This window comes from Eublepharis macularius, chromosome 3 (genome assembly GCF_028583425.1).
Source record: "Eublepharis macularius isolate TG4126 chromosome 3, MPM_Emac_v1.0, whole genome shotgun sequence".
NCBI classification, from domain to species: Eukaryota; Metazoa; Chordata; class Lepidosauria; order Squamata; family Eublepharidae; genus Eublepharis; species Eublepharis macularius.
The window spans coordinates 184,951,966-185,013,082 of record NC_072792.1 but is presented as its reverse complement, the minus strand read 5'-3'; the positions used below and the strand labels follow the sequence as shown (position 1 = coordinate 185,013,082).

At 48.6% G+C, this 61,117-nt stretch overlaps 2 protein-coding genes across 2 annotated transcripts; both read left to right on the top strand.

Moving 5' to 3' along the window:
- The first annotated feature begins 5,277 nt into the window (after positions 1–5,277).
- LOC129325989 (erythroblast NAD(P)(+)--arginine ADP-ribosyltransferase-like) lies at positions 5,278–11,850 on the top strand. The gene is made up of 5 exons (XM_054974038.1): positions 5,278–5,416; positions 6,152–6,229; positions 8,554–9,295; positions 10,938–10,976; positions 11,415–11,850. The coding sequence occupies exons 2-5, from the start codon at positions 6,167–6,169 to the stop codon at positions 11,513–11,515; spliced, it is 945 nt and encodes a 314-aa protein (XP_054830013.1). The 5' UTR covers positions 5,278–5,416; positions 6,152–6,166; the 3' UTR covers positions 11,516–11,850.
- Positions 11,851–23,555: 11,705 nt separating this feature from the next.
- LOC129326360 (erythroblast NAD(P)(+)--arginine ADP-ribosyltransferase-like) lies at positions 23,556–30,301 on the top strand. Its single transcript, XM_054974516.1, has 3 exons — positions 23,556–23,645; positions 26,097–26,835; positions 29,759–30,301. Exons 1-3 carry the CDS (start codon positions 23,556–23,558, stop codon positions 29,857–29,859), a joined length of 930 nt encoding a protein of 309 aa, XP_054830491.1. The 3' UTR covers positions 29,860–30,301.
- The last annotated feature ends 30,816 nt before the right edge of the window (positions 30,302–61,117 follow it).

Sequence of the window (61,117 nt, the reverse complement as noted above, 5' to 3'; positions counted from 1 at the left end):
GTCCAGTAGCACCTATAAGACTAACAAAATTTGTGGCGCAGTATGAGCTTTCATGAGTCACAGCTCACTTCTTCAGATACAGCTAGAATGTGAGTCCTTATATCTAGGAGAGTGGAGTGATTGCAGAAGCTGAGTGATAACAGCCGGTGAATGACAATAGCAGGCGTGATTGGATAGGGTGGGGTATGCAGAAGGATAGTGGGTGTAGAGGAATCAGCGTTGGTAATGAGGCAGGAAGCCTAGGTCTCGATTCAGTCCAGGCGGCTGCATTGTCTGGAGCTTTGTTTTCAGTTGCAATTCAGCAGTCTCTCTAAACTGTTTAAAATCCTCTGCAGGAGAACTGCTACTTTTAGGTCATCAACTGAATGTCCTGGAAGGTTTAAATGTCCCCCACTGGTTTTTTAATGTTTTGGTTTCCGATGCCAGCCTTATGTCCATTAATCCTTTGTCGAAGGGACTGGCCCAGTTTGTCCAATTTAGAAGGTGAAAGGGCATTGCTGACATGTGATGCCATAAATCACATTAAAGGAGGAGCGGCAGTTATGAACCCGAGATGGTTGCCAGTTTGGGTGAACTGAAGAGCAGCTTCCGGTTGGCCTTGGAAGCTTATGCAGAATTTGGGCTGGCCCTGTGGGTGTGTTGTGGGCACTTCTGCACCCAATGAAAGTCACAAAGAGCCTATCAAGGGAGCCCCATATAGAGAATGCGTTTATTTACACATACACTCTCACACACAAAATACAGGAACTCAACTGTTAGGCTCATAATGTAGAATTTGTGCGTACGGCTTTTTTTGCAGATTTAATAAATTAGATGAATGCAAATGCATTAGACTCTTAACGGTTAAACACAATAAATGTTTTACACTGGTAACACGCATTGTTTCAGTTTTTTAAAGAATATACGGGGAAAGATGGGAGACGGGGGGAAGGAACTGACGTTTGTGTGTGTACGCAGGGCATTTGTTTTTGCTCCTGAATTGGAGACCCTGTGGCCTTTCCTCTGTTAAGTCTGCTCCTCTATGCCTTATCCAACTAGTAGACACAAAGGTGTAGTAGAGGGTGGTCTTTAAAACTTTTATTGCAATAATAGGAGAGGTGAACCCTAAGCAAGTTGATGCCAAAGCAAAACGGTTCCCTCCGGCTCCTCCCTTGAGCAGCAGAGTTTTTAAACCAATTATGACATCCGAACATCAGCATAATGAATTACGGCGTGATTGGTTCACAGTTATGTCACAGTTAGAAATTTTAGTACGCATGCAACCTTTTAAAGTGCAAAGTCATCTCCTGTTACATTGCACAGGTGTGACCTTAAAGGATAAGCCATTGTTTGAGTATGTTACCTCTTAAGCATTCCTTTCTGCCTGTGTGTATCTGTCACACACACAATGCTAGCCTGTACCATCATCTTCTGAGACAAAGCTCTGAATTCTTGCTTTCAGTACTCAATGTAACTAAACACAGCTTCTCAGAGTAACTAAGCAATTGTGAACTGTTTATATTAAACACGTAACCACCCAGCAGAAATGGACAAAATGACAAGGAAACTTAAAGATCTTGACCTAGGGCAATACATTACTGATTGGGGGAAATTGAAACAATTTTTGGAAAAAAATGGGATGTAAAAGGAGAACTGTGGCAGTTTGAGAATTTTTAAAGAAAAATAAGGATAAGAGAGAGAGGGGGGGATCTTACCATATAGGGGAAATGTAACTATAATCTAAGCTAGTATAAGGGTTAGGGGAATTTTATTCAGAGTATATGAATAAGAGTATAGTTAAATAAATATACTAATGGGGTATACTATATATAATATATTACGTTAGTGGATCAGATTGTATATTATATAATGTGACTGTGCAATATTGTGTTGTGTGCTGTGCCACATTGGTGGCATGGCACACAGTAGGGGTTTTATAATACATATTATATTGACAGTAGTATATTTGATAGAATATATGTTTAAAAGAAATAGAATATGTTCAAACTAAGATTCTTGTTATATATTATACTATATTATACTGGTCTGCTATATTGAGGGGTATAAGATGTATACTATACTATACTGATAGTATAACTGATAGATGTATACTATATTGATAGTATATTTGATATATATGATAGAATATCTGAAAAAAATTAGAATGTGCTTAGAGTAAGGGATACCAATAAGTAATAAGAGGGGTTAAGGGTTGGAAAGCTGTTGGAAGTCGATAGGGAGGGGGGAGGAAAAGGGTGGGGGATAGGGTCAATTAGATATTAAGGGAATGTATGCATTAAATTTGAAAGGTATACTCACCAATAAAATTTTTTTAAAAAAAATTAAACACGCAACCAAGAAATCACTGCTTGTATTAGGTTTATCAACATTCAATTAATTGTTCATTATTGCAGTGTGTTGTACAGGGCTTTTTTTTCTGGGAAAAGAGGTGGCGGAACTCACTGGTTATTATGCGTGTGCTCCTGGGACCGCACGATGATGTCACTTCCGGGAAGCGATGTCATCACGCAGGCTGTCTCTGCCCCGGGAGCGCTCCCACTCCACAGGGGGCCCGATTCAGGCCAAATCAGCCTAGAACAGGCCGCCACCTAGCAGGGGAATCCTCCTCCGCCCAGCAGTGGCCCAATCCTGGCTGTATTGGGCTCAAATTGGGCCAAAACGGGCCCAAAATGGCTGAAACAGGCCCCCAAAGGCCAAAATAGGCCTGAAATGGCCCAGATCGGGCCTGATTCGGCCTGAATTGGGCCGCTGCTGAGTGAGGGCGTTCTCCCAGCACTGTTCCCCCCCCTTCCCTCCGTTTGTGCTTCTCCCCGTCAGGAGCAGGCTTACCTTCATGGCCATTTGCTCCAGGGGAACTGATCTCCGTCCGGAGATCAGGGGGTGGGGCCACCACACACACACAGAGAGGTGCCGGAATGCCATTCCGGCGTGATCCAGCAGGAAAAAAGCCCTGGTGTTGTATATGCATAATACCCTGAATGGAAGGAGAGGAGGAAAAAACGAGCATTGAGTGATGAAGCAAGGCCTCATCAAGCCATGCAACAGACAGCAGCGAGCATCTGTACAGAGAACAAATGAATGCTGACTCCAGTCCAACGAATGCAAGATCTGGCTAACACACAGGAGGCCATGGCTGTCCTCTGGCCACACTGGGTTGCCAGCCTCCAGGTAGGGCCTGGAGATCCCCAGGAATTAAAACTGATCTCCAGACAGAGATCAGTTCTCCTGGGCTGCTTTGGAGGGTGGACTGTATGGCATTATACCATGCTAAGGTCTCTCCCATCCCCAAATCTCCAGGAACTATTGGCAACCATATCTGGAATCCTCCCAGAATTCCAACTGATTTTCACACTGCAGAGATCCGTTCCCCTGGAGGAAATGGCTGCTTTGAAGGGGGGACTCTATGGAATCTCGTCTCTGCTGAGCTCTTTGCCCTCTCCAGACTCTGCCCTTCCCAGGCTCCACCTCCAAAACTCCAGGAACTTCCCAACCTAGAGTTGGCAACTCCAGCTCACGTGATGACTCCTGATGTCAATACACACCGCTGAGATTATTGGTGTGTGCACCAAGTGGGCCTCTCTCCATATTTGCTGAGACCAAGTTCCATGGTGTCAAATTTGCTGATGAATTCCACTTTGGCACAGGAGTCGCCTTTTGAAGTTTTTTTTTTTCAGGAGTATGGAGTAATATATTTTTAACTGCTTTTCCTAACAGCTCAAAGCCGTTTCCAAGCATAACCTGTCCTCCTGACCAGTATATCCTACCAGTCACATATCACACCTGTCCTACGCCAGCTGCACTGGCTTCTGGTTGAATTCTGAATCAGGTTCAAGGTGTTGGTTCTTACCTTTAAAGCCCTGAGCGGGTTGGGACCGGCATATCTTTGGGACCACCTCTCTCTGTACGTTCCCCAGAGACCACTTTGATCAGCGGATAAATGTTTACTGGTGGTCCCCAGCCCTAAGGAAGCCTGCCTCGCTTCAACCAGGGCCAGGGCATTTTCAGTCCTGGCCCCAGCCTGGAGACCCGGGCCCAGCGGGACATATTATCGTTCCGCCGGGCCTGTAAGACAGAGCTGTTCCGCCAGTGGTTGAAGGGGGCGGTGCCATGTTGGCCTCCCACCTTTGGGTTGGGGAGGGTTCTCCCCACCATTGCACCTTAATGTATTTGGTTAATTTATTTTATTATTGTTTATTGTATGTTGATTTTAGAATTATTGGGTTTTTTGTTTTCATTGATTTTAACTGTTGTTCGCCGCCCAGAGCCCCTGAGGATGGGCGGTTTATAAATTGAAATAATAAAAAATGAAATAATAAAGTTCTATATGCAACATGCACGCAACATCGTCCAATGCTAATAACACCAACTGTGCTTATAATAATAACAATGTGCTTATATACTGCTCTTCTTGGCAGCGGAAGAACTGGAGTGACTTACCCAAGGCCACTTGGTGAGTTCATGGCAGGAGTGGGATTTGAACCAGCAGAGCGCTAATTTGTAGCCCAACCACTTAACCACTATGCTACAGCAGCTCTAAAACATAAATCAACGTTCAGGAACAGGCTCTCCTCCAAATGGCTGGTGTTGGGTCCATATCGTGGCCTAGAGCTGTTGTGTCGCAAGCAGGGGGTGTTGTCAGTCCTTGGCAGGTGGAATCCCCCAGTTCTCCACAGCAAATGCGCAGGTGTATTGGGTGACGTAACTTTATGAGAGATCCAGCAAGTTCAAGGTGCTCAGACAGCTGAATTGGCAGAAGGGACGTGGATGGGGTTGGTAGTGTTAGTTACAGGGAACGTTCCCGCCATCAGGATATGGGCCGTTAACGTTTTTGGGTGCAAAAGAGCCGGGGGGGGGGGGGTGAGAGGGAGAAGCTAGGTTTAGGCTAGACAGAACAAAGAATGAAATCATCTCAGTTCCCAAGAAAGATACATTTCGAGCCGGCCACAACTGGCCTTCAAGGACATTTCTGGAGGCAGCAGGGAAAGAGAAAGTAAATACTTGTGAGATAACCCACTGCCTTAACATCAATAAGAAACTTCTCATGCCCTCAGAGGACCAGCACATAGCACAGAATACGTTCATGGCAGACATGCAGGCAGGCATATACGGCAGATGTTTTTCCGCCTGGAGCTGGCCATCTCAGCAAGACCCCAGTCTTTCTTTTAAAGGGGAAGTCCTGTTTTGAAATACAATCCCACCCCAGGAGCAGATCTGTTGAATATATATATAGCCTGGGAGTGCGCCAGGAACGGGGCGTGTGTGTGTGATGGCCAGGGGTTCTATAAAAAGCAGGCTTTTCACCTGTCGCTCCAACAGCGTCCAACAACTGAGTGAAGCCTTTGGGACAAGCGGAGGGGACCAGAAAGCCACAAATATCCAAGCAGGACCCTTCTCCTGTAGAGAGAGAGAAAGGCAGGTAAAAGTGAGCGCTTTCTTGAAGTACGGGTCTTGCTGTTCAACAGCAGCGCTGCTCTGGTTTCCTTCCAACTGGTGAGGGGGGAGGCAAGGAGGAAGACGTGAGCATTTGGGCTTAGAGTGTCATAGCCTTGGTTGTATGTTGGGCACGCTTGCGAGGACGGGGCCCAGACAGCTTAAGGCATTTAACGAATGGTTTGCTTCAGAGGAGAGAGGCGTGCAAACCCTCAGACACATTGGGCTTAATCTGAAAAGTTGCTTGGGCAGACTTCTCCCTCGCCACTTGCTTTGAATGCAGTCTGTCACCGGTCAAGCAGGCCTGAGAGGCTGACTGGCAAATCCTGGGGGGGGGGGGGGGATGAGTGGGAACAGACCCGGATAGCGGCAGCCCCGGTTCCTGATCGTTGGAGCGAGGCCTGTCCTGCTCACCGTCCCTTCAGATCTGCCTCTCCCGCTGCCCCCTTCAGCAATGCCAGCGGTCCCTCTAGGGTCTTTGCCAACGAGAAGATCTCGCAGCCACAACTGGCCATCAAAATGGGCAACATTCAGGGTTAGTTGTATAATTTGGATTGGGGGGAGCAGGGAAATGTCTGCTTCTTATTTTGGGGGGCAAACTGGTCTGACCTGGAGCTGCAGTGCCCCCCCAACCCCACTCGCGTGCCCCATGCCAGGATGTGGCAAGGCAACATGGAGTCCCTGGGTGGAAATAAACAGAGCTGGCTTGGTTTTTTCACAGGAGCAGACGCTGACGATGCCGCCTCTCCAAATCATCCTGCTTCTGTATCTGTTGGGAATATTTCCAGGAGACCATCTGGTATGCAGAGCATGTAAGGGGGTGGGGGGTGGGGGGGGAAGAGAAGGCATTGTTCCTGAAATTTGAACCCCAGGCATGTATGTATGTATGTTTGTATGCATTTGTGTATGCACGCATTTATTTATGCTATTTATAGTCCGCCTTGCTCATTGTGACTCATGGTGAATTGCACAGCGAAAATTGATACGATCAATGGCTGGGACATTCAATAAACAATACATTCAATAAACAACACAATCGGAATGAGAAAACAAGCAGAAATCTGATACAGGGCAGGAACAATGCTGAAACAAAACATAAGCAAATCGACATAGTAAACAACGTGGAGAACTATCCAGTAGGAGCATTCTTACGGCAACAGACAGTACACAGTAGTATAGTCTACAGTCCCTATCTCATGATCAACAAAGCTGTCCGAACCATTTCCTTAAAGCACAGTCCTGTTACCTGTGTAAGAAAGCCCTCCTGAATAATTCAGTTTTGCTTAGTTTGCAGAACGCTAGGAGAGGAGGAGCTGTCCTGACCTCTTCAGGCAGGCCATTTCTCAAGTCGGGGGCTACCATAAAAATGTGCATGTTCAGACAGCGGTTGATTTTGTCTGTTTGCAGAGTAGCACCTGCAGAAGGCCCCATTCAAATAAGCGAAGCTGCCATGGTGAGTCATAGGGAGAGAGGCGGTCCCATAGATATGAGGCCATGAATGGCTTTGCATGCAACAGCCCAAAACTTTGAACTGAGTCCAGTAATGGATGAGAAGCCAATAGAGTGAATGTAGAAAGGGAGTGATAGGCACGCTCCGCCTAGCTCTCAATAATAACTAAGCTGCAGCATTCTGCACCCACAGGAGTCTCCATATTGACTTTGAGGCAAGACCTATGTAGAGTACTTTACAGTAGCTTAGTCTCGAAGTTGTCATGGCCTGGATCTAGGTGGCCAGATCAGCCATCTTCTAGGCTAAACTGAGTTTGAAGAAGGCATTTTTTGCAGCTGTATTAACTTGCTTCTCTGGCAGCAATGCCAGATCCAGTATAACCCCAAGGCTCTTTCTTAACCACGTCTGCAAGGGTCAACAGAACTTAGAATGATAGAATCATAAGGGACCTCTAGGGCCATCTAGTCCAACCCCCTGCACAACGCAGGAAATTCACAATGCCCTCCTCTCTGCACCCCTGGTGACCCCTGCTCTGTGCCCAGAAGAGGGCAAAGCACCATCAGGATCCCTAGCCAAACTGGCCTGGGGAAAATTGCTACCTTCATTGAAACTGAGGAGCACAATGAGTTTCAATATCTCCATCTTCCCAACTAGCACCACTTCTGTTTTGTCTGGGTCCAGTTTCTGTTTGTTTGATTTTGGCCGACTGACAACAGCTGTCAGGCAAAGACACATGACTTCTACTGCACCACAAGGGGATTTCGATCATGAGAGCTGGGTGTCTTCCACACAGCTGCCAATGAGTTCTCCTAAAGGCTTTACACAGAGGTTGAATAACATGGGGGATAATATTGCATATATTTATTATAGAGTGTACACAAAGACATCAATTTAAAATTTTTTTAAAAGATAAAAGCCATGTCTGTGTGGCTTATCACAATAATACACTGACCCCGGACGAAGGCCTTTTAGGGACCGAAACGTGTATGGTCCATTTATTTTTAGGTAGTCCGTTGAGTATCTATGAGATACTATTTATTTGGATGTAATTGTTATTGGTCATTGGGCAATCCATTTTTGTGTCTGAAATATTATAACTGTGTATGTACTTACTTGCCCTCTGATATTCAGACTTTTATCTTTTTTTTACATTTTTAATTGATGTTTTTGTGTGCACTCTATAACAAATATATGTAATTTTGTTATGCTTCTGTAGTGCTAGCTTGACCCTCTCACCCTACTCACTTTTCTGGGTTGAGTTCCCCCCCTTCCCCCCCTTTGTTTTGGATAAGATTGCACCCACGAGATAATTCCCGTTCTGCAGCTAGTTGGCCTCTTTACAGCAGCGGCCTGATCCTGACCATTTTGGGCCCCTTTTCAGCCATTTTCAGCCCCTTTTTGCCTTTTTGGGCCCAATTTTGGCCCTAAATGGCCAGGATTGAGTCCAAAACAGCCAGGATAGGTGATGTCAGGGGGCGTGGCATATGCAAATCAGTCATGCTAATGACACACTTCCAGCTCTGACAAGGGGTGTGGCATATGCTAATAAGTTGTGCTAATGAGTTATGCTAATGAGTTCCTCCAGCTCTTTTTCTACAAAATGACCCCTGGAGGGAGGTATGACTGCGGAGCTGCTGCCCAGCCATGTGCCCATGTGCCCCTCTCTTTTCCAGGCCTCCAGTCTGCCCCTCCAAAGGAGAGACCTCTTTGCTGTTAAGGTGGCACCACTCGACATGGCCCTGACTTCTTTTGATGACCAGTACAAAGGCTGTGTGGAAATGATGGCCGCCGAGCTAGAGGAGCTGAACCGCACAGAGTTCGCCAACAACTGGGTCTACGCCGAGGCCTGGCAAGAGGCAGCCTCCCGGTGGCATGAGAAGAAAGACTCCCTCTTGCCACCTGGAGGCCTGAAGCCGGAGTATGGCATTGCGCTCATGGCCTACACCATCCAAGGGCGTTTCCACCAGGATTTCAATAAAGCCGTAAGAGAAGCCGGGCGCACCAGAGACTCCTACCTCAACCACTTCCACTTCAAGGCCTTTCATTTCCTCCTGACCAGGGCCCTTCGTGCTCTGCGGACCACCGCTGAGCCCCGGTGCCAGAAGGTGTTTCGTGGGGTTCGAGGAGTCCGTTTCGTCTCTGAACGCCTAAAGCCCGTCCGCTTCGGACAATTCACGTCCTCCTCGCTGAAGAATGGCAGTGCCCTGCAGTTTGGGAAAGACACCTTCTTCACCATCGAGACCTGCCACGGCGTCAACATCAAGAACTACTCCTTCTTCCCCGGAGAGGAGGAAGTGCTGGTTCCTCCCTTTGAGAAGTTCAAGGTTGTCAACTTCACCAAGGCGCCGGACACGACCTTCATCCACCTCCGCTCCCTGGAAGACTCCAGCATCTACAACTGTGTTTTTGTGAAAGGTAATACCCAGGGCGCCTCACTCCCAAGGCCGATAGTGAAGTAAGAAACCCCACAACCACACTAGGGTCTCGCCTCCTGCTGAAGCACGACCACCCACGGCAATCCTTTGCAAGCCAGACAGTGGTGTGGGACGGAACACACAGACACACACACACACACCCGTATCCCTGCTCCACCTCCTGTCCTCTCCCAAGGGAAGCCATGCCAGTTCTCACGGCTGCCTCTCTCCTCTGTGGCACTGACTCAATGGCGCACTCATAGGGGCGGACGCATCAGCCTACAAGAATTGGCTGGCTCCAGGCACACTTCAGGGAACTGCTGCTGACACCTGAAGTCTGCCTCAGTCCTGTGCACGTCCCACTTGTTCTTTCTGGTACCCTCAGAAACCCCGCTCCCCACCTCGCCCTTTACAACCCTGCAAAGATGCGCAGGTGTGCTTTCCCTTTTAGCATGGGATGCTCTCCTGGGCAAAGCAATCCCATGTTCCGCACTGCTAAATATTAAGTCACCAGGATTGTGGCAGAAAATTATTATTAGTTCAGAGGTTTCGGTCATTGAAAGAGCATCTTGGAAAGTGAGTTGCCGTGAGTCTCCTTGCTATGATTTCCTTTCCTCTTGGCACACCTTTGTGCATCTTGCACACTGTGGTGGAACAGCCCCACTGACCTGTGAGCCCTGCCCTGCCTTGCCCTCTGAGGTGTCTGTGGTTACCAGTGGCAGTCCAAGTCTCCACCTGACACATGTCACCTACCTGATTTCTCCCAATCCTCAGAAGGGCTTTTGCTCCTGCTCTTTTGTACCTGTTGCCATCCCTTGGCCTTTGTAGGAATTGCCCATGGGGAGGGCCAAGACTGTGTGGGCCTGCATCTGATGAAGAGAGCTGTGGTTCTCGAAAGCTGATGCATCTGACGAAGAGTGCTGTGGTTCTCGAAAGCTTATGCTACAAATAAGTTGTTAGTCTTAAAGGTGCTACTGGACTTTTTACTATTTTGCAACTACAGACTAACACGGGTGTCTCCTCTGGATCTACTTCTTAAGGGGCTTCAATGTGCCTCTGGGGCTCAAACATTGCGAGGAATTCTGATCTCCCCCTCTTGGGCAGCGTTTCAATTCCAGTCACCGTCTGCGTATTTTTGACTTCAAATGTTCCAAAGGGATTGTTGGAAGAGGAGGATGAATGCTGTCCCTTTCTCAGGGGACAAATCAGAAAGTTAGAAGGATATAGAGGTTGGGGATCTGTTTAGCCTTTGTACTATGCTACCCTGGCATTATCCTTTGATGTGTAGATTACTGACCTCAGGATTTCCTCCTCTAACACCTCATGATGGACGGATAGGCAGGTGGACGGATAGACAGACAGATAGGAGTTCCTACAATAAAGAACTCTCATTTCCTTTCTAAACCTTAACTAAGGCTCTGAGAGTAAGCGCGTTTTCTCTCTCCCATGCACACCCAGCCACAGAAAGCTCCTACACTCCACATTTCCTTGCAAATGACGCAACTCCGCTAATACGCCTCTTGTGCAATTGGGCCACCCCTGTCCGGCCTCTCCTTGGTAACTTCTGCAAAGAGGGCTGAAAAGTGGGAAGAAGCCGCAAACGAGGGGCTGGCATCTGACTCTTTCTCTTTGGCCATTTGCAGAAAGGAGGTGCAAAACCCAACGGTGCAGTTTCGGCACAGGTAAGGGAGCTGCCATTTAAAGAGTCTTGACAACCTGTACGTCTTGGGACTAACAGACCTTTCAAAACCATCTACTCCCACGTGAACCCACCTGGCCATTGCAGGCATCCAGGGGGCCTTTGGGGGCCTCTGCCAAACGAGGCATCAAAATGATGGAATTCCCTCCCCTGGCAAATCTCTATGCCCCCCTTTATCATTGTATTCTGCGAATGTATGGAGACTTTGGGGGGTTTGGGGGGGGTGTTTTCTCACTGACCCTCCCTTTTTGTGTATGTGTTTTAAATGTTTTGTTTAGTATGTTTTGTTTAATTGTCGTTTTTCATTGATTTTAATGACTTTGATCGTTCGCAGCCTTGGGGACCCTAAGCTGGGTTTAAAGGGGGCAATAAAATGTTTTAAACAAACAAATAACCGTGTTTTCCTCTTTTTCCTTGACAGATGGAAGCCTGAGCCATTGGTCTGCTAATGTACAAACACCCTTCCTTCTCTGGGGATTTCTCCTCTTTGCTGGAGCCTTTGGAACTCCAGGACTCCTTTGATCTTGCATCCCAAACTCTGTCTTCAGACAATTTGAAAAAACCTTTACTGGAAAGGAGAAAGGAGAGGGAAATGTGGAACGGGAAGGAACCGCAGCTTCTGTTTTAGGTGCCGCACCTAACGTCCTCTGGAAATAAGACTTTTTCCATCCCCAAAACGTGGAGCTTCTGAAGAATACAAGAAGAGCCCTGCTGAATTGGACCAGTGATCTGTTCAGTCCAGCATCCTGTCTTAGGCTGATGCATTCACCCCTGTGCGTGTCCAGCCTTCCTCTGCAGTTGCCTCCTAGCTCTGGCAGTCAGTCTCTGAATGGGAAAATCAAAAAGAGTCCAGTAGCACCTTTAAGACTAACCAACTTTACTGTAGCATCTGACGAAGAGAACTTGATTCTCGAAAGCTTATGCTACAATAAAATTGGTTAGTCTTAAAGGTGCTACTGGACTCTTTTTGATTTTGCTACCACAGACTAACACGGCTAACTCCTCTGCATCTCTGAATGGGAAGGCTGCCTTTAGAGTTAAACTACAAGAGATGATTTACACGAGGTGATGCAGGTGAAGGAAGTCGCAATGTTAGCTGGTAAGCTGAGGGCCAAGCTACAAGTGACGCCTGACACTGGTTGGACACTTGTCAGCTTCCCTCAAGTTTTGATGGGAAATGTAGGCGTCCTGGTCTTGCAGCTTGGCTCTCCAACTGCTGTCCCATGGACTTTTCAACTGTCACTTGTCCAACATTCTGCCAAGCTGTCTACATTTCCCATCAAAACTTGAGGGAAGCTGACAAGGGTCCAACTAGTGAATATGGCAGAACTTGTGTGTTAATATGCCTTATCTCCTCTCGCAAGTTTCTCAGGGTAGTAATTGTTAAGTGGTGTATTGCCCTGATGGGCTGGGTTTGCCTTAAGATGTGACTGCTTCCAGCCATGGGGGCGGCTCTTCTTGCTATGGGTGCCACTGGACCTATTCTGGAAGCAGCTGGGAAAGATGCTGGCTTCCAGATAGCTCTAACGCGCTGCCTTTCTCAACCCAGATCATAAAGGAATCCTTACTTACAGTTGGAGCCTGTGAACTACACATGGTTCATTCAGAAGCAAGATACATCTTTATTGGTCCAGATTTGTTGTAGACAAGCGGTAAATTCATTATGACCGTTGCATCCTTGAGGGAAAGGGTCCGAACAAAGGGAGGAAGAGGACCATAAACTTTTAACACCTTCACAGAAAGCCTACAATAAACTTCTGTATTGGAGGGGGGACTACAATTCCCATGAGTACCATTGTTAAAGGGACAGCACATAGTTCTGACTACACAGATACGAGGCTTTCTAAGCTGTGGTTACAGTACAGGACCATTACTGTGATTTGAGCATTGCAAGACCAGCTTACCCTGCCTTGGACTCTATTGGTGAGGCCCACCTGTGGGGTTATCAGTCAGCTAATTCAAGTGTCTCAGTTAGGTTAGCCGTATTCAGTTTTTAGTAAGGATTTGTTATTTTATGTAGATGCTTGCAAGGCTTGACTGGGGAACACCAGTTTTTTTGGGTGGGTGTGTGTGTTAACCCTCCTGAATTTTCTAGGATAAAAACACTTTTTTTTTACTTTGTGGTTCACTGTCCCTAACACCATAAACTGTGTCACAGTGGGCGAACTCACACTCAAAGACAAAGGGGTAACTCCCTGACAGGTCCCTCCTCAGAGGGCTTGTTAATTTCCTCTTTGCCTCCAGAAGGCTCTGTCAGTTTCACCTCCCCTCCTAGGAGGCAAAGAGGAAATTAAGCCCTCTGAGGAACAATCTTTGGCTCTGTAGAGAGGGGAAATTAACAAAGCCTTTGGATCTGTCTTTTAAAACTCAGCTTCCCAGCTAACATTGTGATTCCCTTCATGTGAGCGTCCTTTTGTGATTCATCTCTTGTAGTTTAGCTCTTAGTCTCCACGGCTAGGAGCCACTGATGGACCTCTCCAGGAATCCTGTCTACTCCCCTTTTAAAGCTGTCTATGCCTGTGGCCATCGCTACATCCTCTGGCACTGATGTTGTGTAAAAAAGTATTTTCTTTTGTCTGTCCTGTATCTATTGTCCATCAGGTTTATTGGATGCCCTAGTATTATGGGAGAAGCCAAGAAAGTTCTCTCTGTCCACCCTCTCTCCCCTTTATAAACCTCTATCATGTCCCGTCCCCCCCCCACCTTAGTCATTTCTTTTCTAAACAGAAAAGTTCCAGACTCTTCCCTTTCCTCATAATCGTCTTGGTTGCCCTCTTCTGTACTTTTCCCAGCTCTGCCATCTCCTTTTTGAGATACAGTGACCAGAACTGCACACAGGATTCAAACTCTAACTCAAAAGGACCAGAGCTTAGATCTTGAGACAGAGAAAAAAGCCACAGAAGTAACCAAAACCAGGAAGCATTGTAAGGACGGGTGACTTGAACTCTTCTGACGTTGACTGGCCAATGGCACACGCAAGCTGGGCCAATGAGAAAACATGCTGGATATGGCGAAGGGCTCTGTTGACAAGCCGTTACAGTGCAGTGCTCGGCAAAGTGCCGTGTCTTTTTCTTCACTAAAGTTCCATTCTACAGAAAATCAGCACGGAGGAATAGAATGCGACGCTCTGCAAGCTCCAGAACTGCACTCAAGAAAATAAAGCGAACAGAAGAATGAACTAACCTATGCTGGATCCATCACCGCCTTTCTGAGGGCTGGGCAGGTAACCGGCATGGCAGGCCCCTCCACGAGCTGCCACGCCTCCACCACGACTCTATGCCTGCTGGTCATTTCTATATTTAATACAACCGGACAACAGAAGCATCCAGTAAACAAGGCCACCGCACTAGAATTAGAAAACAATGCAAGCAATCAAACACAAACGTCTAAGGCATGACGTGCCGTAATGCAGAAAGCGGATGGCGAAGGTAGAAGACGGTGCATTAAAAGCAAGGAGATATATACATACACAAGAAAGATGGCAATAGACTGCAATCCTATTCCCTTACAAAAGCAGTATCCTGAGCTGTTTTATTACATTACGTGTCTAATTTCCTTGTAAAAACACCCTCCTGCTTTGCCCATTCTGCAGAATAATAGAAGTGCGGAAGTCTTCCTGAACTCCTCGGGCAGGCCGTTCCACAAGGTGGAAGCCACGACAGGTGAATGGACAGTCCATTTGTTGTTCAGCCTTGTTCAGATGAACCGAGTCCCAGCAGTGTGAGAGCCCAGAAGGAGCTTTGAACTTATGCCTTACTGGATGTGTCCGAGTGTGAGTGTGTCCACTTGAAGGGCATGCAAAGACAAGCTACAACAAGTAGAGGAGTCTATAGCGTGGTTAGCAGTGAACACGGCCTACAAAAGCAGAAGGTACTTCTTCCTGTTTGCAGGAAACACAAAGGGATCTTGTGGGCACGACAGCCTCCCCGCTCCACGACAGCATCCCCCTTCCACGACAGCCCTCCACGACAGCCTCCCCACTCCACAACAGCCTCCCCCGTCTTTCTACAGTGGTACCTTACCTTTTGTGCTGGCAATCTCTGGCCAAGTTATTGAAGACGCCGCTAGAACAGGCCCCACCAGATGTCCAGGATAATAAGCCCAATGCAATCTACTGATAAGAAGGGAAGGAGACAGTTCCATTAAGCTGTCCACAACAGCCATTCTCTCAAGAAAACTGGCACAACTCTTCTGGATCTGGTGGATTCTTATCTCACTCCTACAAAGGAGGAAGCACAAACCACATGGAGCCTGAGACACAATGGGTATAAAGCCAGTATAGGGCAAGGGAGAAGCAGAATCTCCTTCAACACCTGTTGGGATTCTCCAATTTGAATTAGATCCAGAGGAGTTAGCTGTGTTAGTCTGTAGTTGCAAAATAGTAAAGAGTCCAGTAGCACCTTTAAGACTAACCAGCTTATTGTAGCATAAGCTTTTGAGAACCACAGCTCTCTTCATCAGATGCATCTGACAAAGAGAGCTGTGGTTCTCGAAAGCTGATGCATCTGACAAAGAGAGTTGTGGTTCTCGAAAACTGATGCACCTGACAAAGAGAGCTGTGGTTCTTCATCAGATGCAACTGATGTAGAGAGCTGTGGTTCTCAAATACTTATGTTACAATGAAATTGGTTAGTCTTAAAGGTGCTACTGGACTCTTTAGTATTTTCCAATTTGAATTGTATCAGCTTTATCTAAAGCCAGCCTAGCTATGTAAGGAGGCGGGCCTGTATATGGACGTGTATCAATAGAAAACAATGAGGTGATTTCGAATTCCTTTGGTGTGCATTTAATAAACGTTACCAATATCCATAATAAACACTGATAAAAAAATCCTTGCTACAGCGCTTGCAACGTGCCTTAAATGTGTGCTGCCTCTGCTGCTCCTACGAAGGTAGAGGAGGAAATACGCCTGGCGTATCAGAATTATGAACAAGGGAGTAGGCAAGTATCGTGGTGATTAGACAGAGACATGGAAGAGAGGTCTGTCAGTGGCTACTAGCCATGGTGACTAGAGCAGGGGTGGGCAAATTGCGGCCCGCGGGCCACATGCGGCCCGCTACAGAGTTTTTTGTGGCCCGCCAAGACAGTCATTAAACTGATTCTAAAATTAAATGTGCTTGCAGCTATGGATGATATGAAATTAGCACAATAAATAAACTGAATAAAACTACCACTATTTTATTTAATTTATATTTATTGATTTTTATGATACAATATATACCTTTTCTGAAATGCAAAGTTAACTAATGAATGCAATCATTTTAAAAGGTGCGGCCCTCCGCTAACCTCCGCTCCCACAAAGTGGCCCCTGAGCCAAAACAATTGCCCACCCCTGGACTGGAAGAACCTCCTCATTTGGACGCAGTGAATCACTGAATGCCCCTGAAAACAGAATAGCTCCCAATTGCCATTTGGCTAAAACTGTCTCAGTGGCAAGAGAGAAGGTTTTCAATTCCAGCTCAAGCATCATAACATGTCCGTATCACAACTGGGGAATCGTTATTCCTTTGGGTGTTGGAGGGACGGGTGCAGCCGAACCCAAACACAAAGATTCTCCCCTGCTGGAGAGGAAAGTCCAGAGTAGCTTGGCGAAGTGTGCCAGAGAAGCAAAACAAAGCTTGAAGGCTGTGCCAAAAGGTGAAGAACGCCCTTTGTTCCATTTCAGCTGCCTTGAGCCCATTTCTCAAGGGGGGAAAGTTAAGGTAAACTAATAAGTCACTTTAGGAGCAGTCCAGGGGCACCTTAAAGACTAACAACAGTTTATCCAGTATGAACTTTCAAGAGACACTTTCACATCACATCTCCAGATACAGTTTAGGATTAGCAAAATATTGCATTTGGGTTTCTTTAAGAAATCTGCCGCATCTCTAGCTGTGCACTGATTAGTTCGCGTTTATTGGTGTTTGGTTTAACAATGGAGTGATTTCGCACACGTTGGATAATGCACTTCCAATCCTCTTTATGGATCATTTGGAACAGATTTTTTTGTGTGCGGAACAAAAAAATCCACCTCAAACGATTGATAAAGTGCATTGAAAGTGCATTATCCAACGTGTGCGGAGTCAGTAACAACAACAACGTTTGATTTATATATCGCCCTTCAAGACAACACCTACTCAGAGAGGTTTACAAAATATGTTATTATTATTATCCTCACGACAATCACCCTGTGAAGTGGGCGGGGCTGAGAGAGCTCTGAGAGAGCTGTGACTGACCCTAGGTCACCCAGCTGGCTTCAAGTGGAGAAGTGAGGAATCAAACCCGGCTCTCCAGATTAGAGTCCTGCCATTCTTAACCACTACACCAAACTGGTTTATGTAGAACTTATGTGTAGCATGAACAACACTCTTTAAAGGTAAAGAAGCTTAGTGTGTGCTAACTGCCCTTAACACTGACCAGAAGCTCATCTAAGCAGGAATCCAGGGACCCTGCCAAGGCAGGTGGCCCTCTGTGGCTAGAGGACAGAAGGACGTTGGTCCCCACTCACACACGTTTCCCCATCTCTAGTGACACAGGGCGCTTCAGTGGGACAGGTGGGGGGTAGAATGCAGACCCCGGGTGGTGGCAGGCTACGGAGGAAGTTCTCCAAAAGTTCAGGAAGGATATTGAGGAGGAAGAGATTTGCATACAATGGCTGGGATTCCCACATGCAACCACAAACAAACCCTCTTGGTCGTTGCCCAGGGAGAGTTCAACGGAGAGGACGAGAGGGGGACTGCAGCTGAAACTTGCTGAAATGTTGAAACAGAGGATAAGCAGTTCTAGGACCGACATTAGACAACATGAAGCACAGGTAGTATATAGGAGCACAAGCTGAAAGCAGCAGATAATATGCAAGGCAACGTAGTGGGGAAGTCTACAGTCCCTAACTCAATAGCGAAACATCTGGGACCCCTTCCCTACAATACAGCTGAGAAAAAAAGCCCTTTTGGATAATTCAGTTTTGCACTGTTTGCGGAAAGCCAGGAGGGTGGGGGCACTCCTGACCTCCTCAGGCAGGCCGTTCCACAGGGTAGGGGCCACCACAGAGAAAGCCCGTGTATGGGCTGCTGTTGATTTTGCCCATGTGCAGGGTGGCACTTGAAGGAGGCCCATCTCTATTCCCTGTGTAAGTGGGCATTGGGCTCTACCAACTTGATTGAATGCCATGGGCCAGGGGTCCCCAACGGTTTTAAGTTTGTGGGCACCTTTGGAAATCTGACACAGAGTGGTGAGTGCAACCACCAAACGGCCACCACAGGAGGTGGGGTTAATAATAACACCCTGACTTTGTTCAACCCTCTGAGTGTGACACGAATCTGTTCAGAAGGGCGATATATAAGCATACAATTGTTATTATTGTTGTTGTTAGGCTGTATACCAGCTTTATAAGCACTTCCCAAACAACGCATGTTATTAATCCAAAGGGCAGCCGTGGTTGCCAAGCGAATTATCTTGCAGTGCTGGAAATCTCCTGTTCCTCCCTCTATGGGTGATCCAGTTAGAGGTATGTTAGATCTCTGTCTGAGAGCCAAACTACAAGTGACGTCTTACACAGGTTGGACACTAGTCGGCTTCCCTCAAGTTTTGATGGGAAATGTAGGCGCCCTGGTTTTACAGCTTGGCTCTCCATTACAGCTGCAAGACCAGGATGCCTACATTTCCCATCAAAACTTGAGGGAAGCCGACTAGTGTCCAACCTGTGTAAGACGTCACTTTTAGTTTGGCTCTGAGAAAGAGAATTGCAAACGACAGACAAGGAACCCTAAACTTTCATGTCCATCTGGCTAGACTTCTGGTATCTCTTTGAGCAGAAAGGCCTCGCCTTCTTCACTGCCTGTTAAGGTGAATCCATGTGGCTCCCCCTGCACCCCGCCCCTCGCCCATGTCTGCAGCTTGTCTTTTTCCTTATCTCTTACTTTCTTTTCTGGGCTATGTGCGGAATGGGTGGGAATGGGATTACATGGGGCTGGTTTGCAGTTCTATTTACTATCCTATGTGGAAAACTAAAAATTGCAATCCCATTAGTCGTTAATTAGCTCGTTCAAAGGTGTAGTTTGCTCTAACCAATCGAGCTTATCGTTGACCTTCAGCCCCTTCAGAGACCTGCCTTGGAAGAAGCTGCCAGACCACAAAAGACATTCAAAGCCAAAGCACAAGGGAGCCCCGGCAGGGACGAAGCTCTGAGAAAAAGAGAAGAGCCAGGTGAGCTGGGGAAAACTCCCCTCCTCCCCAGGGGTTTTGTGCCACATATAGCCCTCCAGCCCAATTCCTGGAGATTTTGGTTGCCAGCCTCCAGGTGGTGGCTGGAGAGCTCCTAGAATTACAGCTGATCTCCAGGCCATAGAGATCAGTTCCCCTGGAGAAAATGGCAGCTTTGGAGGGTGGGCTCTAGGACATTATACCCCATCAGAAGTCCCTCCGCTCCTCAAACCTTGACCTCCTCAGGTTCCCCCCCCCCAATCTCGAGGAATTTCTCCATGTGGAGCTGGCAACCATACCTGCTCCCCTGGCTGCAAGGGGCTGGTTCTTGCATGTCTCCTCCTGCACTGCAGACTTCCCATATTACAGCAGCACTTGGGGGAAATGCTGAAATTGCACAGACTGGAAAGAAGGCAAATTTTCTCAACCGGTTCCTGCACCTGCATCCTTCTCCACCCCAGCTCTTTCATTTCTCGGTTGTTGCAAGGGCTGGGGTAGGGTGGGAGAATGTGCATCCATTTGTCTTGATATATATCCCAGTTGTATCCCCCAATGGGAACCCAAAGGCCCCTTAGACCCTTACTCTCCCCTCCATTTTCTCACAACAACCATGTGAGGTTAGGCTGAGAGAGCGTGACTGGCCCAAGGTCACCCAGCAAGCTTCCATCATGGCAGAGCAGGGATTTGAACTCAGGTCCCCTGAGGTCTTGGATCACGTGGAGGTATTTTGTGCCCTCCTCAATGTTTTTGCATGGGGGATAAAAGCTTGGGAGAGAGGCAGGAGCTCTCCTTCCCCCCGGGCGGGGGGCAGCTTTCCAAGCCCATCCGGGCTCTCCTTGCTTTATTCTCCAAAGCTGTTGTGTGACTGTGCAAGCCTTGGTTGGCTTCCTAGAGAACTCGTGAAGGAAGTAATGTTTAGAGTGATCCCTAGTCGGACACTCGATCCACTTTGCCACCCCAGCCTCAAACCCGCCCCCTCCCCGCCATACACCAGCAAGCCATACCTCCCTGTCTCTCACAGGAGGTGGGAAGTGTGGGTCTCTGCCTCTCCCCCACCCAAGGCTACAAAGCAGGCAAGGCAACTTGTTGGAGGGATAGAGGACTCGGCCTCTGCTTTTCTTCCCCTCCTCAGGTGTGTATGTGGGCACAGAGAATGCACAGGTCCTTATGCAGGGGCTATGCAGGGGCCATGTGCCAGCCTGCAAATGGGTGAAATCAACAGCAGTCCGTACACGGCCTTTCTCTGTGGTGGCCCCTGCCCTGTGGAACGGCCTGCCTGAGGAGGTCAGGAGAGCCCCCACGCTCCTGGCTTTCCGCAAACGATGCAAAACCAAATTACTCAAAAAGGCTTTTGTATTGTAGGGAGGGGGGCTCTCAGATACTTCGCGAACGAGTTAGGGACCACAGACGTCACCACTATGTAGAATTGGATTCCTGCTAATGCTATGTCTTTGTAAACTTGTGTTTATTTACCCTGTAGCATTGTTTATGGAAATGTCCTTGATATTGACTGTACTAATCTCACACTTTGCAATCCACCTTGAGTCTCAGTGAGAAAGGCGGACTATGAATGAATGAATGAATGAATGAATGAATGAATGCAAAGTGCCCCTCATAAGCATAGAAAGCATCCGCTGGGCTGATCACTTTGAGATCTTCTGCCTATGTATATCAAGACCGCAATTCAGGGCAGAACAAAAAATGAAGGAGAAAATAGCACTTAAATAAGAAAGATCTTTATTCCCTTAACAAGACAGAGAATGATGGGAAGGCAAGAATAGCCAAACGAGACAGTACCCTAAACAAACACAAAACCTTTACATAAACTTCCCTGCCTGGGAACGGTTGTTCATTGGGGGGTAACCTGGGAAAGGGGGACTGGCTAGCAGTTAGACAAGCCGGAGGTGCTTTGGGGGACTAAAGGGAGGAAAGAAAACCTACAAGCCTGATCTTTAAGAGGAAAGACGGGCTAGAGCCCAGTTCAGGAGTAGATCCAGAGGAGCTAGCCATGTTAGCCTGTAGTTGCAAAATAGTAAAAAGTCCAGTACCACCTACCTTTAAGACTAACCGACTTTATTGCAGAATAAGCTTTCGAGAACCACAGCTCTCTTGGTCAGACGTGTTGCATTTCGAGATGCATTCTTGAAAGCTTATGCTACAATAAAGTTGGTTAGTCTTAATGGTGCTACTGGACTTCTTACAGTTGAGGAGTGGGTGATAAAAAGCAGGTCTGGGGGGGGGTGAAGTTTCAGAGATCAAAGGAGAGGAAAATTCAGTGATTTCAGCCCAAAGGAGGGGGGTCTGGCCAGCCATAAGTTGGAGAAGCAGGTTTGGATCCAGAAACCAGGGCCGATTCCAGATGGGCACAAATAGAGCGAGTGCTTTCGCTTTTTCAGCGACCTCACCCGCAATTTCCTGTCCCGGCTTACCTGTGGTCCATGGAGCTCGGTTGCACTCTATAAGCGGACGGTGTGAACGCGGTATTGAGGGTTTGCACACTTCTGGACGCTTAGTCGCCGCGGAGAGGCCCTCCCCTTTCCCTCCAACAATATTCCCTTAATTTTTTTTTTTAAACCGGGCGCCATTTGCGCAGTTGCACGTTTGCGCACATCGAACTGCGCAAATGTGCACAAATGCACAAAAGTGCACAAAAGTCGACGCTGCATATTCGCATACCTGCACATTTGCACATTTGCGCAAAACACGTAAAAATTTTTTTTTAAAAAAAACCGAAATGCGAACCAATGAAGTCCCCCAACGTCAACTGTGACGGGGAGGAAACAACCAATCCTGGGTACCTCAGTTGGCCGTGCGAACATCTGGAAGCGGGACGGCACGGCACGCTGTGAGACAAAGTGGATGGAGACGAAAGTGAACGTGTGGCCAGTAAGCGATTATTTCCGCAGAAAAACAGCAATTTCTGGCCATCTGGAATCGGCCCAGCTGCCAAGGCAGGGAGTCGAGGGGGTGCTTTTTATGAAGCTTTAATTCCATCCGCTGGGAGGCTGTGGTTTCGCTGGGACAGGACTGGATTTAGGGTTGACGCTTGAAATCTGTTGGAGAGTTTGAAAGTACCTGCTAAAGTTGTCCTGCGAGGGGAGCTTGGAGGAAGGGGCTGGTGATCGAAACTGGGATTTCCGTGAGAGGCGCTCTTGCTGACCACGGCTGGGAAGTTCTGCCTTGAGCATGATTGAATCAATGTGGGGAGTGGAAGGGTTAGGGCCAAGCCAGGAGCCTCAGGTATTGTCCGGCAAGCTTGAGCCGATGATTCCTAGCCAAGGCGTGGAGCCCGGGAGGCTTGAGATAAAAGGTCTTTAGTCCATGTACTCTCCACAGAGCCTTCCAGCAGGTGGGAAACTCCCTTTGTAGAGAGCCCACTTCCTGCCCCTTTCAGGAGGCTCCCAGTGCAATATCAAGCTGGATTTTTTATCCTGGCCTCTGGCAGCCTAGCCAGAAGATCTTTAGGGGTTAAAAACCATGGGGAGAGTCTTGTCGGTATCAGGACTGAATGGATTAAAGATCAAAGATCAAAAACAATTTATTCTGGGAACTAACATACTGGATGGGAAGGGACATAGAGCGAGACAGCATGCTAGAGAGACATGCTTGCTGCCTGATGTGCTGATGTGTTGTGTGCAGCACTTGCAAGAAGGAGAATAGCCTTCTGGAGATATGCCGGGAGCGGACCCTTAGGTAAAGACCACCACCCCATTCCTATCTGACTAGCTTCTCCCCACCACCCTCTGCAAGGTCATCCTCTTTTCATTCGTACACTAGATATTGCCTGTTCCAACAGTGCCACATTCCCTCCCATGTCCCCTGCATTGGCAGGAAGCATCCCTTTAAAGACACAAGATGGTTGGGAGGAGAAGACTAAGATTTGACACTACATCCCACCCATTCCCCTTTTATCCTCACAACGACATTGCGGGGTAGGCTGGGAGGGGAGAAAGTGACTGGACTGAAGTCATCCTGGGGGCTTCGGGGACGAATGGGATCGCAGAGGGGTGCAAGAGACATGCAAGAGGCAACATCCTAGGGTGGAAAGAGCCTGAAGGGCGGAGGCCGTCTTTCTGGATGGTGCCGCCCCCGAACGACCTGCCTGCCTCCTTGCCCTGGGAGGCCACAGCCTTTGCCTTGTTAAGCAGAGAGAACTCCAAACACGGCCGCCTGAACCACCGGCTCCAGTTAACAGAATGTGTGATGAGTTGTGTATCGTGTGGATCTGGGGAGGGAGGGGTCTGCTTCCGGCTCTGGGTGTGTTTTGGTGCAGAGTAAGGATGGGGGCTGCCACCCCCCCGCAGCAGCTTTTAGCCCCCAAGTCTGTTCTCAGCAACAAGGCTGGCAGCAAAACACGGGCTAGAAATAAAGAGAGGTCGGGATGTTTTGCAGGAGGCCGAGGAGGAAGATGCCACCACAACGTGTGATCCTGATTCTCTGCCTGGCGGGATTTCTCTCTCAAGACCGTCAGGTATTAAGGACGCACGAGGGGACAAGGGGCTAAGGGCTTGAGTCTGAAACGGAAATGGATTCACCTTGTTGTGGGGAACGGCAGACTGGGGCAGAATGAGTAGCTGGCGCAGGGCCTAGATCTGAAAACCGTGTTAGGGAGCGGCCTCCGTTGTTCTGAGAAGCAGCGCAGGGGTGTTGGTAAGAGTCCCACATCCACTGGACTGACCAGCCATCTCTCGTGACATGTTGGTCTCCCCATGGCGGTTATGATGGCCAAAGGAAATGCACGTGCCTGGAACAGGAATGTAGGGATGCCTTGCCAGCCCTGAGCCAGTAAATGCAAGAGATTTGGAAGGCCGTGCCTGGGAGGGTGGGGTTTCAGGGAATGTGATGGGATTAGGGATGCCAGACCCCCGGTGGGGGCAGGGGATCCTTCCGTGCGCACTCCCCCGTGGCACTGCGTGCTCCTGTGTGCAGCAGCTGCCGGGATTGGGCCCGTTTTGGCCTGGATCGGGGCCTCTGCGGAGCGCAGAAGTGCTCCTGCACTCCACAGTGCTTCAAAATGGACCCATTTCGGCCAAAATAGGCTCATTTCGGGCCAGTTTCAGTGTGGGTTGGGCCCGTTTTGAGCCCCTGTGGAGCGTGGGCGCACTCCCAGGGGCCGTGCAATGATGTTACTCCCGAAGTGACATCATCGCACTTGTGGGGGCACGCACGCGCTTTGTGTGCACGTGCAACCCCTCTCCCCCAAGGTAAGTGCCAGGCCCCTATCCCCCTGCCAGGAGGTTGAGGGGACCTGGCAACCCTAGATGGGATATCCTCCCTAACGCTCTAGGAATTTCCCCAAACTCTATGGTAAAGATTGTAGAGATTCAGGAAATTCTTAGAACATCATGTCAGATGCAACATCACTTTGGGGGAGAGGTCAAGTGGATGTGACATCACTTCTGGGTGTGATGTTCTAGGGAGTCCTCCAATCTCTATGGTCTTTAATACAGAAATGAGGGGAATTTCTAAAGCATCACTATCAATGCTGCCCCCCCTTTTCTTCTGCCCTTTGAGTCGATGAGTGCAGAGGATGGGAATTGCCCGCTGTCTGTGGATAAATGGCAAGCAAAGCCAGTAATATGCCTTTTTAAATTCTTTTTTTAAAAAAAATATTACATGTAATTCTATATTAACAAAGCACAACAAAGAAAAAAACCCTAAAACAGCAAATGTGAAACAACCAAGAAATTGAGAAAAAAATACAATGCCCGTTATTGCCGTACATTTTGGCTTTGCAACTTCAACAAGACGTTGCCGCAGCTCCGGGGCTTTCTGCTCAGTAAATGCGTCAAATTCCATCTTTCCACAGACTCCTAGTGTGGCGTGGGGGGAGAAGAGCTGCAGATTGTTGATTAGCAGACGATCTAAATGGACCCCAGAGGGCAAAAAAGCATTCACGCACACTCAAGTCTTTGCTAATCAAAGGGATGAGGTAATTTTTTCCATCAGAGCCACATTCCACAGGCGCTTGTACCACATACTAAGAGGGTTGCCATCTGTCTGGTTTTCACCCGGACCGTCTAGTATTTTGGGGGTCTGTCCAGGAAAATCGTTCTCCTTAAATCGAACGCTTGGCCCAGCCCCTTCCCCCCTCTCCTCTCCCATGTGGCAGAGTGGCGGTGTGGTAGACTGGGAGAAACAGCCACTCAGCCCAGGCTCCCAGGTATCCTCCTGTGGCTGTGTGGCATGGCTCAGGAAAGCGGCTAGCAGCCCGGGCACCTGAGTGGCCTCCTGAGGCTGCTCAGTACAGCTCAGGAGTGGCGCCCGGAGTAGGGCGTCAGCGTGGTGACATCACTTCTTGCTGTGATGTCATCGCACCGTCCTGGGAGCCCACGCATGAAAAAGTAAGTCCACCTCTCTTCTCCTCAGGGTCTGGTATTAGTCCAGACCCCATCTGGCAATCCTACATACTAACAGATTTTAAACGTTTGAGGTATGATGGATCACATGATCCTGTTAAGAAAATCTCAACTCTCTTTAAACTCTTATTTATCTTGGGCCATAGAGGGTAGAATTTCTTTGTATCTTTATCCAGCCACAAGGACACTTACAGTGCAGTCATACGTAGGGTTGTCTGCAGGTGACTCTTATTGGGGGCTGGCCGGCAACGTGGTGACACATTTAATCACAGAGTTGTGGGTGAATGCTAGAGCGTCCTCCAATGCGATGACATCACTTCTGAGTCTTGCCAGAAGTGACGCAATGGCATCAGACCACCGCCCTTCCCATTTCCTTTGCTGCCTAGCTTGGCAGTGGTGGAGCCAGCAGGGGGTGGAGGTCTCTTGCCAAAGCAGGAGACCTGTCAAGCTTGCCACAAGCATAGTTACACCTTGCTTAGCCCATTCTGGGGCCCAGGCACGCCGTCCCACTCTCAGCCTGCCTTTGCTCTAGCTGTCTGCCCACATATTCCTTTCTGATTCAGGTCTTCAGCTTCTCCATAGAGAGAAGCTTCTCATCGATCCGAGAGGTGCCATTTGACATGGCCACAACCTCTTTTGATGACCAATACAACGGCTGCCAGGATATGATGGAGGATAAGGTGGGGGCTCTCCTCCGCACTGAGTTTGCTGATACCATCTATGCCAAGGTCTGGGAAAATGCAACTGCCAAGTGGAATGAGATTAAGGCCTCTGCCTCAGTGCCCAAAGACCTCAAGCCGGAGTACGCCATCGCGGCCTTGGCCTACACACGGAAAGAGGCCTTCTTATATCGCGATTTAAACAGAGCTGTAAGGAAAGCAGGGGAGAGCGAAGAGTATTACCTCAGGGCCTTCCACTTCAAGGCCTTCCATTTCCTCTTGACGAGAGCCCTTCAAGTCCTGCGGGCCAACGCCAGTCCCAAGTGCCACGAAACGTACCGCGGGGTCAGAGGTGCCAGCTTCATTGCGGAGCCCTCCGAGAAGGCCCGTTTTGGATACTTTGCTTCCTCCTCGCTGGACAAGGACCAGGCCATGAGCTTTGGAAAGGACACCTTCTTCACCATTGAGACCTGCTACGGGGGCTACATCAAGGAGTTCTCCTTCTTCCCAGAAGAGGAGGAGATTCTGATCCCACCCTTCGAGGAGTTCCAGGTGGCAGAGGTCACAGAGACGCCTGACGGGGTCCACATCCGTCTCATCTCCGCTGGAATATTCAGCAAGTACAACTGTGTATATGTCAAAGGTAACCATGTGAGCAACTTCCAAATTCGGAAACCAGTAGAGCTCAAGGTCCCACAATAGCCTAGAATGTGACGTCCAGCTTAGGCACAGCCGTGTCTGTAAATTCCTTTATGCAATCCAGACCAGGGTGTCTGGCAAAACCACTAGGAACAGATGCAATGAATTATATTATATTATATTATATTATATTATATTATATTCTGCCTTTCTCACTGAGACTCAAGGCAGATTATATAGTGTGAGATGAGTACAGTCAGTATCAGGGACATTTCCCTACAGCATCAAGGACATTTCCAGAAACAATGCCATAGGGTAAATAAATACAAGTTTATAAAGACATAGCATTAGCAAGGATCTAATACAGAGCTGAAGAATTGCTGAAACAGAACATAAGCAATTCTAGGACTGACATTACACAGCATGAAACAAAGGTAGTTCGTAGGAGTACATATTTAATTTGCTTGAAGAGCAAATAGAGCAGATGGATCAGGTAAGCAAGCCAAGCTACATATGAAAAGCAAGACCAAAAAACCGCTTGTGGGTATGCACGTGCGCACACACAGAAAGTCAGTAGTCAACATCCTTTGTCAACAGCAAGTATAATTTAATGATTATACTTTAATGATTATGATTAAATCTGGAATCTGAGCGACTCTCATCCAGGTAATCCCACTGAAATTTTAGGGAGGGGGCACAGTATGACCCAGAAATGTGACGGCGCAGAGGAAGGCGATGGGGTCAGACTGGAATTATCCCCGGTCTTCCACAGCACTGTTGCCACCCAAGAAGGGCTGCCCTGGAGGCGGTTCAGAAACTGCCCTCATTGCAGAATTCTGCAGCTTCGGTAACCAAAATGGTTAAAAAAAGGGGGGGGGGAATCTTTTTATATATAAATGCCAAGGTCAATGCAAAAAAGCAAAAAGAAAATTAATAAAATTCCAAACAATAAAACTGGGTAGTTAAAACAACAGAAGTCTGTTTCCACATAGAAGTACTGTACCTTGTGTAAAAAGTATTGAACAAATCTCCCTGAACACACAGAGATCTCACACGTTAAAGACTGCTTACAGATGGCCTAGTACTGTTATAATATACATCATCATAATATACATGGCGCCAAGTGCATTTCGGACGTGAGGCTTTTCTCAGTGGTCTTAATTTATTTAATACACACCATATGATACATTCTTAAATGACAGAATGAGCGACCAAGCACAGAATAAACACAAAAAGGATAGAAATGATCATGGGATGAGTAGATGCCACTTCGCCATGCAAAAACATTGGGACTGTCAAAGGCACCGTGGTATAAATGAGGGTTTTTTTGGTAGACCTCGATAAGCCAGGTCAGTTTCCCGCAAGTTTCCATGGGAAGTGTAGTGAGAAAGAACGGCCGCTCGATGCGATTCTCTGCCAGGGAGAGAAACCTTCCCACCACTTGAGGACTATTTTGAGGTGGGCAGCTCACAAAGCCAGCAGCCAGCCCCACCTGCCTGCCCTCCTTGCCATGTGGTGATGGTGCCCAGCACTCCCTCCTCTGCCCGCCTCAGCAGGAGTGCTTGCGGCAGCCTCAGCCACCAACTCTCATTCAAGGACTGAGCGATGCCGTGCGCGCTCCGTCGCCTCCCTAGGACCGAGGGCTGCAGCATAGTCCACTCAGCCCCCTCTGGCCACCGCTGGCACATTTCCTCCTTGCAGAGTATGGAGTGCATTTAGGGCAGAGAGGGGAGCACGTCAGCGGCGGCCAGTCGACTACGCCCCAGCCCTCAGTCCTAGGGAGGTGGTGAAGCGTGCTAGGTGTTCGCTCCATCTCCGAGTGGGACCTGGTGGCCGCAAGCGCGCCTGGCTGGAGCTGGAAGAGAAGGGAGCACTGGGCACCACCACTGCATGGCGAGGCGGGCATGCAGGCGGGCTGGCTGCTGGCTTCCTGGGCTGCCCTCTTCAATATTTGTGATGTTCGTTTGAATGTCTGAATTTTTATACTGTTTTATTGCTTTTATGATGAAAGTATATGAATGTTTTTTATCTGACGTAATCCACCCTGGGCCTGCTTGTGGGGAGGGTCCAATAAAAGTCTAAAATAAATAAATTAATAAGTAATTAAATAAAATATGGTCCTTGAACAGTGGGAGGGGAGAATTGCATCGAGTGGCCTTCCTTTCTCACTACACTTCCCATGGAAACTTGCGGAAAACCAACACGTGTTCTTCACATGTTGGATGTCTTGTGTAGTTTCCCTCTAAGCCATTTGAGCATCTCTGTATAAGATGTCTTATGTAGACAGACTCGGAGAGAAGGGAATTAAAAGCCAGCCTTGAAGAACTCAAGGAAGCAAAAGCGGGAATTAATCTTTTAAAGGAAATACGAGCCAAAGTGGTCACTATAGGGGCAGAAGAGACATCAGGGCCGATTCCAGATGACTAACCTTAAGTCGCTTCATGCCACCCTCTTCCGGATCGCGACGGGGAAAATGCGAAATATTGCGTTTCCTCGCGCGAGTTTTGCGCATCGTCGCGCAAAACTCGCGCAAGGAAACGCGATATTTCGCATTTTCCCCATCGCGATCCGGAAGAGGGCGGCATGAAGCGACTTAAGGTTAGTCATCTGGAATCGGCCCTGGAGATAATTCTACGGAAGAGGCTGAGGGACCTTTCAGCAATCTGGAAAAGAGGCACAAGGAATGCTTCCAGGGTGGGTGAATGCCACTAACTCCACAGGCAGCACATGCTCCATAGCCAAGGCCAGCTCTATGTCCTGTGCAACGGAGGCAGCCTGCCCTGGGACTCCTGCTCAGCATCCTGGCCTTTTCAGAGGGGAGGATTGCAAAGCAGTATTTATTAATTTATAGCCTAATTTACCATTTCAGCCCAGGAAAAGGAGCTACTTACAGAGTTAACCCAACCTGCTTTTTTTTGTCTTAACAGATGCAGGTCTGAGCCATTTATTTGCTAATGTCCGAATGCCCTTCCTCTTCTGGGGATTTCTTCTCATTGCTGGTGCCCTTGGAGACCCGGGATTTCTCTGAACACAGTGTCAGTCTTTCCATTTCCTAGTATTTTTCAGAATCTGCCACTGGGGATGAAATGGGGCAATAATGTGAAATGTAAAGGAAACCAGACATTGGCTTTAGCTACAATACCTAGCAACAAGTGCCAAAGAGGTTTTTGCAGCCCAAAATATGCAGTTAGATTGAATTTCATTATTAGTTTGCAATTTCTGAATTACTCTTTTGCTGCTGCAGTAGTCATTTAAATGTCTCACTTGATGAAATAATGAGATGGGAACAAGATTGCCAATTGGCCTGGAAGAAAATGTCGCTTCGCAGAGGTTTAATATTCAGAAATGTGAGGCTGGAGCCTGCGTGATGTGGAGGATTCATGGCACCAGCCAGTATCTGCTGCAGATCAAAACCAGTTTAGAAACTGGCAACCTTAGGTAGCAAGAAATGTAACACAAACATTTTTCATTTTTCTGAGATTGCTTAAGAGTTCCAAATGTGTACCATTAATATATGTTAAAACTCCACAATGGGTTTCACCTTTGGAAGCTTTTACACAACCGAATGTATTTTCGATGGATAAGATAGTTGGATATAAAGAATTATTGGACGAGAAAGGGGTTTTAAAAACAAAAGAAGAGCTATTAAAGCAAAATATTAATTTAGATTGGTGGTCAAGGACATAGATCGAGTCTAGATATCATAAAGACAGAAAGTCGGGAGGGTTCTACACAGAACAAACTAAATTTGAATAACTGTTATGTGACTCTGATGAAAAATGGATTAAAAAGATGTATGTATTTTTCATGCAAATGAAGAAGGGAAATGAAGTGGTAAAAATTGTAAGACTAAATGGTTACAAAATTTGGGACAGGAAATTGAACTAGAACAATGGAATAAAATATGGAAGGTTAACATGAAAATAACGAAATCAATTAACTTGAAAGAGAATTTGTATAAAATGTTTTATAGATGGTACTTAATTCCGGATAGATTGGCTAAAATGTATAAGAATACACCAGATAGATGCTGGAAATGTAAAGAATGTACAGGAATTTTCTACCACATGTGGTGGACCTGTAAAGTTGTACGTAGATTTTGGATAAGGACACATACACTGCTTCATACAATCTTACAGATACCAATACCTTTTAGGCCAGAACTGTTTCTACTGAACTACAATCCAGATTAATTTAATAAGGATCAAAAACACTTTATAATACATGCAGTGACAGCAGCCAGAATTTTATTAGCATTTTATCGGAAACAACAAATAACACCAATCCAAGAACTTGTGGGAGAGATTATGGAAACAGCGGAAATGGACAAACTGACAATAATATTAAAAGGGAAAATGGAAGAAGAATTTGCCGGACCTTGGATACCGTTTTATAATTGGATTACAAATAAGCATAAAGACTTGAACTTGCCAAGAATGTAAAAGGACTTAAATATGTTGTTCAAATCTATACTGAGCAGTGTTGTAAGTGGACCATAATAGATATGTTTACTTTTCTTTGTTCTTTTCTTTTTCGTAGTTTTCTCTCTTCCTTCCCTGTTTCCTTGCCCTTTTCTTTTCAACTGTTTACCTAAGTGAAACCAAGAGCCCCGTGGAGCAGAGTGGTAAGCTCTTGGCTACTTGGCAGTCCCAGCCTGGGACCCTTAGAGAAACAAATACGTTGCCAGAAAAAAGGTGCTTCTGAGCACATGCAGAATGGCTTTCTGTGGCTGCTAAGCAAGTGCCTCCATCTGCTAGGAGCAGGGTGTGTGTGCTCCAACTCGATGCAGATATCACTCAAGCCCTGTGCACATGTTTATGTGCTGTCCTGAACTATCGCTGCCTTGTGGACCCAGTTTCGGGTAGAAAGGCAGCAGGCAAATGTTTTAAGCAAACAGAGTAAATTTCCTTTCCCCGATGCAGTCTCCCTTTTCTTTCTATACCCCTTATCTGTTTTAAAAAATAAAAATTATTTTCAAAAAAAGAACTGCTGAACTGTGGAACTGCTTCTTAGAGGCATTCTGTACAAGATGCATGAAAGAGGAGGTTGAATTCTGAACTGCACCCCATCAGACCACAGGTGGGAATTGTAGTTTTGAATCCTTCTCCACTTACCAAAACTTTCTTCACTAATTAACACGTCAAGCCAAGCGCTGCCCTAAACCTCTCTCCCCTATGCACTTGATTTCTACATGCAAGGAATGGTCTAGAGCCTTTTTCCCCCCACACAGGAGCCTTTCAAAATATGACGCACCTGCAGTCGGCCTTGGAACAGTGCAGGATTTTGCCCCTTCATCCTACCTAGTGCAACGGCTGCCACAGGGCCCAGAATCCCCTCCCAGAAATCTGCATACCCCCCACACAAAACCACCACTCCCAGTTCCAAACAAAACCTTCACAGAGGGAGGGAGGCCCCCCCATCCTCCTTGTCTCTGAGACGCCAGCTGCAGCCAGCCGCCCATGTAGCACAGCACAACGCAGCAGCAGTCATAGCAACAAACTGGCACCACAGCCTGCCAAAGTTCTTCTGCGCCCAGCAGGTGCAGCAGCAGCCAGTGTGGCTGTTCATCTTGCTTCTATCAGCTGCTCCTCCTCACCTCCCCACCGCATGAAAATACTGGACATTTATATGTCTGGTATTTTATTTGAAGATTTCCCGGACAGTCCAAGAAAATACTGGACTGCTCGGGTGAAAACCAGACACCCGGCAACCCTCGGTGTCACTGCTGTCAGGAACCAAGTCTAAACTGTCTCCCGTCCCCCGTGGGTTCCCAGCTGCCCGCCAGTTGCAGGAAATCTCCCAAGGGTTTGACACCTTGCCCCGCTGCCCTGCCAGTGGTTGGCGGGAGATGGCAAGCGCCTGGCATCATCAGGCTGGCCGCAGGAGCCTTCCTGCACTTCATTAGGGCCGAAGACCTTGCCACCTGCTGGGAGGGTATAGGGACCTGACAACCCTAGTCCCCCACCCACTCTGCCCCTGTAATGCCCCAGGGGGCTGAGACGTGCATCTGCAGTGGGATAGTGCCCTGGCCTGACCAGGCCTGCTTGTCTTACCTTGCCCAGGAGCACACCTCCTCCTCTCGGCTCCCCTGCTTCCCTTCTCTGCACCCCCCCCCCACCTCTTTATTCATCCCCAAGGCCCTGTCCAGGCTGGCTGTCAGGTCTGCTGCCCACAGTCCTTCCATATTGTTTTTGCTTTGCTGTACTTTTCCAGTAACATTTCCTGTGTGTGTGTTAGCAGGAGCAGCTTGGTTCCCGAGACAGCCTTATCTGAGATGGCTCACCACAGCGGCCTTGGGACAGCTCCGTTCACTTTCCCACCTTCTGGACCAGCTGGGTAGACACTGAGGGTGGGGGATGGTTTAGAGGGTTTGATATACTGTAGCAAGCCGCTAATACGTCATCCTCAACAAGAGATCTGTGTACAGCCAGAAGCTTGCTTTAAAACAAGGGCATGGATGGGCACAGACATGACATGCCCTCCCCAAGCTCCCTCCCGCCAAGTCTCCAGGAACTTCCCAACCTAGAGCTGGCAACGGTCACGACCCCCTTGGAACTGCTCAGCAATGGACTCAGAATCCCCGGAGGAGGAGCCCCAGCTGTTGGGTCAGGGACTGTCGTGGGCCAGAGGGACCAGGAAGGACCCAGCACCGCAAGGGCACCTGAGGACATCTCATCAGTGCCAGAGGACCCCCTGCCAGGGCCTGCGAGGGAACCCCCTCCATCAGCCTCTGAGACCGTCGCCAGCCCTCTGCCCGGCAGGACTCTGGCCTGTGGTCCCCCGGGACCTCCCCCAGTCTGCAGGGACACAGGCAGCAGAAGGCACCGGCTGAGGTGGCACAGAGCAGGCGAAGGGCCAGGCTGGCTGGACGCAACCCTGTGGTACAGCTCAAGCAGTGCACCGGGGGTGGTTCCTTGCGGGATCCTGGCCAGTGTGCCAAGCAGCCTCAGGAACTCCAGCATTGGAGTAATTAATGAGGTTTTGCAAACCCAAATAAATAAGAACCCAGAATTGCTGCTACTGAATTTGGGGATGGAAGATGTTCCAAAGCAGCACAGAACATTGCTATTTTACATGATCACAGCAGCAAGACTTTTGTATGCGCAGAAATGGAAAGTGCAAGAAATACCAACTATAGAAGATTGGATTTACAAATTGTTGTACATGGCAGAAATGGACAAAATGACAAGAAAATTGAAAGATCTTGATCCAGGAGAATACATTGCAGACTGGGAGAAGCTGAAACAATATTTAGAAAAAAAATGGGATGTGAAAGGAGAACTGTGGCAGTTTGAGAATTATTAATATGTGACTTTATAAAGGGGAGAGAGAAGTAACTTTACCACTAATGGGGAAATTTAGTTATTAATTAATCTAAGCTGATATTAGTAACAAAAAGATTGTATTAAAAATAGATAGTTTAAACAGTGAAATGTAGATTGTTATATTAGAAAATTGGAGATATAGAAGAATTTGAATATGCTTAGAATAAGGGATATATATAATATACGTAAGATTTAGAAAATTATAGGTAAGAGTAACTTAAATAATAAGATGGGTTAGGGGTTGGAAAGCTGTTGGAAGTCAATAAGGAGGGGGGGAAAGGGTGGGGGCTGATATAATCTAGATAAGATGGGAAATTAGCAGGAAGGCTTAGCAGGAAGTGACCTTTTGCATTGAAAAGGCAACTGCTGGGCAGGGGCAGGGCAGAGCAGAGTCACCTGGGCTCAGGAGCACATGGTCTGCAGCTGCTAGAGGAGGTAAGGGCTTTTTGCCTTTCTTGGCTGTGGTGGGTTAAGCTGAGAAGCTAAGGGTGGTCCTCTCTAGCTTTGGGGCTTTTTGTGTGTAGTTTTGTGTTGATTTGAGTGTAGTTTTGAGGCTGAGTGTGTTTGGGCTTGATTGTGTTTGAGGGTGAGTGTGTTTGTAAGGCTGCTGGGGGTTGCTGGAGTACAAGCCACACCCCCCCCTTTGTGCTCACCTCCTGTGCTTAGCAGGAAGTGACCTTTTGCATTGAAAAGGCAACTGCTGGGCAAGGGCGAGAGCTAAAGGGCTCTTGGCCTGTGGCTCTTAGCCGGGGGATCATAGCCGTTTTCTTTCCTCTTAGTGTGTTATTCCTAAAACAGAATAATGAAGTCAGAATGCCAGCAGGGGGTTGGGGGCTTTCCAGTGTATTGCACTGAGTGTCACGTGTATGACTATCTGCCTTCTGGTCAGAAGTCCTGGATGTGTGCTCGCTGCAAGGAGCTCCTGGTTCTCAGGGAACGAGTACGTACCCTTGAGGCCAAGGTGGCTGACCTGGAGAAGCGGAGACAGTTAGATAGGCACGAGGACAAGATTCTCAGGGACAGGATAGATGTGTCCCACTCTAAAAATGGCAGCGTTCTTGTTGTCAAGGAGAATGAGGATCTTGTGGAATCAGGGCACCGTACTGAGGATAAGGGGAACATGCCCTCAGAAGGGACCTCTTCTTCAGTTGGTGAGCAGGTTTCCCTTCGCATCAAGGAACCATCCCTGGGTGGGGCGGGAGGGAGGCTCTTGGTAGTTGGTGATTCGATCCTTAGACAAGTAGATAGCTGGGTGGCACAACTGCGTTCTGACCGTATGGTGACTTGCCTGCCTGGTGCGAAGGTAGCGGACATTACGCGTGTTATAGATAGGCTGGTAGATAGTGCTGGGGAGGAGTCAGCGGTCGTGGTCCATGTTGGAACCAACGATGTTGGGAAAGGCAGTCGTGAGGTCTTGGAACAAAAATTTAGGCTGTTAGGCAGGAGACTCAAGGCCAGGACCTCCAAGGTAGCCTTCTCAGAAGTGCTACCTGTTCCACGCGCAGGGCCAGAGAGACAAACGCAGATCAGGAGTCTCAATGCGTGGATGAGACGATGGTGTAGGGAGGAAGGGTTCAAGTTTGTTAGGCACTGGGATTCTTTTTGGGACAAGCGGGAGCTGTACAAGAGAGACGGTCTCCACTTGTCCCGAGAAGGAACCCGGCTGCTGGCACTTAAAATCAAAAAGGTGGCAGAGCAGTTTTTAAACTAAATGCTAGGGGAAAGCCGACAAGAGATAAAGTGTCTCTGGTTCAGGATGGTTCATCTCAGAGAGATGAAGGGCTAGGTATAACACTTCTACAGGGAGATAGATTAGAGTTGTCAACTGAGATGGAGACAAACAGTGCAGATGACCTAACTACGTCTCGAGGCAAAGTGTGCCGGGGAAGTTACAGGTGTTTATATACAAATGCTAGAAGTGTCCGAGGTAAAATTGGGGAGCTGGAATGTTTAGTGTTGGGCGAATCCATAGACATTGTGGGCATATCAGAAACTTGGTGGGATGAGGAAAATCAGTGGGACACGGTGATTCCTGGATATAAATTATATCGGAAGGATAGGGAGGGAAGGGTTGGTGGTGGGGTGGCTCTATATGTCAGAGAAGGTATACATTCCAGTAAGATTGAGAAGGTAACTGAATTAGATTCGCTTCTGGAAATGCTATGGGTTGAAATTACGGGCCCAAATGGAAACTTAACTGTGGGAGTTTGTTATCGCCCTCCAGATCAGAAAATAGAGGAGGATTATAAAATGATGACAGGATTAAAGATGGCTGCTAAACAAAAAAACTGTGTTGTAATGGGTGATTTTAACTACCCACACATTGACTGGGCCAATGGGTGTTCGAATCGGGGGAGAGAAAGTGAGTTTCTAGACTGTCTCAATGACTGTGCTATGGAACAGATGGTTACAGAACCTACTAGGGGAGAGGTGATCCTGGATTTGGTCCTCAGTAATGCTGAAGACCTGGTGAGAGATGTAAATGTGATTGCACCACTTGGGAACAGTGACCATAATGTTATTGAGTACAACATATGTATAAATAGGAAATTGCCAAATAAGACCAACACAGCCATGTTTAACTTCAAAAGGGGTAACTTTTCTGAGATGAGGGGGTACGTGAAGAAGAAACTGAAAGGGAAAGTAAAAAAGGTCAAAACACTTGGGGAATCTTGGAGACTATTTAAAACTACAATCCTGGAAGCTCAAATTAAATATATACCGCTGGTTAGGAAAGGCACAAATAGGTTTAGGAAAAGGCCAGCATGGTTAACAAGCAATGTAATAGAAGCTGTAAAAGGTAAAAAGGATTCTTTTAGGCAGTGGAAAACTAGTCGGAGTGAGGTTGATAAAAAGGAGCATAAGCTGTGGCAAAAAAAGTGCAAGTCTGTGATCAGACAGGCAAAAAGGGAATATGAGGAGCATATTGCAAAGAACATAAAGAAAAACAATAAACAATTCTTTAAATATATTAGAAGTAGGAAACCAGCTAGGGAGGCAGTGGGGCCCTTGGATGACCAAGGCGTAAAAGGATTACTAAAGGGTGATAGGGAAATGGCCGAGAAGCTGAATGCGTTCTTTGCTTCTGTCTTCACTGTGGAAGATAAGAAGTGCATGCCCACTCCGGAAGCACTGACTTTGGGAGGGGTTTTGAAAGACCTGAGTCACATTGAGGTGACGAGAGAGGAGGTTATGCGACTGCTAGATAATTTAAAAACTGATAAATCACCGGGCCCAGATGGCATACATCCAAGAGTTCTGAAAGAACTCAAGTGTGAACTTGTAGATCTCCTCACAAAAATATGTAATCTGTCATTAAACTCTGCATCTGTTCCTGAGGACTGGAAGGTAGCTAATGTTGTCCCCATCTTTAAAAAAGGTTCCAGGGGAGATCCGGGAAATTACAGGCCAGTCAGCCTGACGTCAATACCGGGTAAGTTGGTGGAAACTATTATCAAAAATAAAATTAGTGGGCACATTGATGACCAAAAGCTGATGAGGAAAACTCAGCATGGGTTCTGTAAGGGAAGATCTTGTCTCACCAATCTGTTAGAGTTCTTTGAGGGAGTGAACAAACAAGTGGACAAGGGAGACCCGATAGATATTGTTTATCTTGACTTCCAGAAAGCTTTTGACAAAGTTCCTCATCAAAGGCTCCTAAGTAAGCTCAGTAGCTATGGGATAAAGGGCCAAGTCCTCTTGTGGATCGAAAACTGGCTAATTAATAGGAAACAGAGAGTGAGTATAAACGGGCACTTCTCACAGTGGAGGGTGGTGAGCAGTGGGGTGCCACAGGGGTCGGTATTGGGTCCAATGCTTTTTAACTTGTTTATTAATGATTTGGAATTGGGATTAAGCAGTGAAGTGGCTAAATTTGCAGATGACACGAAATTGTTCAGGGTGGTGAAAGCCAGAGAGGATTGTGAGGCACTCCAAAGGGATCTGTCGAGGCTAGAAGAGTGGGCATCCATGTGGCAAATGAGGTTCAATGTAGCCAAGTGCAAAGTAATGCACATTGGAACCAAAAATCCAAAATATAAATACAAGTTGATGGGGTCTGAACTGGCGGAGACTGACCAAGAGAGAGATCTTGGAGTCATGATAGATAACTCACTAAAAACGTCAGCACAGTGTGCGACTGCCATAAAAAAAGCTAATGCTATGCTAGGGGTTATTAGGAAAGGGATTGAAAACAAATCAGCCGGTATCATAATGCCTCTGTATAAATCGATGGTGAGGCCTCATTTGGAGTACTGTGTACAGTTCTGGTCGCCACACCTTAAAAAAGATATCATAGCACTGGAAAAAGTACAGAGAAGGGCAACTAAAATGATTAAAGGGTTGGAACACTTTCCCTATGAGGAAAGATTGAGGCGCTTGGGGCTCTTTAGCCTGGAGAAAAGACGACTGAGGGGAGACATGATAGAGGTTTACATGATAATGCACGGGTTAGAGAAGGTAGAGAAAGATGTGTTTTTCTCCCTTTCTCACAATACAAGAACTCGTGGGCACTCTATGAAATTATTGAGCAGTCGGGTTAGAACAGATAGAAGAAAATACTACTTTACACAAAGGGTGATAAACACATGGAATTCGTTGCCACAGGAGGTGGTGGCAGCTACAAGCATTGCCAGCTTCAAGAGGGGACTGGACAAATATATGGAGCAGAGGTCCATCAGTGGCTATTAGCCACAGGAGATAGATGGTATTCTCTTTGTGGGGAGGTGGTGCTCTGTTGTCTTGGTGCTGGAAGGAAGGCAGTGGGAGGGCTTCTGGTGTCCTGGCCTCACTGACAGTCCTTTAGATGGCACTGGATTTCTAGCCACTGTGTGTGACAGAATGTTGGACTGGATGGGCCACTGGCCTGATCCAACATGGCTTTGCTTATGTTCTTATGTTCTGCATGCAAGGGGGGGGGGGCGGCTTCAGCTCCTGCGCCCGGCAGCGACTCGTTCCGGCCCCACTGGCCGATGGAGCAACTCCCCTCTTCTCCTGCTAGGGGCGCACTAACACACCTGCACTGTGAACTCCCGGTGAGTCATCGGAAACCCGCTTACAGAATTATGTAGTAGGATAGGGTTGGAAGGGACATCTAGGGTCATCTAGTCCAACCCCGTCAATACAGGAAATGCACAACTACCCCCCCCCACACACACACCCAGTGACCCCTGCTCCATGCCCAGAAGATGGCAAAACACCATCAGGATCCCTAGCTGAGGATCCCTGGCCTGAGGAAAATTGCTTCCTGACCCCAAGGTGGCGATCAGCCTTACCCTGGGGGTCTAAGAAGGGGCCACAAGAACTAAGCCCTGATGTAACCCTTCTTGATCTCCCTCTTATGATCTGCCCAAGTTCACAAAAAGGTTCTTTCTTTCTGGGACAATTACAGGTAGGCCAGAAGCAGGGAAACGAAAAGTTTCAGATGGGTAGCTGAGTTGGTCTGTAGTAGAAGCGCAAGATTTGGGTCCCATAGCACCGTGAAGATCAAGGAGATTTCCAGGGTGCGAGATCTTTCGAGGGTCAGAGCTTTCCTTGCTCTCCCACCCACCCAGCACAAGAATAATACGATTGTTCTGGCTCACCATCAGGGGTGCAAAGCATGCACTCCTCAAGTATTTGACTGGGTCCCTCCTGATCTACAGTGGGCTGCCATGGGGGGGCGCTATTTCTGATGGGGGGGCAAGTTTTCCAGCAGCAAGTGTGAATGGAGACTTTAGCCAAGCACTCCTTCGCCTCTTTGCACATGAGCACATCGCATGAACGTGCGCACAGACGCCTTCTGCTTAGGAAGCATCAGCGACCCCGCCGTCAGTAACCAGGCAAGCAAGCCCCTCCCTGCTCTCGCTCTGGATAATTGCGGAACCCAAAAGTCACATCCGAATTAGTCAGCAACGTGCACGGAACCTCACATGGCCACCGTCAACATCCTTTAGCCACACTTTAACCACAAGACCATCTTCTGGCTTGGCAAAGCTGCGCTCTGCTGGGATCTCAGCTGGACTCGAACCAGGGTTCCCACCTTTGTCCCGCCAGCAGCCCAGACCTCGCGGGAAATCTCTGTTCAGACTGCAAGCAGGGGCTTGGCTGACAGGGTACTCCTCCACACCAGAAAATTCCCTGCACACAGAAAAGTAGTGTAGCACCTCGTCCCTGAGCTGCTGGTTTTCTGTGCGCTGACACCCGTTCCAACGTGTGAACCCCTGCCTGCATTCTGAACACCTCAGTGAGAAACAGAACAAAAACTCAACAGGCTCCTTTGGCTCCATCTCTCTCCCGTGCCCAAAACCACCTCAAAGGACTGTTGTAAGGCGAAAATAAGGACAGGACAATCCTGAGCACTTTGGAGACAAGGAAAGATGAAATTTGATGCAAGTCCAAATAATTGGAAGCTCGACCAGGCGATTAAACTGTTCAGTGGGCTGCCGGATAAAACCTCCGAAAGCCGCACATCTTCGCCTTATGATTGCCGTATGCTTAAAACGCGGCTGGCACACCCCAGTCGTTGCACAGGCACCTCTCTTAAAACCCTCAATTCCTTCTTGTCACTTGGGAAGTCAGGTTGCCAACTGCCCCCAAACTATCCAGCCTGTTCCACTCTTCCACCTTTAGCGGCTGCTTGATTGACAGAAGGTAGCAGAAGCTCGCCACAGTGCAGACGGTAGCAAGATCATTTGTTGACATCCACAGATCGATGAGTCAGAAGCAGAAGCTGCTAAAATAAATGGGCAGCCCTTCGGTGTGACCTCATACCCTGCACCTATTTCCTGTACTGATGGGCTCACCCCCTGTGGCTCCCGAGAGCAACCCTAGAGCAGAATGACAAGGAAGTTGCTTTCGGCTAAAACTTCCTAACTTCTTCTCTAAGGCTGCTTCCAGACGGAGACAATATGCTGGACAGCATTCACTGCCGCTGCAAATAAAGATATGCAGTTGCAATGGGGAACCCACACAGAAGTTTTCTCTGCTCTTTCCTTGTCTACACCTGTGATACCACCCCCGCCCCCCATGCACATATACACACCCTGCACCACTGGAGGGATTTTTAAAAACTTGGCAACTGACATACCACTATAGCGTTATAATGGTCTAGGTTCTTTCAGTTCCCAGCTTTCCTGTTTTAGAAAGTATGTCTCTAGCCCTTTTCATTGCGTTGATGTAAGGGGAAAGGCATCTCCACAATGAAAAAGGATAGAGGCTTCCTTTTTAAAAACATGAAAGCTGGGAATTCAGAGGAACTAACAGACAGATCGCTGCCCAGTAGGCAGATATAGCCATGTCAGCTGCCATTTACGGAGCTAGGAGAGTGAAAAAATTAACTTAAGAGTCTGAGACTGAATGTAGCACATACTGAATCAAACCCTTGTACCCACTGAGTTAAGCACTTTTTGCTCTCGGGGGTCCAGCAGAGGTCTGGGGCCTTTCCTAACACTTCCAACACACTAGGGACGCCAGAGATTGAACCCGGGGCCCTCTGCGTGCTAGACAGGCCCCGTGCCTCCGCACTCCAGGCTCGTCTGCAAACAGGGAGGTGACAAAGTACACTGGTTTGTGTCAGGCAAGGACCAGAGGAACGCAAATCCAAATCTCGGCGTATATGACCTCACAGGATTGCTGCTGCACGGGTAAAATGGAGAGTGGCAGTTCCATGAAAGCCAACGTGCACGTGGGAGAGGAGGGGAATAAAAATGGGCAGATTGTACAGAAGAGGCCATGTTGACAGGCACCACTTGTCACGCGTGGGAGAGCTTCTCCCTTCTCCCTTCTGAAAAACAGGTCTTCCTCTTTTGCTTCAAGACACACTACACAGCAGGGGTGTGTGGCAGTGTTTGTGGGTTCCAGCTTTAGGGGAAGAAAGGATCCTTGTCAGTGAAAGCTGAGAGACAAGAGGATATGCAAACCGCCGGCTTCATTTCACAAACCACTCCAACAGACAGAAATCTGGGTAAGATGCTGTAGAACTAGATTTAGAGGAGTTAGCTGTGTTAGTCTGTAGTTGCAAAATGGTAAAGAGTCCAGTAGCACCTTTAAGACGAACCCACTTATTTGTAGCATAAGCTTTTGAGACCCACAGCTCTCTTCATCAGATGCATTGCCAGCTTTTGAGAACCACAGCTCTCTTTGTCAGAAGTAAACCACAAATTTCCCTTCCTCGAACATCTTGAAATTAATAGATCCCATCCAGGCTTAAAACAGTTTTATTTACATTCATATGTGTAAATTACTTTTATGTGTCTTACTAAATTTAAGGGTTTTTAATGTATGGTGTTGTGTATAATAGTATTCATTCGCCTCTTGTCTCTCATAAGCAACCGCTACATTTTACTACACTTTATTGCAAAGTTTTTTAATCTAAAATTTTCTGTAAATGACAAACTACAATCTGTATCTTATGTATTTGATTACAAGAAAACTGTTTAATTAAAAAAAAAGAAGTATCTGATGATGCATCTGACAAAGAGAGCTGTGGTTCTCGAAAGCTTATGCTTCAATAAAGTGGGTTAGTCTTAAAGGTGCTACTGAACTCTTGACTATTGTAGAACTAGGAGTGGTGTTTTGGCGCCCGAGACTGAACGTGCAAGGATTCCCTCCTCCAGGGGATAGCTCAACCAGTACGCAATGAATATAAGCAGGGCAAGAACATGGTAGGATGCAGCCTGCTTTGCCACAGAACTTCTGTCCTTTAATGCCTCCGCAAATCCTCCTCTTAGGACCTCCTCTGCCACCCACCTTGCAACCATATGTGGCACTTGGCAGAGAGGTTCCAGTGAGAGGGGCCGTAGCTCAGTGGCACAGCCCTCGCTTGGCATGCAGAAGGACGCAGGTTCAGTCCCCGGCATTTCCTGTTTGAAAGATCAGATACTGGGGGGAAACAGAAAAGAGTCCAGTAGCACCTTTAAGACTAACCAACTTTACTGCAGCATAAGCTTTCGAGAGCCACAGCTCTCTTCATCAGATGCATGGTACCTCCGGATCAGGTACTGGAGGGTAAGTGAAAGACCTCTGCCTGAGGCCCTGGAGGGCTGCAGCCAGTCTGGACAGACAATACTGACCTTGATGGACCAAGGTCTAATTCTGCATAAGGCCCCTTCAAATGTTTGATCCTGGCAACAACAACAACCCCGCAAGGTAGGCTTCATGTGGATATGAACCTGAGCTCTCTCTCCTCTCCTGTCTCCTGTGATGCTCTAACCACTAGGAAACACTGGCACTTAGGGTTGGGAAAATCGTGGAGGTTTGCAGGTGGAGAAGGACCCCCGCGGAGTCCATCTCCCATCCCGGCCCCACCCTGTTGCTGGCCAGCTGCAAGTCAAGGCAGCCTCTTCGCTTGCAGCCACTGCGGGGTAGCCTGAGAAGCGGAAACCTCCATTCCTGGCTTGGCTCAGGGCGAGGGCCAGCGGTGACTCAGCCAGAATGACAACCAGGCCAAGCAAAGCAGCAGGAGGCGGCCGGAGGGAAGGGCTGGGCAGGGGAGCCAGCCTGCTAGCCGCATGACCACCCCGCAGGGGCCAAGAGACCAGGGCTGCTCCTCTGGGCAGGTGTGCCACACCTGGCCGGGAAGCAGGTGCAGAAGGAGGAGGAGGAAACCAAACCATCAAAGGCCGGCAGGGCAAGGGTTGCTCTTCCAAAAAAGCGGCCCCCTCTCTTTCATTTCTGCCGGAGTAGGTGTAGCCCAGCAGGCATGTCTGTCCCAGAAGGAAGGCCTGCTCGGGAGGAGGAGAAAGCCGCGTCGCTCCGGAGCAAAGCAGCCCTTTCCTGAGGACGGGGGGGGGGGGGGGGTCCTTGCCCGAGCTTACTCAGGGCTTCTGCCGGCTCCTTTTTGGCTAGCCACCAAGGCGAGCCTCCTTTTCCCACCCGCGCATCTGTCCGGGACAGCCCAACCCAGCCTGGCTCGCGAAGGGTTCCGCGGTTGCCAACCTCCAGGCCAGACCTGGAGAGCTCCCGGAATTGCCACCGATCTCCAGCTTAGGGGGGGGCGGTCGTTCGCCTGGAGAATCTGGCTGCTTTGGAGGGGGGGGGCTTTAGAGCGCTCTATTCCCTCCCCGGGAACTCTCCGACCCACCCAAAGTGTCAGTATCGACGAGTGGTTAGAGCATGCCGGCAGGGCCGGGCCGGGGAGAGACCCGGGTCGGAGCCTACCTGGCGGGGCTGTTGCTGCCGAGGGGCAGGCCCCCGCGCCCGCGCCCGCGCCCCACGCACGCACTCACAGGCCTGCACCAGGTCTCGGAAGCGCGCCTTCTGCGCCCGGTCGCGCCGCTGCAGCTGCCGGAGGACGTGCCGCTTCCAGCCGCCGCCGCCCCGCTCGGCCATGGCGCCGCGGCCGGCCCGGACAACGGGCGCCGCCGGCCAAGGGGAGGCGCCTCCGGGGCGGGGCCAGCGCGGAAGCCCCGCCGGCCGCCAGGTAGACCGCCGCGGGGCGGGGAGGCTCCTCGGCGCCGGAGCCCTTCGGCGGAGCGCGGGTGCCAACTCCCGGGGGGGGAATCCCTGGAGACTCGGGGGTGGAGCCTGGGGGGAGGGAGCTTGTGGGGGGCGGGCGGCAGGATCTGGGCGCCTTCGAGAGCAGCGTCTGCGCTTTCGAGAGTCAGAGCTCCCTTCCTCCCTCAACAGAAGAGTCCAGTGGCACCTTTAAGACTAGCCAACTTTCCTGTGGCATAAGCTTCCGAGAACCACAGCTCTCTTCTTCAGATGCATGGAGGGTATGAAGAAACTGGTTAGCTATATAGGTGGAGAGGGGAGGGGGGAGTAGATGCAATCAGTCGCTTCTGATAAGGAAATCAGTTACTTCCGATAATGAGAGAACCGTTCATAGTCCCTATTCAATCCAAGCCTGACTGAATGAAATTTCCATAGGAATTCCAATTCAGCAGCTTCCCGCTGGATTCTGTTCTTGGAAGGTTTCTGTTGAACTACAGCGACCTTTAAGTCCTTGATGGGATGTCCTGGTAGATTGAAGTGTTTTCCCGCTGGTTTCTGGACGTTGCCATTTTTAATGTCAGATTTGTGTCCATTTATTCTTTTGCATAGAGGTTGGCTGGTTTGTCCAATGTACAGAGCAGAAGGACATTGTTGGCACATGAGGGCATATATCAGATTGGAGGATGAGCAGTTGTAAGAGCCAGAGACAGTGTAGTTGATGCCATTGGGTCCTGTAATTGTATTCCCTGGGTAGATATAGGGGCAGAGCTGGCATCTGGGTCTGTTGCAGGGCCTGGTACCTGTGCTGGTGACTCTGCCAGCCGATTCATGGTTGTAGATGAGAAGTCGTTTAAGGTTGGGGGGCTGTCTGTAGGCAAGGAGAGGTCTTCCACCCAGGGCTTCTGAGAGAGAGGCATCGTTTTCCAGGATGGCTTGTAGATCACTGGTGATACGTTGGATGGGTTTGAGCTGGGAGCTGTAGGTGACAACCAGCGGTGTTCTGTTGTTGGGTTCCATTAGGTTAGTTCCTTTAGGTTAGAGTAGGCTGTTTCTGGGTACTAGTCTGGCTCTGTCCATTTGTTTCCTCACTTCATTAGGTGGCTACTGTAGCCCCTTCCTCAGGCCCGAATGGGAACGGAGATCCCTGAGCCTTTCTATTCCTGACAGAAGGGGGGAGCTCCCGAGGAAGCAGCAGCAGCAGCCGGACTCACACGATGCCTGTGAGCTCTGCGTTGGGGAATGCCTTTTATGGGGCTGGGGAGAGAAATTCCCTAAACGGAGAGCGGGAGTTGAGTCCAGAGGCACCTTAGAGACCCGCGAGATTTCCAGAGGCAGAGCTCCCTTCTTCAGATACAAGTAGGAGTAGAGATCTTTTATACCTCAGGCAGAAGGTTGTTAACAAGGCATTGGGATGCAAAGCTGCCATGCAACTCGATTAGAGGGGAGCAGCAAAGGAGGCTGTCGGGATGCAAAGGTGCAGTGGTTCAGGGAAGCTCGGTTCGAGCGGAAACTAGCGTCTGTAATGAGAGAAGGATCCTAAATCTGTTCAGCCCTGAGACTTTAGATCCCAGACTGAAGGCAGGAGGGCGGTTAACAAGGGAGGGCATCAAGACACAAAGTTCCCCGCCTCTGTTCTGACTGAGAGCCAAGCTACAAGTGACGACCCAGGCAAGTGTCATTCCTCACTTGTAGCTTGGCTCTGAGGGCTCTTATCTCGCTCGGGATGCACCGTTTGCTCTCATCGAGCTGCGTTGTCCCGTTGTGCCTTTCCATCCTGACCTCTGCCTTTGCAACACCCTTCCCATCTTGTCAAGCTGCATTGTGCCTTTGCTTCCTGGTGCCTCCCTTGTAAAACCCCACCCAGCTCTGGCTGGGCTGTAAAAGCTCAGAAGTCTTTGTTCCTATTCAGGGCAGAATGCTGGCTCAGAGCCCAGCTTCTTAACCACTATGCTACTACAGAAGCATGTAAAGGCTCAAGGATCTCTGTTCCTACTCGTTTCTAAAGAAGGGAGCCCTGACTCTACAAAGCCCACACCCTGAAAATCTTGTTGGTTTCTAAGGCGCCACTGGACTCACATCCAGCTGTTCTACTGCAGACCAACACGGCTACCCACCTAAAACTACCCTCAGTGGGATATTGTGCCAGAGAATCCGCCTTCCAGAGCAGCCATTTTCTCTAGGGGAGCCAATCTATGTGCCCTGGAGGTTAGTTGTAATTCCAGGAGCTCTCCGGGAATCACCTGGAGGTTGGCAACCCTAAGTCAAACACGCCATTGCCCGTGCAACCAGAATCAGGATTACACGGTGGCCTAAACAAGGGGGTCAGGGAGCAGAGAAAAAACACCCTGGGAGGTCTCCGAGCTGCGCCCATCACCTGCCGCACACCCCCTCGCCCATCTGCGCTTGCCCTGTTCTTCCGTCAGTCCCTCTAGCTGACTCCTCTGAACACGTTGGGTTTGCAGCAAACTCCCAGCCGGTGATTTCAGCGCCAGGCCACGCAAAGCTTCCGCCGTCCACTTCTGCAACGGGAAACGTTTCTCCTGGCTACTTGGCAGCCCCAGGCTGGCCCCTCCTGTTAAGAAACAAGTCTGTTGCCGGAAAGAAAGGGGGTGTTTCACTCAGCGCGGATGCCACTCGAGCTCTGAGCCCTCCCTGTGCAGATGCTATGTGCCGCCCCTGGACTCTGCGCATCTCGGGGACCCTGTTTGGGTAGAAAGATGGCATGCCAGTGTTTTAAGCAAACAAACAGAATAAATTTGCTTCCCCCCATACAGGAAAGATGATGAGAAAGTGTACAGAGAAAACCTTTTCTTCCTTTCCCGTTATGCTAGATCTCAGTGGCCTCATGGCGGGCTGGGCGATCGGTTCAATGCAGACAAAAGGAAGAATTGCTTCCCATAAGGGGCTGAACAGTGGAACTCACCGCCACAAGACGCGGCAATGGTCACTGGCTAGGTAAGAGACGGAGGGATAGTCCTACAGGGGGCTGCTAGCCATGATAGCCAAACGGGTTTCAGCCCCAGAAGCATTCTGTTTGGAAGGCTAGAGAGCAGTCAGCAGGGCAGAAGGGAGGCTGTTGTCCGCACACCTTGATGCGGGGCGGGGTTGTGCTTCTCTGCAACATTTGATTGGCTGCTTGTTGGAAACAGGCGACTGGGCTAGATGGACCATTGGTACGATCCGGTTGGGTGACTCTTATTTTCCTATGTTCCAAGAGGCATTCTGTACATGATGCGTGAATGAGGAGGTGAAATTTGGAACTGCACCCCTTCAGACCACAGGTGGGAATTGTAGTTTTGAATCCTACTCCAGCAAGTGCCGCCCTAAACCTCTCTCCCCTACGCACCTGATTTCTTCATGCAAGGAATGGCCTCGAGCCTTTTTTTTCACAAGGGAGCCTTTCAAAATATGACGCACCCGCAGTCGGCATTGGAACAGTGCAGGATTCTGCCCCTTCATTCTGCCTAAAGTGCAACGGCGGCCACAGGGCCCTGCACCCCCTCCCAGCAGTCTACATACATCCCCCCAAACCACCACTCCCAGTTCCGGGGGGACCCTCCCTTCACAGACGGTCAGTTCCCTCCTCGGCCCATTTGGAAGGGCTGGTTTGTACCTTGAAAGGCCTGGTGATCTGGGGGGGGGGCAGGCACTCAAAGGACCGCCTGCTCCCTCCCCAGCTGTGATCATCTTCTGGTCTTGCTCGAAGGGGCATAGCCGGGAAGGTGGCTGGCATCGCCCCCTGGACCCGTCGCACAAGCCAAGTCCTTGCAAGGTCTGGCTTAGGGGGGGGGGGAGGTGGAGTCCCTTGCATGTGGAGCCAAAACGCCTCGAGCGAGGCCCAGCGCTCCCCCTTAATGCACTGAACCATTCAAGCGACATTGTGCCGGTTCTGTTTCCTTTGGTGTGTTCTCACGTTGCTAAAGCATTTCATGCTATTGATTTTTTGAAACTGGTTTTAGGAAGAGCCGCCATTTGCTTTTCAGTGCTCTTTAATGTTTTGAAGGGTTTGCCGTGTTATTGTTCTAGGATAACCTCTTTCTAATTCTGGTCACACCTTCAGGCACCTTTCCTGGGCTTTGCCGACCCAGCCGTCTGTCTCGTATTTGATTTTTAAAGCATAGATAATCGTATGTGCCCTGCAGTGGTTCTCGTCACCTCTGTGAAAGTGATGATGGAAGTACCCCGTTGCTTTTATCCCTGACACTTAATTAGTGTCGCTGAAGAAACAGTAGATTTATTGCCTTTTTAATTGCCAGTAAAAGTTAAGTTTAGTCTTGCTGGAGAAACGAGCCATAGCAAAGAGGTAATTTCAAAGCACCTGTTCTTTATCTGGTAGTCATTTTAGAGTCATGTGTGTTCAAGTTGCAAAGACTTATCCAAGTTTGTGACTGTCACTCTTTCTATAAAAAGTGTCCTGTAGAGAGCTGATGAGGTTTTGATGGATGGCTGTGGCAGAGGAGGTCTGGGTGAGAGAGACGCGTGTGCGTGCGTGAATATGTGCATTGGGTTCAAAATCCTTCCCAGCATTCTGATGCCTTCAGCTGAAACCTGATTCTCTTTCAACTGCAGGAGTTCAGTGAAGTTTGGGAAATGTTGAAATGAAATCCTGACCCCAAGTCATAGTGGACTTAGGGCGACCCCTGGTGGGAAATGTTAGGACGCTGGATTTTCATGGCATGTATTTTTCGACATTAATCTAACCAATTAGCATTTGTATGTATCTTTTAACATCTTGTTTTATTTCAAGAAAAATTATTAACTCGCTTAAAGTTTCTGCTGGGTTGCTGGGGAAAAGATCAAACGCTCGCAACTCTCACTTCATTGTACGATGAAATGTAAAGAGCCCTCCCAGCACATCTTATCTACGCAGCTCCTTTTGAGGCCTCGGATGCTACTTGACTAATTAAACAGCCTCACAGCATTCAGTGGTATAAAATCTTAAACGGATGCAAATGAGTAAATTCATTATGGATCTATGTCACAGTAACATCAGCGCTAGACTACGGGAATGCATGCTACACGGGCTTGCGCTTGAACGCGACTCGGAGACTCCAGTGGATGCAGAAGGCCACGGCTCAAGTGCTACATGGAGTATGCATGTCACACCCATTCTGCAGCCGCTCCATTGGGTGCCCGTCCACTCCCAGGTTCAGTCAGGACTCTGGCTATCGTGTACAAAGCCCTGCATGGTCTCGGACTCTCAGATCCGCGAGGCTGCCGCTCCACCTCTGTCCCACCCTGACAACCAGGGCCATATAATTCATGAGGCTGACTAGGTTGAAGCCTAGGGGCCCCACAGGGACGAGGGGCCTGTCAGTTTTTTTTGCTGAGGCACACCCCCACATAAATAACAATAAATTGATTCTCTTATATAACCTCCATCAATCAGATAATGAACTGCTTCCTTATTGAAGTGAAACAAATTGTCTCTTATATTAATAGGGCTGTCATTCCCCCGCCTGGACAGCACAACGTCGCCACCGTGTGGTAGTAAAGCATAACTACACCAAAGTACTTCAAAATAAAATGTTATAACGAGGTTTCGATGCCAATTTAACAAAGTAAATTACAGTATGTTCACAGTAGTCTGATACAAACAATTGTTGACACAATCAGATGGAAATACGACGGGCCTCTGGTATTAATCCCGTTTCTGAATTCAAATTCCTTCTTCAGGTCAAGTGGACAGAAATCTTCAACAGGTTGCGTTCATTTCCTCTCCTGTAAACGTCTTCAGTCATTCATTGTTGCCAAATGACAAAGGACAATATCACATCAAAATGTAAATATAAATTAAATTTTGTAGGCATTGTAAGAAGTTTTTGGATTTGATTTAATTTATATTTACATTTTGATGTGATATTGTTATTGAGTGCCTGCCTATTGTATTTTGTAATAGCCGGGGGTCATTTCGTAGAAAAAGAGCTGCAGGAACTCATTAGCATAACTCATTAGCATATGCCACGCCCGTTGCCATCACCTGAAGTGTGTCATTAGCATAATTGATTTGATTGGGCCCGAAATGACCAGGATTCAGCTGCTGCCAGATGGGGGAGTGTTCCTTCACCTGGCAGTGGCCCAACCAGGGCTGTTTGGGCCCCAATCCTGGCTGAAAAAGGCCCAAAACGGCTCAAAATGGCCATTTTAGGCACGTTTTGGCCTGGATCGGGCACAAAAGAGCCCAGATCCGGTCGGTGCTGGGCAGGGGAGGGGTCTCCCGCCAGGCACCAACCCAGTCCCGGCTGTTTTGGCCCCAATCCGAGCCGTTTCGGCCTGGACCAGGGCTGAAACAGCTGAGATTGGTTCAGTGCCTGGCAGGAGAGGGTTCTCCTGCCTGGCACCGACCAGATCTGGGCTGTTTTGGCCATTTTGGGCTGTTTGGCACCAATCTAGGCCGAAATGGCCCCAAATGGCCGAAAGTCAGGTGGGCGGGGCCACCCAACACGTGACCTGTTGGGGGAACTGGCGGAACGGCGTTCTAGCATGCCCCCCCACCCCAAATGAGCCCTGGTTATAGCGTTGGCCTTTGTAATTTGGCAACAATTAATGACTGAAGATGTTTACATGCGAGGCAGTGAATGCAATCTGGCACTGATGCCTCATTATAACATTTTATTTTGAAGCGCATTGGTGTAGCTACGCTTTACTACCACACGGGGGCTCTGTTGTGCTGTCTGGGAACATTACCTCACGGTCCATTGTTTTGTATTATATCGCCTGCTCCCGCCTTCCCTCCCTGTGCCCACTTACTTGGCTGGCGGGGGGGGGGCACACTCCCCGGGACTCCAACCCCCCCCCCCGGGAAGCATGGCACGCCCCAAGTGGTGCAGCGTGCTCCTACACCCTCAGTGGCCCGAATCGCACCATGAAGCACTTCTCAGAGGGCCCATTTGGGGCCGAATCGTGCCCCTCGGTGAGCACAGGAGCACCCTTCGATCTGTGGGGCTGCCCTTTGACCTGCACGATGATGTCACTTTCCAGAAGTGATGTCATCACGCAAGTCGGGGGCACACGCACGAGTGAAAAGACAACGCAGGGATACGGCAAGGTCAGTGCCACGCTCCCAATCTCCCGCCGGTGGATTCAAGGGACCTCTATATTAAATCAATTATCCATAAATTACATATATATTTAATAAATAATAAAAAAATATTCACTTCACGCCATAATGCGCTTTCCTGAAGAGTTCTACTTGTGCAATAAAAATATTTTAAAAATTGTAAACAGAATTGTTCGGGAGACCCTCAAAATGGATATAGGGCTATGTACATAGGTCTGGTACCTACTGTGCAGGGCTCAGGCTGTCAGCTATAGTGGGATGAAAGACGGAAGTGCCGGAGGGGGCCCAAAATACCCAGCGGTCTGACCATGAGTTAATACGGCCCTGGTGACAACTTCGCTCACCTGAGCAGGGCCCTCTGCAAGCGCCAACCTGCAAATGGGCAAGATTGACAAGTGCCCTTACATGTGTGGTCTCTGTGGTGGCCGCCGCGCTGTGAAATGGCCCTCTGATGAGGTCAGGAGGGCCCCCCCACTCCTGTTACTCTGCGAACTGTATAAAACTGAATGGTTCGAGAGGGCATGCCTATCAAGGGAATATAGTCACGTTAGAACAAAATGGTTCAGGAAGCTGCTTGAATGAAGGGAACTGGTTTGTGGGCGGCCATGTATAATATAGATTATCTGTTTGCCGTTAAGTATTACCCTGCTTTCACTGCATTGTTTATATACTTACGTAATACCATGTTCTGCATTGGTAAAAACCTCATGTCTAATATTATTTGCTCTGTTTCAGACTGCTGTAATCCTCGTCCGAATACACTGCTTATTAGACAACTCATCCGATGGATTGTACTGACCAAGTCTGTGAAATCCTCCTTGCCTCTCAGCGAGAAACACGGACTGTACATAAAAGAACAAATGCTGCCTGTGGATCTGCAAGAATGAAAGAGCAGGCAGAAAAATATTTCAAAGAAATTAATTCCGATAAATAAACAGGAGGGATCCACAATGTGTTTAAGGCGTAGTAAAAGGACATAAAGGGGCTCAAAGAGATTTTTATGCACGAAATTGGAGAAAGACGCCCCTGCTAGATGCCTGGAAACATGGTGGACTTTTTGTTCTTTTTTAAAGGAAAGCTGTGATTCTAGCTGGTGTATCGTTTCGGGTGGGTAGCCCTGCTGGGCTGGAGCAGAAGAGCAAGATTCGGGCGACCCCTTAAAGACCCACAAGATTTTCGGGGGAGAAGCTTTGGAGAGTGAAAACTCCCTCAGATACAGGGAGGAGGGGAGATCCCTGAGCCTTTAAATTCCACCCATGTGAGGTGGGAGGAGCGCTGCAAAGAAGGGAGCAAATGTACAATGGCATAATTATCAATATTATTTTAGGTGCAATATTATATTATTATTTTGACTTTTCAGTTGATAATACTTCTTGGTGGAATTTTTAAATTATACTGTTGTTCCTTTCCTGAGATGCCACAGACCAGTGGCTGAGGGTTTGTAGGCCAGCCACCAGTCCACGGATCGCCCCTTTGAGTAGCATTTCTGGACATGCCTTGCTTTATAACCTCTGTCATGTCCCCCGCTGCTGCTTGCGGACCTTAAGAAGACCATTGGAGAGTTCAGAAGCAGTAAACGGCAACTGGTTGCTTCCAGCCTTGGAACATATTCTGTGTTAGCAAAGGGATTCAGAACCAAGCTTGGGGTAAAGGGTTGTGAACTCTATACTATACCAGAGTATATAGTTCATGCTATCAGTTACTGTAAGTAGGTTCTTACTATGTAATTTCTGCATTGTTTAATGTATCAGGCTAATCTATGTTTTGCTTCGCCACTACTTCTGTTCTCTGGTTGATTCCAGACTTCTGCAAACCAAACCCTGATTAATGTCCCCGTGGAGAAACGTCATTCTTTTTGAGTGTTTGTGGAAAGGCTGTGGGGTGAAACATCTGAAAGCTGCATGGGAGGGACCCCATGCAATTGTGGACAAACTGGACGATATTACCTGTGCCGTGGCAGTGGCGAGGTCTGGACACAAAACTAAAGTGGTGCATGTGAACATGCTGGAACCATTCCCCGAGAGGCCCATGGTGTTGCCTGTCACTAGGAAGGAAGGAGAAAATGCGACGCTGGACGATGACCCCTTAGACGTTCTGGCGCACTTCTCAGAGCCTGCACAACGGGAGGAACTGGGGTGGTGTACGGGAATGTCCGGGCATGACAAGGAAAATACCCTTTCGGAGTTGCATACATTTGTGGACATGGACTCACACCTGGAACATTTAGCGGAAGTGTTGGAGGCCCTACGACAAGCAGGCCTCACCATCAAGCGGAACAAAAGGTATACCTTGGATATAGGGTGGGGAGTGGGGGAATCACCCCAATGTGGGACAAGGTGGAGGCTATTCAAAAGCGGGAGGCACCACAGAGCCTTCTCAGGACTGGCTAACTACTGCTGACAGTTCATCCCAAACTTTGGAGCGATCGCAGACACACTCACCTCTCTCACCAGGAAACCAGCACCAGACAAGGTGGCTTGGACTCGTAGCTGTCTGGCGGCTTTTGAGAGGCTGAAGGCAGCTCTGGTCTCTATGCTGGTCCTCAGAGCGCCGGACTTTGAGAAAAGGTTCATTGTTACGGTTGCCAGCCTCCAGGTAGTGGCTGGAGATCTCCTGGAATTACAGCTGGTCTCCAGGCCAGAGAGATCGGTTCACCTGGAAAAAAATGGCTACTTTGGGGGATGGACTCTATGGAATTATGCCATGCCGAGGTCCTCGCCCTCTCAAACTCCACTTTCTCCCGGTGTCTTCAGGTTTCACCGCCCAGATCTCCAGGAATTTCCCAACTTGGAGCTGGCAACCCTATTCATTGTTGCCACAGATGCTTCAGACCGTGAAATTGGGGCGGATCTAATGCAGGACTGGGATGGAACCAAACATCCTCTGGCCTACCTGAGCAGGAAACCTATTCCCCGAGAGAAGAACCTGTCCTCAGTGCAGAAGGAATGCCGGGCAGTTGTATGGGCTCTGGACAAACTTCGGCCTTATTTGTGGGGACAAGAGGTCAGCCTTCTCACTGACCCTTCCTCCTTGCAATGGTTACAGGCCATGAAGAACACCCATTCGAAATTGCAGAGGTAGTCCTGGACGATCCAGGAATGCAGCTTCAAAACTGAGCACATTGCTGGACGATATAATGTGATTGCCGACTTTCTGTCCAGGACAAACGTACATACTTAGGGTGTTAGACTTCGTAAGCTGGGAAAACGTCCTGATCCTTACAAATGTTACGTATCGCGAATGGGTTTCTCCCAGGCGACTGGGATCCTGCTGCGGGGTTCTCTCTGAATGAGGATACCCCTCCGGCTCGGAACGTATGGAGGGGGAGGTGTGGAGAGACGCCATTGTGTGGGTGAATTTGACTTTCTAGGGGCTGCAGGAGGGAGGGGCCAGTTCTGGAGTGGAATGTGATTGGCGGGAGGGCGAGTCAGTTGGTGGGGCGGGAGTTGAAAAGTGGGCAGTTGGTGGCTGAGGAGAGGGGGGGAGGGCGGGCTCTGAGGGGAGGGGGAGGCTGGAGTGACACCCCAGGAACAAAGCATCCTGCCCGCCCTATGCAACGTCCCGCTAGGGCAGGAGTACAGAGAAGGAGGGAGAGAGATTAGGGGTTTGGGGTTTTTTTTTCTTATGTCATATATTGTCTTCCGTTCACTGCATACTTGTCTGGGTGGAGTTATGATCGTAAATAAATTTTGTTGGATTAATGAAGACCCTCTGTTCCGCTTGGGTCCGCTAGGAAGGGAGTCCAGGAGGCTGTCCCGCCTACCTGGAAAGCCCTGTAGGGTTAGTGGCGGCAGAGACCACCTGCAGACGGGCAAGTGAGGCAGCCCCTTCAGGTGCCTGGCAAGGTGAAGAGGGAGGGGCAGGCAGAGCGGGGTCTACCAGGGGCAGGAAAGGCCCCGTTTCACCCCCGTCCCATTCTGTTGAACTGAATTCTTCTGTGTAATCCACCTCGACTCCCAGTCCGCCCGTCCGCCCGTCCCTTCTGTCTGTTTGCCAAAGCTTTTCCTGGGCTGCTCGCATCTGCTGCTGATTTTCCAGCCCTGCTTCTTGGTTGGGATGCTGTTTCCCCTCAAAGATGTGTGAATTCTCCACCGTGCATTTCTTCCCGTGTTCTGTCAGGGGGCAAACTGTCCATGCCAATGACTCGGGAGAAGACGGCTGGCTTGTATGCCTGCTGTGCCTAGGGTTGCCAGGCGGTTCCGACAAAAATAATGGGTGCGCTAGATAAAAATTTCATAGAACCATAGGGTTGGGAGGGACCTCCAGGGTCATCTAGTCCAACCCCCTGCACAAGGCAGGAAATTCACAACTACCTCCCACCCCCCACCCTCCACACACACACAGTGACCCCTGCTCCATGCCCAGAAGATGGCAAAAGACCTCCAGGATCCCTAGCTGAGGATCCCTGGTCTGGGGAAAATTGCCACCTGACCCCAAGGTGGCGATCGGCATTACCCTGGGCATGTAAGAAGGGGCTGTGTGAACTAAGCGCTGATGTGACCCTTCCTGCCCTCCCTCTCATGATCAGCCTAGGTTTATTGGACCCCCTCCTTCCTTGAATGGGAACTTCACTGAGGACCTTCATCTTACATCTTCCTGGAGAAATGGGGGCCGTGCCTGGGAAGAGTCGGGTTTGGTCCTCAGCCGGGTTGTGATGCCATAGAGGCCGCCCTCTGGAGATGCCGTTTTCTCCAGGGATTCTGCCCTTAGTAATTGCGGGGTGGGGGGGGGCAGAGTATAAGGCTGCAGCACCCTGGTTTGGTGGGGGTGGAAGAGTCTGACTCTTGACTGTGCTCTGTCTGGCGTTCAGATGGACGGGGCTGGAGCTCAAGCCTGCCTGGAAAGCTGGAAGGAAATGAATTCTGTCGCTTGCAGGATCCCTCAGCGGTGAGGCAAAGGTTCTCTGTACATGCTCAAAGGCACCACGATCTTGATTGTCACTTTGCAGGCTCTCCGATTTATTGCTTTTATTCCTTTCATTTCTTAAAATGCCTCGAATGTAGTGGGCACCGCACAAACATAAAACCAGTCCCTGCCACTGGCCTTCAAATCATGGGACTTAGATTGTGTTTACGGAAGTAGCTCGGGCTGAACCTTAAGAGTGAAAAGCGAATTCCAGAGCTCCAATTAACTTCTCCTCTATTTGAGGACAGGATTCTTTCTTTCTCTTTTGAAAAAGCAGCCTGTACTTAAACTGGAAGGAAAAAGCATTTCACATGCTGCAGCCTTGAGTACTAGGCAGCTGCAGGAGACCTACTGAAGCCATCAGATTTACACCCGTGCAAATGCTGTGAGCACCAATGTGCCTTGTGATGCTCTTCTCTTGCATATTCAAAACATGCATTTCCAGTCCAAACCATCCCCCTGCCTCTATGCAAACTCCCCTAGGGAGACTGAGAAAATTGCTCCCCACATCTTCCACTTTTTGGAGCTCTGTCCCCCACCTTGGCTTGACTTGACTTGACTAGGGAAGACAGCCTGTTCTCAAGAGGACAACCTCGAGTGCTGCTAGGTCCAGCTCCTGACCCTGCTCAGGGGACCCCTGGAAGGTACGTCCTGGCTCAGAGTAGACCCCAAAGGCAGTTTTCACTAATAGCTCGAATGCCTCCTCCCAGGACGGGAATAGGACTAGAGCAGAAGTGGGGGCTCTCACACTCCCCAGGACCTTGTCAGCACCTAGAGGCAGAATTAATCCCAAACTATCCGTAACTAAAGGACAAGCAGGCACTTCTGACACCTCAGATGCCAGATCTGCTCTCACCCTGGCCTCCAAGTTGGAAAGGGGGAGGGAGATTTTGTCCGCAAAGACCCTTGCAAAAAATAGTGAGGGGCTCCCACCAATTGCCCCATTCAGGGAGACCCCAGGACTGGATTCAGCAGCCAATAACCAGGGCAGAAATATTGGTAAAGCAAAGGAAAGTTTATTATTACAGTAAATAGACCCAAATAAACTGATGCAAAGCAGGTATCTCTGGCAATGCATGCCACGCAGGGCAGGCCCAAAGCTTATATAGGTTCTTACAAACAAATCATCAAAAAATTATTTGGAATATCAAGTTTCTTCTTATACAAATAAGAAAACATCTACTCAGAAATCCTTAAAAGACTGACAGGTCATTCCCATCTTTTAAGTGTCACATAGGACATCCTAAGGTGTCTTTTTACATACCAAGAAGGGTACATTCTTGAGACAGCGCAGGGAAAGCTGAAAGAACAAGGACTTCAGAGGCCATCCCCTGTGGTAAATCTCCGTCTCCCACAGTCTGCCGCTAAACTGCTAGTTTTGCAAGGCCAATACATGCTGTGGTTGAAGGAAGGAATAAGGGAGGGAGGCAGCCAGAGCTCAGCCCAGCCTCCTTTCCCACAGAACCCAAGTCCAACTGTGCTTTTGGTATAAGAATATAACTGAGGCAATAAGGCCAAGGGGGAATTTCCCCTAACGAAAGCATCAGTGCTCAGAGCCAAATTGCCATCACTGGCCGAGTCAGACGTAGGTGTTATTGAGTCACGACGATTGAGCTGGGAGAGACATGAGGGCGGCAGAGAAGACAGTCCTCTTTGCCCCCAACACGGTACCTTTAAATCTGTAATTTATGGCTGCAGAAGTGTATTTATATGACATCATGAGCGTTAGAGCCCTACGGCAATGGTCCGTCGGCTCCTTCATCTTCCAGGAAACGAGTGTGGGGGTGTTGGAGTGGTTGTAAGTAACAAGCATATATATGGTTTGATCAAGGGAGGTTGTAATAGTGTAATATTTAATGCAACATCATATGGTTTCATTACAGTGTATGTTGATTTGAGCCTTTGAAAAAGACATTGTGGAAACGGGAAAGCAGGCTGGCGACATCCGCCAGGCTCTTACAGCCCAATTTTTAGATGGTCTCAGCTATAACCACTGGGCGATGTTGTTGTGTGAAGATATTCCATACGGATAGGAACAGTTCTGAAACTTCAAACAGATATCAAAAGCTTTGAAACAGAACAAAGAACAAGATCATACAGGTTCTCATAGCCCAACCTTGGAGAGTGTCAGCTGTAACCACTAGGCAATGCTGTCACCTGAAGATACTCCACACAGATATTTATAGTTTTCAAGCTCCACACAAATATTAACAGCTTTGAAACAGAATAAGAACTAAGAATATACAGTTTACAACTCTGATTTTTCAAAGTGGACTGGAAGGATTGGACGCTTGATGAATATTTAGGATTATTTATAAAGGTTTATTAGCTGTCTATTTATTGTAGCATATTTATTGTAGAATACCACATTTGAGTACTTGCACCTTTGTAAGAATTAAAAATATAAAAATTTACAAAATATATTTAACATATAACCTTCAAGCTTTGTAATTTGTTTTGGAGTGCTCTGCATTTGGAGAACCCTTCTTATCTGGCTAAATCCGTGGGGGGGGGGCTTGAGCCCCTAACCCCCCATCTATGCCCTGTGCCAAAGCTTATATAGGTTCTTACAAACAAATAATCAAAAAATTATTTGGACGATCAAGTTTCTTCTTACACATGGTGGCCATTTGCCAGCCGTCAGGGCCCTTGAGAGTGAACCCCAATTGTGCTGTGTTTCCCCCAGTGTCTGATGCTTTTGCTGTGCGATTCTGAATGTTGTGCTCTGAAATCCTGCAGGAGAAAATCGTCAAGTTCCCTTCTAGTTGTTTGAGGCTGTGGAGGAGGCTGAGGCTGGGGAGAAAGGCCAACCGCGTGGGACCAGGTACGTGGTTTGGAAGGTGCTGGGCGTTGCCTCCCGTCCGCACTTGGAGCCCTTCACTCTCTGGGGGTTGATTCCAGCAACTGAGTCCCTCTGCTAATGGTTGGAAGAGGAGGACTCAGCGCTGTCCCTCTCCTCCGGTTTCACTCAGGGGCACTTCTTCTCACTCTTCTCTTCCTCACTCTCTTTCTGAAATGCTTCTCAAAAGCTCTTTTCTGTGGGTTGTGGAGGGAGCATGCAGAGTTCTCGCAGCCAGAACGGGTTGAAATTGGCTGGACTGTGGCATGCTGAAACGTTCCAACTTCATTCTTGCTTTTCTTTGATCGTACGTGTTTTGCTTTGTAACTTGTCCACCAGGGACCAGTGAGCCTGAAGCTTCACCAGGCGAATTAAATACGGGTGACTCCTCCCTCGATGAAAATCATGCCTTCCCAGTGGGAAATACTTGCACCGAGGAGCAAATCAGCAAGGGGGGCTGTTGCTCGGACAGCCAGATTTCTGACGGTAAGCTGTATTTCCTGAAAAGCAAATTAAATAAAAATAATTAGTGGCACGATCAATATTTCTTTGTCACGGGTCAGATCCTGCAGGGATCTCTGGGAACGGGAGGTAGAAGGGATTTTGCTGCTCACTCATTCTCTAACAAACAGAAGAATAGCTACGTGGCTTTATATTCTTTTATCATCCCATTAACCTTGCTCTAACTATCCTTTGATGTTTCTCTGGTCTTCCTCCTTTTGACTTCCTCCTTCTCACTCTTCTCTTCCTGGCTTTGTTCCAGGCAGCATCTTTCTCCTTCTCCTCCCTCCATCTGGCAAGCATGGATGCAGGACTTGTCTTAGCATCCAGGCCTATCCTGAGACTAGATAGGTAGTTAGGATCTGTCTTTCCCCCTTTCCTATCAGAGTATGGCATTCCTACAAGAAAGAGCTCTTATGTCCTTTCTAAATATAAGCAAGTGTATGCTTTGTTGGTTTCTTACACCAGTCAGCAGAACCAGCTGACAGCCACCTATAATCACGCTTTGTCTGCTAAACAATAGACTGTGCTAACAGCCCAAACATGAAATCCTTTAATTAGGTTCCTGGGGCCAACATACGACTTATTTGTCATTCCTAACAGCTCAAAGCTGTTTCCAGCCATAAGGTTCTGTATGCAATATGTATGCAACATCACCCACTACTAATATTGATAACTTTGCTTATAATAACAACAATGTGCCCACGTACTGCCCTTCTGGGCTGCAGAGGAGCTGGGCTGAGAGGAGCGGGTCACCCAAGGCCACGTGTTCATCCTTGCTTTTCTTTTATCGTACATGTTTTGCTTTGTAGCTTGCTCACCACAATGGAGTGTTCTGGAACATTCTCACTGGTTTTGGGGGGGTTGTGGCTTTGAAAGTCAGATTGATGTCCATTTATTCTTAAGGGGGGGGTGCTCTGACCCTCAAAGCCTCATACCCGAAAAACCCTGTTGGTCTTCCAAGTTGGCTGGACTTATCCAGAATGAATGCTTTCTCTCAGCATGCTGGCTACCAACTGCAGTTCCCTCCAGTCCGCAAGGTCCAGCCACCCTCCCATCACAGCGCCCTCCGCTCACCCGTCCAGAGGCCTCATTTCAACCCACAGTCACCAATACTCAAGCGCCACATTGACCAGCAGGGGAAAAAAAGACAGAAACTGATTTACTTGCAAAATATTACGATGTCTTCTCTCTCTCAGGTTCAGGATGAAATTATCACGGAGGCGGAATTCTTCTCCACCTC

Excerpts from the sequence above, each read along its gene's own strand:
- LOC129325989 (XM_054974038.1), top strand. The coding sequence starts at position 6,167 with ATGCCGCCTCTCCAAATCATCCTGCTTCTGTATCTGTTGGGAATATTT. Across the intron at positions 9,296-10,937 it reads CAACTGTGTTTTTGTGAAAG|AAAGGAGGTGCAAAACCCAA; the intron begins GTAATACCCAGG and ends GGCCATTTGCAG. Across the intron at positions 10,977-11,414 it reads ACGGTGCAGTTTCGGCACAG|ATGGAAGCCTGAGCCATTGG; the intron begins GTAAGGGAGCTG and ends TTTCCTTGACAG.
- LOC129326360 (XM_054974516.1), top strand. The coding sequence starts at position 23,556 with ATGTTTTGCAGGAGGCCGAGGAGGAAGATGCCACCACAACGTGTGATC. Across the intron at positions 23,646-26,096 it reads TTCTCTCTCAAGACCGTCAG|GTCTTCAGCTTCTCCATAGA; the intron begins GTATTAAGGACG and ends TTTCTGATTCAG. Across the intron at positions 26,836-29,758 it reads CAACTGTGTATATGTCAAAG|ATGCAGGTCTGAGCCATTTA; the intron begins GTAACCATGTGA and ends TTGTCTTAACAG.